The 50,520-nt window shown below is 36.0% G+C and overlaps 3 protein-coding genes across 3 annotated transcripts; 2 read left to right on the top strand and 1 right to left on the bottom strand.

The window, feature by feature from the left end:
* The first annotated feature begins 2,251 nt into the window (after positions 1–2,251).
* Positions 2,252–13,508, top strand: LOC129257108 (src kinase-associated phosphoprotein 2-like). The gene is made up of 7 exons (XM_054895362.2): positions 2,252–2,425; positions 4,553–4,687; positions 5,119–5,313; positions 5,843–5,923; positions 6,462–6,673; positions 7,557–7,635; positions 9,386–13,508. The coding sequence occupies exons 1-7, from the start codon at positions 2,374–2,376 to the stop codon at positions 10,084–10,086; spliced, it is 1,455 nt and encodes a 484-aa protein (XP_054751337.2). The 5' UTR covers positions 2,252–2,373; the 3' UTR covers positions 10,087–13,508.
* A 3,792-nt stretch (positions 13,509–17,300) lies between these two features.
* LOC129257109 (chromobox protein homolog 1-like) lies at positions 17,301–26,100 on the bottom strand. Its single transcript, XM_054895363.2, has 4 exons — positions 25,903–26,100; positions 23,892–24,066; positions 21,895–22,025; positions 17,301–21,114 (listed from the first exon to the last, which is right to left on the bottom strand). The coding sequence occupies exons 1-4, from the start codon at positions 26,088–26,090 to the stop codon at positions 20,985–20,987; spliced, it is 624 nt and encodes a 207-aa protein (XP_054751338.1). The 5' UTR covers positions 26,091–26,100; the 3' UTR covers positions 17,301–20,984.
* A 14,698-nt stretch (positions 26,101–40,798) lies between these two features.
* LOC135153622 (uncharacterized) lies at positions 40,799–49,955 on the top strand. Its single transcript, XM_064097240.1, has 3 exons — positions 40,799–40,935; positions 42,874–42,958; positions 44,090–49,955. Exon 3 carries the CDS (start codon positions 44,239–44,241, stop codon positions 45,928–45,930), a length of 1,692 nt encoding a protein of 563 aa, XP_063953310.1. The 5' UTR covers positions 40,799–40,935; positions 42,874–42,958; positions 44,090–44,238; the 3' UTR covers positions 45,931–49,955.
* The last annotated feature ends 565 nt before the right edge of the window (positions 49,956–50,520 follow it).

Here is a 50,520-nt window from a genome sequence, read left to right as displayed (position 1 = left end):
GCCCCGGCGTACCACCACCAGTGATAAGTGATATCGAAACAGATCCAGCGCCACCTAGTCTGCAGGCACAGACCCTCATTGGAACTTTGATCAACAAGTGTGCCTCCACGCCAAACTTTGTGGAGGGGGTGCTTTCGATCTTAAACTCGGGGGGAGGGGCAGCAAATTGGTCCAAATATATTTACAGATTTTTGGGTAGGGGCGTTAAATTATTGGAGGGAGACATTCAAATTGACCCGAAACTTGTAATTCATTTGCATTATTATGCTTGGCACCTAAGGAAATAATATTATTTTCACCATTTTCAGGGCCACGGAACGGTTTTGAAAGTGTGGGGCTGAGCCAAAAGTGGGGGGGGGGGGGCTGCATGACCATGCAAAAAATCAATCAGATGGTAATTTTAAAGTTTTTGTGCATGATTCCGCGGCGCGTGGCCCCTGGTTTTAAAGTCAAGGCAATGCTGGCAATCGCTTTATTTGCAACATAGGGATATTTTTGTTCACATTATATTCTCAATTGGCTTCGGTCTGATGATCTCTGCAATTTCAAAGTTGATTGCCAATAAAACATTACCCCAACTTAATATGACTTCAAGGAAAAACAATCTAAATATCATGTCTATTCATGCGGTTCAACTCAACTGGTTTAGGTGGTGGCCATGCATGGGGAAGTTTATGGAGGCAAGGAGAAAAGTTATAAAATGGAAAAAAAAATACCTTCGAATCGATGTTCTTAGCTGTTCAAAGTGCATGTGCTCTTCATGATTTACATCCTTTTTCATCCATGTAACCATTTCCAGATTTTGTGCAAGTAAAAATAATATTTTTTCCTCAAACTTAAAGTGTGTGGTGCTCATTCAAACGGAAACTTTTTTTTTCACTTGAGAGATGAGGGAAAGCCCAGCTTCAGGATAGGGCAGGATGGGCCTATTATAAATCTATAATTCCATATGTAAGATTTTTTTCAAAGTGTATACCAACACTTTTTTTTCATAGGGAATTCATTATTGACTTCATTGTGTCACGCCAAATGGGGTTGCAAATTTGGTTACCACACAGTCTATAGACGTAGGACACGTTTCTGAGGTCGTTGGACACGGGTGCATGGGTGACAGCTAGGTGACATGACATTTGCTCCGTTGTTAAAGGAGAATGAAACCCTTGAAACCAGCTGAATCCATATAAAAGAGAAAAATCAAAGAAACATATTGTTGAAAGTTTGAGGAAGATTGAATGAATAATAAGAAAGTTATGAGCATTTGAATTTCGAGATCACTAATGCCATGTAGATCCTCCAATTGGCAATGTGACCAAGATCTGTGATGTCACACACGTACAACTCCCTCATTACTTTATTTCACTTATATTCTCACTTTTATAGAGTCTATCACAAGGTGAGATGTTCTCTTTATGAGAGGACAAGTACAGAGGTGCAGCAACACTATATCATTGATGAATCGTTTGTCATATGATTAGAATGAGCAAAAAGATATGTTTTGGGGTATATTTTCAGTGTCCAAAAGGGGATCGAGAGTTGTTCATCTGTGACATCATAGATCATGGTTGCATTGCCAATGGGAGGATCTCCATAGCATTAGCGATCTCGACATTCAAATGCTCATAACTCTTCTATTGCTAGTCCTATTTTACTCAAACTTTTGTTGATCTTATTCTTTGATTTTTCTGCTTTCACAAAAGCTAACTTGCTCCAAGAGTTTCATTCTCCTTTAATATCTCAGAGGGCATAGGGTACTTAGTAGGATTGTAGGCCTATAGAATTTTATTTTTTTAGAACCAGGGTTCAGAAGATAATTATTTTTTTTTTAGGACTGGGGATTGTCTAGTTGTGAAGATCAGGTTTATGTTCATTTTCCATCGGAGCAATCTTTGCTGGAGCAAATGTCATGGAACCGGGTGGCAGTGGGGGTGGCAGTCAACGTGGAGAGAGGGGGTCATCCCCCCGGGGTCACTCAATGCCCGCAATGCGTGTGACAGCAGTTTGCAATATTGCTGCAGCAATCTATCAAATTTATTGTAAATTTGACTGCAATAATAATCCTTCAACACTCTCACAGTACTTCGACAACAATTATCAGGCCCTGAGTGAGTCACATATCCCCCGGGCCTATCCCTTGGACGCCCCATATCCCACCCCACAGCCACCCACACATCGACCATCAGCCCCCCCCCCCCCCCCCCCCATCAGCTTCTCAAAATATAGGGACTGTCCCTGCAAAAGCTTTGCAAATTGCATGCGCGATATTGTATGTACGTCATGAGCCCAGCTAGCTTGCAGCAGTCCGAGCAAACTTGAATTTAGAATCAGAGAGTGAGAGATTGATGAAGCTATAATGAATGTCGACTGTGCTTAGGTATGGCAGATACTCGGGATTTTCTTCTAGAAGAAATCAAGCACCTCCTGAAAGGTAATGCTAAAACATCGATTTTAATAATCGAGAAAGATGTGAGAGATATGAGCAGGCTTTTTGTGTGAGTTTTTACTACGATCATTTATTTTGCATGCGCCACTTCCGTGTTCTGTCCATTGGAACACACGTATGAAATGTTTTTCAAGTTTAAAGAAAAATGTAACGATATTATTCATTAAGAGTAAGTGCAGTTTCTACTGTTTAATGATGTGTCATGTGTGCGGATGTCTATTTCAAGGAACATCATCAGAAGACATAGATCTATACCGGCATTTACATGTGATATTCCCCATGAAATTGTTTTGGTGATTGATATACATGTAACTTTATGATTGTGTTCTTTGTTATTTTTTAAAAATAATGTTATTTGCAGCAAAAAGGAAGTGGATGGAGGGGGGGGGGGGGGTGACCCATTCAGGCCCAGGACCCCGTAACCCAAAGGTTATAGCGATCGATCGTTAAAATAAAATGACCAATCAAGATCATAGTTGCATGCGCATTTTGCTCAATAGACTGACTTGGAACCTATCAGAAATGTTTTTTTCAAATTAGCGATTAATCGCTAACCTTTGTGTTACGGGGCCCTGATCTCTCTTTGATACTCTTATTTCTTCACTTTTTGTTTCCTGTTCTTAATTCCTTTTCACAAATTAAAAGATCATGGTGGCTGTTGGATTTTGTTTATTTTACGTGATTAATATAAAAACACATTTTCTGCATTAATAATCCATATCCTGCTTAGATCTGTAAATTCATAGACTGAAAGATGTTCACAAGTTTTTCTTTAGAATGATTTAGATGCAGACATATGAATTATCACGGATTTTATTATCTTTGGTTGATAACAGTAACACGTACAAACATTACACAAGAGTTATAGCTAAAATTATGGCTGAGATAAAACATCTCTGTAGAAAAAAAGAGAAAAACCTTTTAAATTGTCTTTATCATGATTTTTTTTTTCACAAGTCATTATTTAATTGCAAAAAATGTAAGTAAAATAAATTACTTCATTGAAGTTTTCACAATTCTGTTTTTCAACAAATTTCAGTTTTCACTTTAAAATAAATGTTTATTTATATGTATGCAATATTTGGTATCACTCAGCATAATGATCTGACTGGCTCAGGAAGAACCTTCCTTAAAATTTGAAAAAAATAATATAAATGAATGATCAACAAATCAATGAATCAATCAATTAATGTGATCCAGTGAATGAATGTTTAAATGAACGAATAAAAGGAATGAATGGATGGATGGTCTGAGTAAATGATTGAATTAATTAATGAATAGTTAAATGAAAATGAAATAATTAGATGAATTAATAAATCTATAAATAGATGAATGAATATATGAATGAATGAATAAATTAATGCATGAATAAATAAGTAAATAAATGAAATAATTAAGGAAATAGATGATGACCAATTGAACAAAAATGATGATGGGAAGTGAATATTTAGATAGATGCTGTTGGTTGATAAATGCATAACTGAAATCAATAGTGCAATATTTAATCCATATGAGAAACTGCGTTATCTTCTTTATGAACTCATGTAGTCATGTACATGTATGAGAACCCATATCTGTATGGAAAAAATATGACACTACTTTAACTACATTCCTAACAGGAAGAATGTTGGGGAAATCCAAAATGATTTGAAAAGAGCTTGAATTTCCTGGTCAAAGTCAATCTAGTTTATATTATTCTACTGTTGGTTTATTCTATGCTGAAAAACATTTACCCTCATATTACTGAGATTCATTCTGGTGACTGCAAACTGCAGTGAGCTAGTTCTGCGTACTTGTGCACTTTGAAATTGTTCTACATTAAGAAAACAAAGCAAAACATAACAATACACGAAAATGAATTACATACAGGCCTATATCAAAGCAATCATAATTTTTTAATCAATCTTATTCATTGATGAATTTAGATATTAATGAAAATTGAGTGCATGAATAAACTGAATTGTTATTTATCTTGTAGACTGAAAAAGTAAGTACTTTTGAATGTTCGCTAGTAAAAATTTGTCTTGTACAGTAAGTTGTAATATTTTACTTATTATTCTGATGTGAAAGTTATGAAATTGTAAGTAATGTCTTTTGTCTCCATGGTTACAGAGGTGAATGACTTTCTTTCAATTACACTGAAGAAGGAGAAGCTAAAGAAAGATGTTGGATCTAAGAGAGAAGATTTATGTCAACAAATCACCTCTGTCATTGGTAAAGTTGACAAGATATTGCCAGTAGAACAGGGTGAGTTAGCTTTATTATTGACTTTTTTTCATCTTGCATTCCAACTGAGTGACAAACATCATTCTACATGTATAAGCAAATATACATGTTGCACATTTAATGCATTAGTTAGAACATAGAAATGGATCATTCTTTTTTTTTTTCAGAACAGAACTTTTTTTAACATTTAACTTTTTATTCATGTTTTATTGTTCTTAGTTTATTTTCCCTTTTATTTGTTCCTATGGCTGTGTAATAATAAGAAAGTCACAAAACAAATTCAAAATACATAGTCAACCTTTAACAAAATGTATTTCTCACATTTTCGTTCTAAACAGTAATAACACCTAATGTTAATTGATCTTACTTAAAATTATTTCAATACTGTAATAATTATCATTTGTCATTCAAGATTCTTCAATGTACACATTGGTCATCATTTTTTTTTACAGAGGAATATGCTGATGTCGAGATAGAGGAATCCCACAATGCACCTCCCATCGAGGAAGAAGGTGAGCTGTATGAGGATACGGCCATCCCAGACTCTCCCAATAAGAACATGATGTCCCAAGGCTCTGACCATGATACCCTGGAAGAACCAGAATTACCTCAGGCATCAGAAAAGGATGAAAATGGAGAACCATACAGTAAGAAGCCCTCTCTTGAGTCATTTAAAACTCTTTGTACTCAACACTTGTTTTGGTCTCGTGCAATAACTACCAGGAAAAGACCCTCTGTTTTTTTTTTTTTTTTTTAGTTTTGATACATCTGATTTGAATGGTACTTTGACTGCACTAAAAATACTTGCATGAAGTATATAAAAGCTCGATGTAATTTGATATGAATATGACAGTACGAAAATATAAAAGCAAAGAACATCATAATTTGAAACATGTTGTGTGATGATTTACCGGCTGTATCCCCTCCCCCTTTATCTCCCATAACTTGCCTGATGTGATAAAATAAAGTAATTATTTATAGAGATGGTGTTAAAAAGATCTAAAAATTTACAAAACCACAAGAAGGTTAAGTTCAAAGGCTCTTTTTTGCCAACCCAGCCACCCACTTAAGTTCCCTCCCATGTTTCATACATTAATTGTTGCAACTCTATCTCACCCAATCATGTACATTACATTGCGGTTAGTGCATTGTATTATGTATGATTTTTTTTTTCAGGTGACATGAAGATTGGTCCAATAGCTGCTACGGACCTAACCAAACCCATCAAGGAAGGCTATCTAGAGAAAAGGAGGAAAGGTATTTCAACATTTTCTTCAACTTTTTCCAAAAGTATACCATTTCTGTTATGTAACGGGATATACTTTGATAAATATAATTAAATAATAAAATGGTGAACGCACATATAATGGTATTTCAATTATTCTCTGCAATATGAAGATCAGTTTGTAGTCATGAAAAATGAAAGGAACTAAACAAATGGTAAAAAATGACATAATTTTCAGTTTATCTTTAACAGTTTTTATGACCGCAAATATATTATGATTGGGATTCTGGCTGAAATGGCTTTTACTAACTCACTTATTTTGTAATGTGTTTGTTATTTCCTTTTGTGAACAATTAAATTGTTCCTGAGTGCTCTAACTTGGATAATTGTTCCTATTTTAAAACCAGTTAAAGAATCTATTTAAGAAAATTACACTGTAAGTCTACTGGATGATTGTTATGAGATAAAGGTAAGATGAACTTGAATTGAGCAAGTTAGGAACATGTTCCTGAGATATTGAAACTATGTTGTTTACCTAATTCATTTTGATTAATCCTGCTGTTCATTTAGAGGGTCAACTTGGAATTTCCCAGTGGCAGCGTCGCTACTGTGTCATCAAAGAAAACATCTTGTACTACTTTAAGAACCCCAATGACAAACAGCAGAAGAATGTGATTATACTGAATGGATACGAGGCAAGGCCAAACTCAGACTTTGATAAGAAACACAAGAAGAGAGACTTCATCTTTGAAGTTGTCTGCCCAGCCAAAAGATCATATCAAGTAAGTTGGTTTAGGCTCACAAAATAACTTTATGAATGGGGGGATATACAATGAAGAGAGAGGAGAGCAAATCAGTTTTGAAGAAGTCGATCCCATCAAATTTGGTTACAAAATAAGAAAGTTATGAAAGTTTGATCAGTTAAAACATCTGCTGTTAAATATTTTTTGTTACATTGGCTATCCATAGTGAAGTCACATATTTAGACCATGGTTTGGGTTAAACTAGAGTTTAGAATAGGCTACAAGGAACAACTGCAATATTCACCATTGCCATCTTTATGTCGGTAGGAAGTAACCTTAACCTCACCAGGAAGTAGTTTAGCATAAACTTGTTGAAACAGGATTTTCCCTTACAAAGCAGGTTTATTCTACAAAATAATTTTGCGTTTCCCTTGGTACTTTCTTACCATTGTCTTTTTTGGGTAGGGATAGGGGTGGGCTGACAGTGTATCTATTCTTGCATGCAATCATACGAATGTATCAAGCATTTTGTAAATTATAGTTCGGGCTATTTGACTTGGAATTCAAATATAATAAAATTATTTAACTATTTCAATTACATTCTGTCTATTATTTCAGTGTAACACTGAGACTCCTTCAGCACTGTACATGAAAAAGTTTGGTATGTGAAAAATCACTGAATGGAGAGGGCTTCTCAGAGGAAAAATCAACAGGATGCACTTTGGCACCAAGCCTGACTAAAATTATCAAATTCATCGATAGCACTAATGGGGTTTGCACTAACAAACCCAGTATTATTATCAGCAAAGAGCTCAATAAGAAGAGAGTCAAGAAATTAAAATAAACCTTTTAATAGTGTCACAACATTGAGATCACAGCTTATAGATATCACATGAATGTTTCTCTTGCTCTTAACATTCAGTTCATAGCATCTAGTACTGAAGAGATGAGATCCTGGATTGATGCGATATCTTCTGCCAGCACTATTGTCCCAGCTGTTGGTAAGTAGATCAAGGAACAATTAAAGCATATCAAGTAACATTTTAATTCAAAAGTGTCCTCCAAGGTACATCAAGATGTTGATTTATGCTATTCACAGTAATGCGGTATACATACTTAGTAAATATAAAGATTATATATTTTCAAGTTTTGAATTGAATTCATTGTCAGATAGAATGGAAGGTTATTGTACATACATAATATTTCATGAAAGATGCAATATAACAAATGAAAATGTCTGAAGTAAAAACTTCCAGTCGCCAGCAATTTGCTTTCTTTCTTTTTATACGCCCGTCTCGACGGGATGTATTATGGTATCACGCTCGGTGTCCGTCCATCTGTCTGTCTGTCCGTCCGTTAACTTGTCCTTGTAAACGCGATAACTTCAGTTTAACTTAACCTAGGCTCATATAATTTGGTGTGTATGATACTAGCATGGATCCCAGGAAGCCTATTGATTTGAGGTCAAATGGTCAAAGGTCAAGGTCACAGTGACATATTTTAATCTTACCATTCTGCAGTCCTTGTAAACGCAATAACTTCAGTTTAACATAACCTAGGCTCATATGACTTGGTGTGTATGATACTAGCATGGATCCCAGGAAGCCTATTGATTTTGAGGTCAAAAGATCAAAGGTCAAGGTCACACTGACATGTTTTCATCTTACCCTGCTGCAGTCCTTGTAAACACGATAACTTCAGTTTAACTTAACCTAGGCTCATATAATTTTGTGTGTATGATACTAGCATAGATCCTAGCAATTATTTTGATTTTGAGGTCAGAAGGTCAAAGGTGAAATTGTCATCTTCCACATTTCTTGCTTGACCAATAGCTCCATTTTCCGTGTTACAGATGGGCGTATTATGTGCTCGCCTTAGTGACGCTCTTGTTTTCATTTTGGAGTACTGGGTATTTGTTTTTCTCAAGTAGTTCATGTAATGAAATTTGCAGAACACAATCATCATATCTTGCTAATGTACAGGAGTTAAAAGTGCCTTTGTTTTCAAATATAATATTATACCAAGAGAGAGTGGTAATTTTGATGTACAACAGTCAAATTTTTAATACTCAATATGGAACGGCACAGAAACTACACTCTTTTATTAACAGTTGGTCTTTGGAGATTTTGTCCACTTAATGTGATAATATATTTTAGCATTGTTGAGACATGGAAACATGACTTAATGGATTCTGGGCTAGTGTACTTGACTAGCTTGGCAGGAAGATACAACTTGTGTTTTTTTTAGTTACTTTTGTAATTACCTGAACAGTCCACATGTTTAGTACTAGCAAGTGTTTCATATATAGTGTCACACTACCGTAAGTGCTAAATTTCTCATGAGATTCATAAATATAAACATACAGGTGTATACTCAAATTATATGTATCAAGTGGTTTTCTTCATGTAGAGAAAGCAAGATTTACATACCCTCATTATCATATTAAATCTACAAGCTATACTTCCTTGTTTAAACAAACAAAAAAAAGGAAATTGAAACATCGTCTTCTTTGGATGGAGACGACTAGTTAGATTAGAGGTAGATCAGTCCAAACACCTCTCCATCTAAATGAAATGTTTTAAAAAACTTGCAGGTGAAAATGCACTTGCGATAATGGAGAGGAGGTCACTTGTGTTCTGGATTTTTACACTTTTTGAAATCTTGTATGAAAATATGATAGGAGGATCTGGCAGGTCTTATGCTTATAGAGCCATCTCTTGAATATACTCTCTTCTCTTTCCCCTTTTATAGAATCATCCATAAAGCCCATTCCAGAGGCTGTGGCAGGTATACCTCCTGAAAAACCACCGTCTCCAATACCCGAAGACTTTGATGAGACTTATGATGACGTAGAGACTTATCAAAAGTCAAAGATTCAGAAGCCTCCTGAAGTTCCTCTGCCTCCAGGTGACCAGGGTGAGATATACGATGATACCGAGCTAGAGATCATTGACACTGATGAAGTATATGAGGATGTATCCAGTGGTACCAAAGAACCAGAAGCAGCACCCAGACCACCACCAGCTCGACACGGTGCACTACCAGAAGTACCACATTCGCCATCCCAACCCACCATGCAACTTCCAGCGATTCCTACGTCTCAGCGTCCCAAGCCAGATCTCCCAAGGAAGGTGTCAGATGAGAAGCCCGCACCTGCACGAAGGGCAAGTGATGAGAAGACCCCTACAAAGACTGAAAGCTTGCCACCTTTACCCACCTCAACCCCGACCGTACCTCCCAAACCAGAACCATGGGAAGAGGATTATGACAACATTTATATGGGTATGTGGGACTGCTTTCCTGATGATGAAAATGAATTGGAGTTCAAGAGAGGAGACTTGGTTCATATTGTAAGTAAAGAGTTTGACTCCTTCAACTGGTGGGTAGGTGAGAAGAACAGCAAAATTGGTCTGGTGCCAAAAACCTACCTAATGATGGCATATAGTTTATGATGCAAGCTTTGAAAAGTTGGGCTGTTTCCAGAGTCACTTCTTGGCAAAGCAGTAAGGGAGGAAGTCTCATGTTTATCCACTGAATACATTCATTCGCAAGTGAAATATGCAGCATTTAAATGAGAAATGCATCTCAGTATGAATATTTTTTATTTTTAAGTATATATATTTCACATATTATGATAATCACTTTGGTTATACATTTTTAATTTTTATACATTATTCATACATGTATATCATATTTTCTATTTTTGTCTCGCCTGCATAGCAGAGCGAGACTATAGGCGCCGCTTTTCCGACGACGGCGACAGCGGCGTCGTCAACATTGAAATCTTAACCAAGGTTAAGTTTTTGAAATGTCATCATAACTTAGAAAGTATATAGACCTAGTTCATGGAACTTGAACATAAGGGTAATCAAGTATTACTGAACATCCTGCCTGAGATTCAGGTCACATGACCAGGGTCAAAGGTCATTTAGGGTCAATGAACTTAGACCATGTTGGGGGAATCAATATCGAAATCTTAACCAAGGTTAAGTTTTTGAAATGTCATAACTTGAAAAGTATATGGACCTAGTTCATAAAACTTAGACATAAGGGTAATAGTGTATCACTGAATATCCTACCCGAGTTTCACGTCACATGATTAAGGTCAAAAGTCACTTAGGGTCAACAAACTTTGGCCATGTTGGGGTTATTTGAGGAATTGTCATCATAACTTTAAAAGTTTATGGATCTAGTTCATGAAACTTGGACATAAGAGCAACCGTGTATCCCTGAATATCATGTGCGAGTTTCAGGTCACATGACCAAGGTCAACGGTCACTTAGGGTCCATGGATTTTGGCCATATTAGAGGTATTTGAGGAATTGTCACCATAACTTTGAAATTTTAGGGATCTAGTTCATGAAACTTGGACATAAGAGCAATCAATTATCCTTGAACATCCCTTGCTAATTCCAGGTCACATGACCAAGGTCAAAGGTCATTTAGGGTCAACAAACTTTGATTTTGATTTGATTTGATTTGATTTTGATTTGATTTTATTCACCAACGATAACAACATATTTACAGATGTTTACATATTACATTATTATGTCATGCATATAAATATTACAGAAATGAAACATACATGTATATGTTAAGAGCTGATAAAAGGGACCAGAAAATAGCACAAGTGCTAGTCGAGCCTGGCCCCTACACATATTAGTAATATAGGCGAATATTGAACTTTAAAGTATGTTTTTTAAAAAAAAACACAACAAAAACAACAACTACAAAAAAACAAAATAAAATTATGAGTGTAACATTTTATGTTATATACAGAGCAAATGTACTTTGCTAATGTTGGGGGTATTTTTGGAATTGTCATCATGAAGTCTATGGATTTAGTTCATGAAACTTGGACATAAGAGCAGCAATGTATCCCTGAATATCCTGTGTGTGTTTCAGGAACATGGCCAAGGTCAAAGGTAATTTAAAGGTCAATGAACTCTGGCCGTGTTGGGAGTATGCGTTGAATTGGCATCATAACTTAGGAAGTTTATGGTACTTGCTCATGAAACATTGACATAAGGGTAATCAAGTATGAATGATAGTTTTGCACAATCCTATTAGGTCACATGATCATGGTCAAAGGTCATTTTGGGTCAATGGACATAATATCTTATTATCTTATTAATGTTTTCTTCTGTGAATAATTATTCATTAGCTGTTTTTCAAAGGAAGCACTGCTGCTATATCGAATTGCGTAATGCAGGCCAGACTGCCAGTGGCGTTCCACTTGTTCTATTATTCTGATCATTTTTTTTTTGGGGGGGGGGCTATCTTTCAATCTGGAAATGGAATTTACATAGAAACCGCTCAGTTCTGTATGGTTATCTCATTATCAATGTGCTATGTGCAGTATATTACTTCTATTGTGGTGTAGAAGGAGGAGGACTGACTGTTCTTGATGATAGTCCATTTTTAATACATATATAGGTGTGTTACATGACTGTTCTAGGATTTACTCTTAGAAGTATCTTGCCTACTGTGGAGAAAACAAAGACAATTTCAAGAATTTCAATATACCAATAATAAGTGACAATTGTTGAAAGGCTAAGTGTCCGTGGTAGCATTCAAGCATTGATGACCATACTTATTGACTTTTGTGATGCACAAAACAAGGGCTATTTTTACACACCAGATTGTTCCATGTTTGCTGTAGTTGTAGTCAAGCACAAAGTATTACTAGTTTTCACTTAACTTACATTATTTTCATATTTTGAAATGTCTATTTTGCATAATATTATAATAAATGTTAAAGTTATGTAAAAACAGATGGCTGTAATTGTATTTTCAACTCATTAGGCATTATTGACATCAGGGCGATTCCACACTAGAACTTCAAAAATATCATAAATTTCAACATGCTTTCAATAAGTCATAAGTAGTGTAATATTTTACTATGATACCTAAATTTTATGAAAATTATGAGTTTTAACCAAAAGTGAAGTCAGATATAGTTTTTTTTGGGGGAAACAATGGAATTTTCAATAATTTTGCTAATTAAATAGTCAAGTACAAACACTGCTTGAAACGATTATTGGCAAAGCACGAGAAGATTGAAATTATTGCAGGTCAATGGAATAATGTATCATTGATGGTTCCAAATAATATCGAACATTTTCATGATCCATAATAGGGGCAGCCCTGATTTTTCCGAACCTATTTTTGGGAATGTCCCGTAAGACACATGAAAATGCAAAAGTTTTTCCTACAATTTTATTTTTGATGATGCAATTTCACAATATCAGTTTCTCTGTCTTTGACCAATGGGTGATCGATTTATCCCATAAGGATTTAATTACTGCCTTTCATTTTTCAATAATTGTCCTATTAAAAGTTGTCCCGTACGACACATAATATATACTGCATTTAATTGCAGGATTTGGAGTCAGAAACTATAAATAGTAGACCAATTTTAATTTGAGTAATTGATTTGACATAACGTGAACTGAAAAAGCACTTTTTTAATCTCCATAGAACATGAAATAGGTGATTCTAACCATTTTAATTGACTTCATGTAGGCGTATTCTGTTGTGAATCCCTTCAGCTAAACTGGTGATTTTCACTGGTCAGAGTAGGTTAATTTCTTTGTCATGGAGCATGAAAAGAAAACCTTTATAATTGATTCACCCTAGCCTGGAAGATGACTTCCTCTTGCATGCTAATGTGAAATTATTATAAGATGTAAAAAAAATATTTACATATCAATCATCTATTTGGACTTCCCTTGATGATCACTAATTTTTTTATATACAGTATTGAAACTCCTTACTTTTTTCAAGTTGTTGAAAAAAAATCTGGAAAATAAGACAAACCATATGGTTTCATGAAATGCAGAAAGGTTTAAAAAGTAGAATTGCATTTCTTTAGAAAAAAAAAATATTTTGTGGAATTACAAGTGACAGTTGTGACATATATCATATACATTTTATATGAAAAATCATAACGTTTTAGCCCCATAATTTACACAAACAGTTTCATTCATTCATTGTTTAAATACCGGTAGTGTATTGGAAATCATCAATTACTTCACTAAAATATAACTTCACACAAAACCTCAAGTTTTTCAGCTCGTAAAAATGCTGTGAACCATTGTACATTTCCCATCATGAAAACAATGATAATATATTGCTCCCGATTGTATATATTGAGGTTACTTAATTATATTGTCCTGAATGACTACTTATTAAAAGGCTTTTCATTAAAAATGGAAGAATTTAGGGGCAATGCTCCCCTTCTGAATGATAAAAAGTTTATTGTTTTATTCAGGCTGTCCAGTACAACACGCAAGTGCCTGTTCAACACACAAGTGTCCCGTACGACACACAAGTGTCCTATACGGTCCCGTACAACACATTATTTTGTTTATGATATATTGACAGAAATATTCAGCCAATAGCGGTTTCTAACATAATGAATGTCTTTAGTTTGATAGGATTATCATTATCATCAGCCAAATAAAGTGATTGAAGAGGTCAAAGAGACATAAAGTAAGAAAGTTTGGCTTCAATATAGAGATGTCCCGTACAACACATTTTGAGTGTCCCGTACGCCACAATGTTCTCGAAAATTGTCATTTGCTTTATTTATTAATGAATGTTTATTTCGCTTTCTTTCATAGATGTGTTTGTTCTTGGGTAATTGAATATCAATTTGAGTTCAGTTTCTATGAAAATTATCTGTCCAACTCACAGACTGTAGAGTACAAACTTGAGGTTTCTAAAAAAGCCACTTTTTCTGCGTCCGTACGACACATTACTATTTTAAATCTGTATTATACAGGATGTGAATTCAAGTCATGTTAAGTCTTGGTTTTCCTAACACTCTGGTAGAACTTGATGATCACCTTTAGTTACTGGAATATTTTTTGTTTTTCTTGTAAAAAAACTGTCAAATGTTCTCTAAATGTCCCGTACGACACGTATGGAATCACCCATCAGTGCATGTTTCTTGGTACATACGTATTTAGCAGGTAGTAGTATATGGATAAAATCAATAGATAGCTTGTAATGTACTGTGAAATATAACTGATTTTCTTGCACTGAACCTCTTTGTTTGCTTCTTAAGTCAGAGCAGTGGTGAACACATCAGTTTCTATAAACATTGTCTAGACCTCATTAGGAGACTTTAAGATTGAAAAAAGTGGCTTCTTTTATGATCCTTAACCTTAAGTAATGTACTTTTCTACACTGCAACACAACAAAAAAGAAATGATAAAGGATACAATTAAACACGCAGAATCTACTTGACTTTTGATTTTGCTTGCATAGTAGCAGTGTGTTCTCCCTTGTTATCTTTTAGAATTTACATCTTTACAGATTTTTTTACATTAATCTTATATCCATAATGCCAACTCCCTTGATCAATTTCAGACCTTGCTAAAAACCCATCTTTCCAATGTCTAGATATCAGTTGTGGGTTGGTCCATATGGAGGTGCACATCTTAGTTGCGTTTCATTTGTCTCTTTAAATTTTTTTTTTAAATTCATTACGACTACTTTTTATTTACCCTGGTAATTTAATTTGATAGGCAGATAACTGAGCACTTAGAAATGTCTGTATTAAGCGCCCTACAAATGTTATTATTATGTAATGTATTTCTATATGATTCATCAAGGAAGCATTGTGACCAGTAACCATATAGCAACTTATCCTTTTCTCAAGTTTCATATCTAGTTTTAATTGATTTCTTAATGTTGGATGCCAATCATTGATTTCTGTGTTTCATGCCAATATTCACAATAACTGAATTTAATATAAATGCCAACCTAAATACAAGCCTTGTATTACCTACAGCCATATACTGAGGTACCTCCAAGTTTAAAGGTAACAGAAAGTAGTTGCAGCAAACAATTATTCTTTTACAAGATATTTTGTTTAATCAAGACTGTTACCATATTATCATTCTAGGGGCCCGTTGCAGAAAGAGTTCTGTGCAATCAATCGCAACTCTAAAAATCATGCGCAACTTGATTTTCAACCAATCAACAGCGCGCATTTGGGACTTGTGGTTGATTTTTTGGTTTGCGTTTAAACGCAACTCTTTCTGCAACGGGCCCCTGATGTGGTACATTAATGTAAACTTATCTTTGTAAAATCGTGAGATCTTAGCTCAAAACCAATAATTCTGATGCATAGTCACCAACACAGAAAAGCATTCGTGGGACAGTGCATTAATATTGCTTCGAAAAATACCAAACATTTGATGGAATTCTGTGCTTATTTTGCTCATTACTCAGCAATTACTCATTTTCTTCTAGAGTCATTTGGCACATAAGTTTTATTTTTGGGGGGCATCGCTTTAACGAGTAATTCTTTAACATTCATCCTCAGTTTTTCCTTTAGGTTATTAGGTAGCATATCATTTTTAATAGCAGCGCCTTGTATCAGGCAAAAAGCGCTTTATAAATCCAGCTATTATTATTATCATTATTAGGTGAGGAAAAAGCTTAAACAGATCAGGAGCAGCATGTAGCTTTGGAATGTTCCTTTACTTTGATTTGAATACATGTTATGAGGTCTCAGTGTATGACAATAGGTCCATGCAGTAGATATCAAAAGTTTTCTATGTATTTGTATATTTATCTCATGTATTTATGTATGATCATGATATATTCAGATATTTTTGGTATCTTAGTAGATTTTGAATATGAAAAATAAATATGCCAGAAATTCTTGCTGGATAAAAGCCTTATGTTGCAGTTTCTGGATTTTTCCTTTCAGTGAGCCTTGTGTTTGACAGACATGATCAAGAAATATCTTTCTTAATTTGATGTGACCAGTTATGCCCATATAATTCAACTGCAACACAATTTTTGAAATAATCTAACATATTGTATTACATAGAAAAGTTTAAACATGTAAAATTCTCTTATTTGAAGTTCAGATTAATGCTAGTACTTTCATCAAATTCAGCTTTACTGTATTAAAGTCTTGTGGTTCGGGTTAAGTCCAAATTGGCTTCAAATCAATGATGGAAAGATTGATCTGACCTCACTGGAGTTGATTCCACTTATATTTATCCAGGGAGGCTTACAATAGACTGGAATTTCAATGTAGTTTTCATATCCCTATTCCAAACTTTGATCACTAGCATATTTACATATGAAGTGTTTACAAGATCACATCGCAAGTGGAGCTTTCTTCAACCTTTATGGTGTAAAGAATGCAAAACTTATTTCATGAAAGAAGCTTCAGCAACAATTATTCACATGGAATTTTGCACATTAAAGGGAAAGTTCACTCTCATGTCAAGTTGGTTTTAATGAAGGCTGAAGAAGCAACAAAAAAAAATGTTTAAGCGGTTTGACAAGAACCCAGCAAAGAGTGTAAAATTTATGAATTTCCATCATCTTGCTTTTGTGACGTCACATGTGAGCAGTTCACTTCTTCATTTTATTTTTCTTTGACGTGTGTATAAAGGAATGTCAGATGATATTGAATGAACATGTAAACAATTTTTAAATCTCTTGGGACCACAGGTCTGAAATAATGCTTTAAATTAGGAGATTATTTGACTTATGAAAGTTGACATATATATATTCTGTTGTACATGTCCATATACAGTATATTATACTTTTGATACTTATTATATATAAGTATCATTCAAATTGTACTTGCACCATTCAATAAAAAAAATAAGAAATACTCATGAAACACTAGTATTTTATGACTTCACTTTATTCCATTTTACTAAAACTACACATGGTAAAACAGTTATCAAGAATAAAACCTTCAGCGAAACAGATATCAACACACAATGACCCGTATTCTGAAGTCGGGTTTAACTTAAACTCAGGTTTAAAGTTGTGGTTTAAGTATGGATAGCAAATTGTTACAAAACTCACTAAAGGCTCATTTAGCTCTCAAATCATTCATAATTGTCTAGGAAGTATAAATGGATGATTGTCTTTACCATCGATGAATCAGGAAAGAACACAGTAAACATAGGAAACATACAACTTAATATAAATTTTGACACTTTTGGCTTCTCATAATTTTAGCAGAGAGTTGGACCATGGTCTAAGTTAAACCTGATTCCAGAATACAGGCCTTTGTTTTTTATTGATTTATGGTTTACAAAATGTCCAAATTATACTATTATATAAGATGTTATTCAGTTACATCTACTTAGCTTTGACATAATCGTTTGTTGATCAATATGTTTAAACAATATCATTACAAGGTAAATCAGAATTTGCTGGACTCATCTGGGACCTGGGAAGGTAATGTCATGCTGCATGATATCGTAGTTTTGCATCAACATACACTGACTGAAAACACATCTTATTTTAAAAAAATTAGCATATGAATTCTATAATAAATTATGTATATTCTTACAAGTTTTGATCTTGACTATGTATCAAATTTTCACAAAATGAAATTATCACAGTAATGGAATACAACACACAGGTGCTTCATGTAAAGAAGATGATTATCATCTCAATAAATGGGTTCGATAAAAATAGGCATGTCAGCTTTTACTCTCAAATTTTGTTACACCTATTTAAGATCAAATTAGTTTTGTAGAACACATTTAATATATGACATTGAGCATCATGTCTGTGACATTCAAATTAGTCTACATGGCTACATAAGAACACATGCATCTCAGTTGTATTAGAATCTCTAGCAGAATATGACCATGTTTGTGAATTGTTGCAAAGGTCCATGATCAACGCTGCAAGTACATTTAACATGAGCATGATCCGATAAGAACAGTTGACCAACATTTCATCATGAGAATACAATGTACCAGAAAAACTTATGGAGTACAATGTCTACTTTTCATAAATGTTCTTTACAACTTTTACCCTATTGGTAGTTAGAGACTTATCGTCGACTTACACATGCAGTACATGTCTAGAAGACTTTGAGGATTGAATTCATGACTAGATTAGAAAAAGTTGGCAAACTGATACGTTTAATCTTCAACTAGCTTTAATTATTCCGCAATATCTGATAGAAAAAATTTATACAACCTAATACAAAGTCATTAGATTTTAATTATCATAATCTTTCAAGATATTCTGGGAGTCTACTAATGAAAATATTTATAAGGAAATCATTGATACACACCACTGCATATATTTTTGTTCTTGTGAAACATTGAGATGTAATTTTATGAGATCAAGTTAAACATAGCAATCACTGTGCTACGTATACACAGATCATATCTTAACCAAGTCTACAGAAAATGTTCTCCTCTGGCCGAAGGTGCTTTTTACCTTGAACCGTTTCAGTTTGGCATACATGGGTGAAATACTAAATCCGTCTTGCATTTCTTGGACATGATATATATATACAGCAACTTTTCAAAAGCTTTAAAGCAATAATCGATGCTTCAACAAAATACAACAAAGCGACCTAACAACCCTACAAATGAAAAAAAGGTGAGTGCTTTTCTGGAATGTATTGAGGTCTATCAACTTTTGTATTTTGATATGAAGTGCATACTACACTATAGAGTGATAATAGCATTGGGCAAAAATCTTTCTTCCATTGAAACTCGGACACTATGCAGAGTGTAGAAAAATCATACAGTGAATAACATACAGTAATAGTTGCAAATACGATTACAAACACAATACGTCAATGAAAAGAGAAACCTGTACAATGAAAAAGAAATAAACGAATGATACTTGGGAAGAGGGAAGCATACAGAGGCAGTTCATTTCTCCAAATGTGGACAAGAAAAGGAACTTTAATTTATAGTGTAAAGCAATAGTGTATATGATTACTGGATACATTCATAAAATCCTTGCATCAAGCACACATGCACAATGATGCAGATCAAGACTTGACTACCTCCAATGTATGTATTTATAAGGAGAGTAATATATTTTCTATACCATGACAATCCAGAATTAAAGGGACAGACCGCCCAGACCTCAAGCTGGTTTGAATGAAAGCAGAAAAATGAGCGAAACACAATACTGAACATTTGTTGAAAATCTATCAAAATATCACGATTAAGAGTTTTTTTAGATTTGATTTTGTGATTTAATGTGCAAGCAGCTTCCCCATACATCATGTAATATAAATTCTATTGTCATTTTACAATGGCTCATATGCTGAATATGGATATGAATTTTAACATGGAACTAAGCATCTGGATATTTACTGAAAGCAAAGGTAAATCATGTTCAGTATAAGGGAGAAAATTTGCATGTTATAGAATTCATATCACACAAAATATGGGTGAATTGAATAAAACTGAACTTATTTGGCATCATTAAAAATAAAAATCATTAGCAATCACAAATATATATAGAATAATGAACCAAGCAATCTGAAAAGCAGTTTATGCTTGAGGATGGGCCCTACAGCAACGCATTAAAATAAATGATTTATTATAATTCAAGGAATTGTGATATTATAATTCAAGGAATTGTGACTTCACAAAATTATCCATAACACCACTCTCTAAAAATCCACAACTGTGCCTTTCTTTGACAGATTTTCAGCAAATTTTCATCAAAACATTTCTCTTATTCTAAACCAACCTGACATCAGAGCAGAGTTCCCATTTAAGATTCTGCAGAAAATGGTGTGAGAGAGAAAGAGATAGAGAGAGAAGAAAAGACGAAGAAGAGAGTTTCATATATACAATTAATACAGGGAAACCCCCATGACAAGCAAACCTCAAGATCAGTCTTATCTATATTCATATTTGCCAAAGGAAGGCACAGCAATAAAACAGTCTCCTACAAACATTTTCTCAATAATTATGGGACAAGACATCACTCTGGCTAACAGCAGATAATGAAACAATATGGTATTTCAAGAGAAATATCACATACAAAACGAGCAACTTAAAAAATGTACATGATCATTTAAAGGAGATATCATTTTGCTATTGGTCAATTTTGTTTTCTCCAATTAACAATAATGCCCGAGGCAATGAAATCCTAACACATAGACCAGGTTGTGAACATACTGTGCCGACCACAAGAAATCCCACAACTGCAAATTAGACATTTGTCTTTATTAATACCACATATTTGCATTGTTTTGAACAATTAGTAAATTAATTTCCAATTGTTCCTGTTTCTTATAATTATCTGTTGCATGCCTGAAAACCCCCAGATAACTCTTGCTCTGTCTAAGATATTCAATTCAAATCAAGTTTTTTTCCCCTAAGTCAAAGTGGGTAATAATTATGAATAATACATCATATATAGAGTATATGACAAGGGAGGTTAAAGAGGTTTGCATCAATCACAAGTCTTTGAGGTTTCCCTGTATCCACAATGCATGCCTACTAAGGCTTAACCATCGATGACAAAAAATGGGACATACAAACGATGTATACATAAAGAAATGAGCCACCCTAGGATTGTGCTCTTATCTCTTGTCCACCTCATCATCATCACTGTGCCATGTCAAACGCTCTTCATAAAACTGGATGACAATCTGTGGGCACTTGTGGTTGGCTTCCTTTGCTCGTACCAGGTCAGCTTCATTGTTGTTTTTCCTGAGGAGAGATACACATGTTAAAAGCAATTCAATGTAAAATCTCAAGGAATCCTATATTCACATAAGTCTATTGATCTGTGTACATTCACAATCACCACACCAATAGGATGCAGACCATCCCTTGAAAACTATACTACTAAACTCCTCACAAAAAGTTTGCTCCTTCCATGCATGGCATACATTAAGTTCGTATTGGAAGTTTTCATATTATACATATTTGAATGGTGCAAGAATTAGCACACTCCATGTTTGTACAAAATCCAATAGACAGCAACAAATTCTCCCCATTGACAATAACCAATGATGTAGCGCAGAGTGTGAATTGGCCATTTACGTTGTGCACTGAACTAGACATTCTACTTCTTGTTCAGTAATGTGTGACCCAACGACTTCTGGGCTACTCGTACAGTAGCTAGCACTAGTCAAGTCGCATCCGCTTTCACACCGGATTCTCAATCTCTTCTTATATTGCTAGGAGAAATCATTGTAAAACTTGCTTCTTGTGTTATCCCTCTTGCTGTATACTATTCTTACCTCCAAGCTACCGCAAGCTACTGGGTCACACATTAAAACAGCATGAGCTACATTTGGGAACTTTGGGTTGTTATTGATGGCGAGAACTGTCTTATGACAGAAGCAATGATTTGACTCTTTGTCCACTAACCAAGCAAAAATTTGCTGTTCTAATGCTCCAATCCTACATTGGAATTTGAATGTCACTTATTGACACTAAGAACTTTGTGGTGAGGGTGACGATAGAGTTAAATAATTATCTTACCACTTCATAAGGAACAGAAGTTCATTGTTGGCTTCTGTGGCACCAATGATTCTCTCTGGATCCAATCCTCTGTCAAATCCTCTGTACTTCTTCTCATCTTGCTTAGCCTGCTTGCTTTCTTTTGAAGGACCCTATAAAATAAATGAATGTATATGAGATAGCAAACAGAATCTTATTAAGGGGGATTTCAACCTTGGTAATCAAACAACTTTTATTCAAAAGGAGAATTATAGAAGAAACAAGTGGAATGCCTCTGGCTGTCTCACCTGCATCACGCGATTCAATATAGCAGCAGTGCTGACTTTGAAAACTACTATAAAATAATTATTCACAAAAAACACCATTCATATAATGATACAATACTACGTTCATTGATATTTGACCTTGATCATGTGACCTAAAACTTGTGATACTTGATTACCCCTATATCCACATTTTACACACTATATCTATAAACTTTGAAAGTTATGACAGCAATACTAATTACCTCTAAAATGGCCAAAGTTCAATGACCTTAAATGACCTTTGAATTTGGTCATGTGACCTGAAACTCGCATGAGATCTTCAGTGATACTTGATTACTATAATGTCCAAGTTTCATGAATCAGATCCATAAACTTTCAAAGTTATGATGGTAATTCAACAGATACCCCCAATTTGGCCAAAGTTCATTGACCCTAAATGACCTTTGACCTTGGTCATGTGACGTGAAACTCATGCAGGATGTTCAGTAATACTTGATTAACATTATGGCCAAGTTTCATGAACTAGGTCCATATACTTTCTAAGTTATGCTGTCATTTCAAAAACTTAACCTTCGGTTAAGATTTGGTGTTGACGCCGCCGCCTCCGTCGCCGTCGGAAAAGCGGCGCCTATAGTCTCACTCTGCTATGCAGGTGAGACAAAAAATGGGGGAAAATAAAAGATTACATATTGATGTTTAAGAAATTAGATCACTTTCGATCTGTACTGACCACACAAAAATGCTGTTAGTGCTAACAATTCACTAACAGAGGCCGTTACAACAGGTAATGTAGCAGTGATGCCTAATGTTACAACAATGCATTACTTACACATTGAAACAAATATTCTGAATTCACAATTCGAAAGATGTGACTGGGCATACTGTTAGCACTCTGTTAGGCTAACAATGTTTCTGTGTGGGTAGCACTGGTGAGTCTATTGTGACAAGTGGCAGAGATAACCAACCCTTTTTCTGTGCACATCAGACCACTCAAAGCCCCAGGGCAGTAATCGCAGCATAGCATATTTTCCATTAAAAAATATGTGATACTGAGAATTTTTTTTGAAAAAGATGGCTTTTTCTCTCTTTGAATAATTGGACAAACTATTTGTGTATACACTTCATCTGAATGACATTAAAGTATAAGACACAATGTGATGATAACATTTTTGTAATTAAAGTTTTGAAAGTTTCCTGATTTAGTTCATATCTTTCCCAACTGCTTCTGTAATTTCTTTGTTCTTATTCATTTTCAAACAACCTTAACATTGGATTAGATTACATTTAGATTAGTACCAGAAAGTAACTTAAAATGTAATTTAAAAAAAAGAAAAGAATTTCAGGCCCTTTTGTAAGCCCCCCCCCCCCCAAAAAAAAAAATAAAAATAAAAGAAAGTTAGAAAAGTGGAATCTCTATATCAGAGCTTTCTACCTCACCCCCTTAAAGACTTTGAATACAAGATTTTCCATTTTATTTTCCATTTCCTTTTCAGAAATCATTGTACATGTAGATTAAATTTACATATAGATGCATATGAACACCTTTGGTAGAGCAGTGGTCTGTATTCTACTGATCCACCTTCATAGCAAAGTCATTAACTAGTACCCAATGTTGGAGCACTAATCTCCATTTACACAAATTACAACAAATAAAGTATTGTTTTATCTATATAGTTTATATACAAAATATGATCAAATAATAATTCTGCCAAATCTCTTGCTTAAGATAAAATAAATTTTCTGACTACTTACTGATGCGTCTTTCTTTTCATCTTCTTTTCTCTTTTTCTTTGCTGCAATATCTCCTGCTGCCCCATTGACGGATGATTTTCTTTTTTGGGCCTCCTTTTCTTTTATTTTCTTTTCATATGCCTCAATTAAATCAGGACACTCCAGATTGTCTTCAGGTTCCCAAGTATTTTCATTGCTGTAAAAAAAAACATAACAGAGTGAACAATCATAGTTCATTTCATAATAATCAATACCAAATTATCATTTTGGGGGCAATAGTTATTTTTAACTACTCTGTTGAATACCCCAGGAATGGAGGAGGGGTATGGAAGACTTTCTTCTCAAATGGATTGATTTTTAACAACAAATCCCTGAAAAAAGTCTCAACATTTTGTGAGAAATCCCCTCAAATGTGTACATGTATGTACTCTTTCTGTACCAAAATCTTTTTTTTTTCCTTCAAGTTTGTCTGATAAATTTCCCAAGTCGAAATTTGGACAAGAGAAAAAGGACACAGAGGGAAAAAGGGTATGACGGCCAAAAAAAAGGGCATTTATTTACTAATGGGGCATGACGGACAAAAGAATATGAAATTCAACTTTATGGCTGTGAGAATTTAATTTTCTGGCATTCATCATGGCCAACTGAAAAGGCATCGATGGTCATGGCCGTCAATTAATTCGAGCCCTAAGTGATTGTATCTATTCAGACTAATTATGTAGAATATAAGAATGTTTATGCCCTATAAAAACAGTCATAATATGAAAAATATGATTTTTTTTTATAAACTTTGTGATTTTGCATGAAATTTGATATTGAAATTAATATTTGGTTATCTTTTTTTAATATAAAACCATTTCACAAACATGGAATGGGAAGATAATTTTAGGATATAATCTTTGTCTGTAGCTTTATTATATCTTTCTAAGGGAATTAGTTTAAAATAAACTACCATGAATTACCATGAGAGGGCACTGGAAAGCAAAATTCAAATTCAAATTTTTATAAAGAAATAACCATTGAAAAAACATTCAATGGCCACTATACTTTTGTACCATTGGAATGCGAGATGAACTGACATGTATATTATATTGGATGGCTCAGAATGGAATACCAGAAATATTCCAAGAGTTTGGGCAAATATTCCACGAATCGCAGATGAGTAGAATATTGGCCCTAGCTAGTAGAATATTTCTGGTATTCCATGAAATAAAGCCATCCAATATAATTATTATCAACCCCCTCCCCCCCCCCACCATGACAAAAAAGAGGGAGAAATCTCACTAAGCAAGTCATGTCACTTTATACCACACTTCATATGATCAAATTTGATCAACATGCATCATATGTATGTAGTTCATTATGACTTCTTGGAGTATCACTGTGTTCTATGCTGTGCATCTCATTGCTTTCAATGTTGTACGCGTTTTATATTTCATGCATTCATGCATGCGCACTAGTATTGAACAGCAGGTTTTGCACAGGAGCCTATAGGATATTTGTCAGATTTCGGTCCTTTCAGGAATACACTCTCATATTGAACAGGCAATTGGTGCAATATACATGTAGTTATAAAAGCATCGCTAAAACACTCTACTTCATATTATTAACCCTTTATCAAATCTTTACCTGAGCTTTAAATTATCATAGCAATATGGCCAATTTGGGGGGTAAAACAAGCATCATATATGCCTTTGTACACACTGGAAAAACCCAAAATACTGTCATGTCATACTTGAGATAATACACAAATGAAAATGTTTATTTTCTTGATATACCTAAAATTTCCATTTATATATCATTTTTATTTCGTGATCATAAAATCTTATCTTATAGACATCTACTAAAACCTAGGTTACTCCCCTTATGATCCTTTCTTTTGCCAACTTTTTGGAAAGATTCGTTTTAATTTCATTTGTACCTTGATCATTTGCTGCTAACTTTCTATTTCAATAATACAAATAGTGCTTTATGTGAATGACCTCAGAATGATTATCTTGCATGAAAGAAATAATCCTATTAATTCACTTACTCTCCATAGCCTTTCCACTTGAGGAGATACTCTACTTTTCCTTTGTGAAATCTCTTGTCAACCACCTTCTCTACTTGGTAAACTTCTTCTTCCTCTTCCCCTTCTTCACTATCTCCTTCATTCTGTTTATCTGCAGCATCATCTGCTGGTTCAGGACCATCTTCAGGTTTCCTCTGCTTCTTTCCCATCTATTACAGAAAAGAGAAAACGATAGATTTATAATATGATTGAGGTTGAGGGGTAAAGTTGGAGGGGGAGGATGGGGGGTGAGAAGAAAATCAAAATAAATTGATGACCACTCTCATATGAGGCAATGATCAAAACATGCAATTTTCTTGTTCTTTGTTCATGATTACTCTCTCATTATCACTCATAGTCATATCAAAAGGTTTTAAAATGGGGCCACCAGAAAACTCATTCTTCATGTGGGCAAAGCCAGGTACAACAAACACAGTCTATCAGTTCTTACACTTTCCTCAACATGTTAATCTTTTATCAACAATCAAAGGTCTGCAGCAAGGAATTCTTTGTAAATGATGGTTTTAATGAATAATGTCATCATAAACTATGGGTTCTGAAACTGCAGCCCACAAGCCTTCATGCAGCTTGCCAAAAACTTCAAGTGAAACAAAAAGTAACTAGATTTTAATTCGTCATGAGGACGAATTAGGTGGTCTGTCATGATTTTTCATTCAGTGTCGGCTAATGTTGTATGAAATGAATCATTTAGATATGATTGATAATCTTGATCATAGACATCATAGGAATGCATTTTGACCATTGCTAAATGTGATTATCAATGTGGTGATGACAACCGTGATGATTATAATGATGGTGGTGATAATGCAATACGGTAAATACAAAATTAAGTTTGGAGCACGTAAAATGCCTTAAAAACTCCTCAAAAATTTCAGACGATTTACCGAAATTGGCTTTCCAAAATTGCGCAATAAAAGGCGCCTTCATTTTCAGAGCAGTTAATTTTTAATGGACAGTTTCATATTTTAATTGTATGCAAAATCTTTTTAAAATTTCTTTCTACTGTCAGCAATTTTTCTTTTAAGATTTCAAGCAAGAATTTCCACAATGTCAGTGGGTATCAATTTCACAGAGTGCTTGAAAATTCTTAGGTGATACTTTTTGAAAACTATATAAAATATCTTAAATATTTTTATTCAAAATTTCTGCTAAATTTCAATTATTTTTAATGAGAAGTTTCGCAATGATACATTTTCACAGCATTCACTTCAAAACTCATCTTCAGTGGTGTATTTGATAAAAGAATTAAGTAGAATTTTTTGAGGGGAAATATTTGCAAAATTTCTGCAAATTCCTAAACATTTCACATAATATTTTCCGTCAAGAATTTTCAATATCCATTTATTAATTGTGTATGACTTTAACATTTACTTGAAAATTCTTTCTTGATGATTTTACTGAAAAAAGTCAGGTAAAAGATTCAAATACTGGCAATTTTCCCGCAAAATTTCGGGAAAATTAGTATTTTACTAAATTGCACTATTTTTAATTTCACAGAAGGTATCTGAAAATTTGTTATATGTTATATTTAGAAAAAATAACCAAATAGAAAAAAATCCAGGATTTTCCGCAAAATGTCTAGAATGAAATTAATCAACCAAATAGCGTTTCAATGCATAAATGATGTTTTACAATGTTAAAACTACCCCTTAAAAAGTTCCGGCAATATTAAAAAAAATTTCCTACATAAAAAAACGCAAAGCAAGTGGGCTTGATATTTTCAGCAAGACCGTACAATTGATTAATAAAGCATTTTCATAAAAAAATTCTCAAAAATTAGGTCCAGAAAAAATTAACAAAAACTTAAACAGGTAATAACACACTAATGCTGTGGTTGAAAGTGAAAAGCATTCACACATTATTTGTAGAGGATTGTTTTCACTACATCATATCAAAATTTGAGAGAAGATTGACTAGTAATAACGAAGATATGGTCAAATATGCATAAATACGTTGACGTAAATGCGAAAAAGTTTAATTTTCACTTCTAACGTAATTTTGACGTTATTACGCAATCTCCAGATGATATTTTGACTATATCCAAGAGTGAGGAAAAGTAGGGGGTCAACGGACTCCCTGAAGAGCTACAGTGAATTTTATATAGGCATATTTTTGCCCACTTATGACTTATTTTGCGAGTTTGCACGCGCGTGTAATGCAAATTTGAATGGACGCGCATTCCCGTATTATTGGTCGTAAGAGGCTGAATGAGGTATCAAATTAATCAGAAGCTAATGGACAATGGACAGACATAAAATAAATGATGACTCGAAGATGCATACCGATGGTAGGTGCAAGAACGCGCACGCATACCTGTGCGCGCGCAAATTCTTGACATGCTCAAAATGACCTGAAACGTACCCAAACTTGACCACGGTTGATTTGGGGAATTTTTAAATTTTGACGCGCGCGTACGTGCGCGTCGTGACCTTTGCATGACCTCTGATGACATGTCCTGATGACCTGTCACCTGAACTTGATATGATGCAAATATGGATGATTTTTTATGATTAGTTGCGGTGATATGATCAATAATTCATTTTTACAAAATGGCGCCTAGATGACGTCATCATGATTTGATAACCTTGAAAAGTTTCGTTTCGCGATTCCATAATAATTTCCATACATGACATGAAAATCAAGAAATTTGACAAGCCCGATTTTGAGATAAAGTGGGAACAAAATTTGGCAATAAAAATAAATAAAGTAAATTCTGACGAATATAATAGGTGATCTGTCATATTCATGACAGACCACCTAAAAAGGAAAAAAAAAAAAAAAAAAAAGGCAGGCAAGGTTTGAACCACCGACCCCAGCTTTACTAGTCAGGTGCATTATCCAGTCGACCACAATGTTTCCGACAGACGGCAAATGCAAAACAGGAAACATATTGTCAATGTAAATTTTTGCAAGTAGAAAATTGGCATGATGACAAACCTCTACAAGTTCTAGTTTTGAGAATAGCACAAGCTTTAAAATGATACAATGGACATATTGTCTAAAGGGTACATTCTAAGCTAAAAGATATTGAAAATTTGGCGAGAAATAACCAATATTTACGGAATTAGAATCAATTTACATGAGTGTGGTGACATCATGAAACAGAAAACGTTAATTTTTAGTTCCGACGCCATTTTGATGACGTCACGATGTTTTTAAGGGTCAAATGTGGCATGAAATCATATCTCCTTTTCATACTCTATTCGAATAGGAAAAAAAAATTGGGGGTCAACGGACTCCCTGAAGAGCTACAGTGAATTTTATATAGGCATATTTTTGCCCACTTATGACTTATTTTGCGAGTTTGCACGCGCGTGTAATGCAAATTTGAATGGACGCGCATTCCCGTATTATTGGTCGTAAGAGGCTGAATGAGGTATCAAATTAATCAGAAGCTAATGGACAATGGACAGACATAAAATAAATGATGACTCGAAGATGCATACCGATGGTAGGTGCAAGAACGCGCACGCATACCTGTGCGCGCGCAAATTCTTGACATGCTCAAAATGACCTGAAACGTACCCAAACTTGACCACGGTTGATTTGGGGAATTTTTAAATTTTGACGCGCGCGTACGTGCGCGTCGTGACCTTTGCATGACCTCTGATGACATGTCCTGATGACCTGTCACCTGAACTTGATATGATGCAAATATGGATGATTTTTTATGATTAGTTGCGGTGATATGATCAATAATTCATTTTTACAAAATGGCGCCTAGATGACGTCATCATGATTTGATAACCTTGAAAAGTTTCGTTTCGCGATTCCATAATAATTTCCATACATGACATGAAAATCAAGAAATTTGACAAGCCCGATTTTGAGATAAAGTGGGAACAAAATTTGGCAATAAAAATAAATAAAGTAAATTCTGACGAATATAATAGGTGATCTGTCATATTCATGACAGACCACCTAAAAAGGAAAAAAAAAAAAAAAAAAAAGGCAGGCAAGGTTTGAACCACCGACCCCAGCTTTACTAGTCAGGTGCATTATCCAGTCGACCACAATGTTTCCGACAGACGGCAAATGCAAAACAGGAAACATATTGTCAATGTAAATTTTTGCAAGTAGAAAATTGGCATGATGACAAACCTCTACAAGTTCTAGTTTTGAGAATAGCACAAGCTTTAAAATGATACAATGGACATATTGTCTAAAGGGTACATTCTAAGCTAAAAGATATTGAAAATTTGGCGAGAAATAACCAATATTTACGGAATTAGAATCAATTTACATGAGTGTGGTGACATCATGAAACAGAAAACGTTAATTTTTAGTTCCGACGCCATTTTGATGACGTCACGATGTTTTTAAGGGTCAAATGTGGCATGAAATCATATCTCCTTTTCATACTCTATTCGAATAGGAAAAAAAAATTGGGGGTCAACGGACTCCCTGAAGAGCTACAGTGAATTTTATATAGGCATATTTTTGCCCACTTATGACTTATTTTGCGAGTTTGCACGCGCGTGTAATGCAAATTTGAATGGACGCGCATTCCCGTATTATTGGTCGTAAGAGGCTGAATGAGGTATCAAATTAATCAGAAGCTAATGGACAATGGACAGACATAAAATAAATGATGACTCGAAGATGCATACCGATGGTAGGTGCAAGAACGCGCACGCATACCTGTGCGCGCGCAAATTCTTGACATGCTCAAAATGACCTGAAACGTACCCAAACTTGACCACGGTTGATTTGGGGAATTTTTAAATTTTGACGCGCGCGTACGTGCGCGTCGTGACCTTTGCATGACCTCTGATGACATGTCCTGATGACCTGTCACCTGAACTTGATATGATGCAAATATGGATGATTTTTTATGATTAGTTGCGGTGATATGATCAATAATTCATTTTTACAAAATGGCGACTAGATGACGTCATCATGATTTGATAACCTTGAAAAGTTTCGTTTCGCGATTCCATAATAATTTCCATACATGACATGAAAATCAAGAAATTTGACAAGCCCGATTTTGAGATAAAGTGGGAACAAAATTTGGCAATAAAAATAAATAAAGTAAATTCTGACGAATATAATAGGTGATCTGTCATATTCATGACAGACCACCTAAAAATAAATAACAGAAATATATTTATAATGGTCATCATTGAGTATCATCATGATTATGATCGCAGTGAGAGATATCACTCCAGATTTCCTGTATACATGTATGTTGCAAAGGCAAAACATTGCCATTTCACTCCCAGAGGATATTTAAAGGACAAGGCCACCCCAACCAAAACTTTATTTTAATACAAAGAGAAAAATCCAACAAGCACAACACAGAAAATGTCATCAAAATCAGATGTAAAATAAAAAAGGTGTGACACTTTTAAGTTTTGTTTAATCTCACAATACAGTTATATTCATTATGTGAAATATGAAATATTCAAATTTTCTCCTCATTGTCATGTGAAACAAAGTTTTGATTATCCCTGAACATTTCATGTTTCAGTTAAGTTGGTCTTATTGTCAGATCTATTAAAATTGAAATATTGTATAATTCAAACAATAACAAACAAAAGAAATAGTGAGACATCATCGACACTCATCATTTGCATATCACTGGGTTGTGCAAATAACTGTTTGTGAAATATAGGCAAAACTTAAAAATGCGATAAATTTTCAGTGCTACCCCGGTATGCTTGTTTGATTTTTCTGAATTGATTTTTAAAAAAAATTATGGGGGTGGACTTGACCTTAAAGGAAGGGCAGACATGGAAAGAGCTGTTATCATAACTACATTTAAACTCCTTCAGAACCTTCAATGACTTCATGATTATGTCCTCTTTCAAAAAGATCCTTACTGTCTGTTTTATCACTTGCAGTTATGCAATAAAGATTGGGAGGCATTGCCCCTCAAAAGTTCACAACCAAGAATGGGGCAAAATGAGAAAAGGAAAATGGTGGAATGTGATATAATTTCTGAATATCATATCATAACATATCACCAAATTATTCATTTTATTTTAAAAAGGTCAAAATATGAGCATGGTTGCTTGCAACCTTTCAGGGATTTTACAATACATACCATGTTCTGTCACTCAAAATTGTTGGTTCCCTTCAATTAAAATTAACAATAAAATCTATTGAAAAATTTTAAAAACTCTTTGGCCTGTGTACTTCATTTCCCAAATTTTGTGGCCCTCAGTGAAAATGAGGTAGACCGCGGAAAATAAACCAAGACAATAAATGTCATGATGAATTGAGATTGTCCTTGTTTATGAGGATATATTTCTTATTAATTATTGAAACAATTGAAGCAAAAAACATTTGGTGAAAATTGAAAAAAATAAAAATAGAAATAAATAAGAAATTCATGAAACCATGAAAAACAAGAAAAAAAAATGAAATGGGTAATTTCCTTTTCAGTCATATCAAGTATGTCTAAAAAGAACATTTTAAAAGAAAAAATATTTTGTTATTTCCATATTTTAAATTATATAAAATTATGGGGAATATTGTGTAAGTTCTCCATGAGGACAAAATGTCCCATACGTAACTGTCCTATTCCTAACATGTCATTAATTTGTTTAATTAGTCTGTAATTAGGTTTTGGCTTACATGTATGACATGAAACTTGCCTCAGATATACTAGAGTGTTGTGACTTTTATCACACAAAGTTACAAGTTGTCAAATGAAATACTTTCAGAGAATTCTCAACATGAAAAAAGTTTTCAAAATTGTCTTTTTTATGTGTCCCATATGTAACAGTCTATCTTTCTCTCTAAAAGGTCAAAGCCAAGGTCATATCTCACCATTTTTGGCATGATTATTCTTCTCCTAGAATCTAGACATCTACCATCATGGAGGTATTCCCCAAGGGGTATTCAATCTAATCAAAGTCATTTAACACTATTTTCCAGGTCATTAATGCCTCTGAAATATTCCATAAGTAACATGCGCAAATTCTTGGACTTGCCCTTTGGCAAGTTCAGTGGTATAGTGCTGAGTTTGCTGAACGTGCTGACATTGACAACTGGCTGCACTTTGGAGCAGAAAATTTACTCTAGATCTGTATGACTATTGACAATTTCAAACAAAGCCAAAGGCAAAGGGCAAAGCCACTTGTTCACTGCAACCACCCTGCCTGTGGGGAATCTACAGGTTGGACTATGGCATGCCAATGCTATACAGAGCACACACTTTAAAAAATGATTAAAATATCACTTTTGTGACCAAAATTACTAATTTCCATACAGTTGCAATTTATTTTTCATTAGTAACTTGGGAATAATTTTTGTATTCACTAGAGTGCTAAAAAACTTGAGATTTGGGCATATTTTGTGTACGCCCTCTATTGATGGAAAATAATATGGCAGTAAAATTTTCATTTTTTATCTGTATTTTTAATTAAGAAAAAAATAATTTAAAGAATCACATTTACTTAAGGGCCAAGTTGTATGACGAATAGGTGTAATGGAAACTGTCAGTGTAAAAAAAATCAAGCATTTGTCCAAAAGAAAAAATAAGCCAAACATTGCCATCCTTATTTTGCCACACATGGAGATATAACTGAGAACAAGGTTATATCATAACCTTGTTCATTGAATGAGTGGGGCAAAGCCAATGGCTGCCCTATTGCGATACATCCAAGATTTTAATTAATGAATTATTGAGATATAGAAGTTGAAAATAAACATTGCAATTGAAAATAAATTTCAGAACAAAAAATACTGCAAAAAAAACTAAACATGCGTGGCCTTCTTGTGCAATTTGTCACCTCTGTTCTTGTGTTGGTGTGTGTGCACTTGTTGTGTACCAAGTCAATGGGAGTGGAAAGAAGTCACGTCACCAACGCTGACAAAATTAAATAAACAGCAGCGAGTGGACTGCTGACTTAAACCAGGTCCAGGATAATGCCACATGTTGAATTTCGGGCAGGGTAGGTATAGACCAAAAGCTTTGGTCTCTGTTATTTTGGCTGTTCTGCTGAACTCCATTGGCTCCACTCACCAAATACAGAGACCGAAGTTCTAGCTCAATCTGTACAGGGACTCACTGGCCATATGTTTATTAAGTTGATAAAACAGAGAAGTGAAGTTGTGCGACAGCCGAAGTCACTGTTTTTTCCCCTTTTAAGTTTATTTTTCCCCGTTTATGTGCATTTCAAGCCAAAACGGAATAATCTTTATTTTGGTAGAATTCTTCTTATAGAATCTAGTTATACATTTTTAAGAAAAAAAGACAAAAATCGATGAGCCCCGCCGGGAGGATTTTGCATTGTTAACCCCCTAAATATGGTAATGGTGGCTGCACGATAGCGAGCCGTCTGTGTACGAGGAGAAATAAAAACAAAATAAAAAATGTTTAAAAAACTCCTCGAAACAGACGGCTGCCAGCTGTCTAGGACGAGGTAGGTTACGTCTTACTCAACTTTGTCTTTTAGTTTAGACTTAGGATGGGGGGTCGGGTGTCCGGACACTTTATATTTTTGAAGCCTTCTTTTTTTACTTTGGATTACACTAAAAATGTGAATTCAATAGTTGTAATCATCTACTATTTTGTTCTCTATAATATTTCCTAACATTTTGTACTAAAAATTGATGAAACTTCGCTTGTAATTTTTTCCGAATGACTTTCTAAAATTTATCGTCCGGACACACAACCTGTCCGGACACCCAACAACTGGGTATACTATTTTTTTTTGCTTTAGAAGTTTAGTTTTGAATTAGTGTCAATTGGCTTGGGCATTTTACTCTTACATTCGCACACACAAGATTAAGACGAAAACAGCAAAATCCTTGTGGCGATAGAATGAACTGGCTGTCAAGGAATCTACACATGCTTCTCGAATATTTAGTTTGGATACCGGTACCATAGGCGGATCCAGCTTTTGGCGAAAGGGGGGGCGCACTGCCGAGCGGCGCACATATAATTTTGCACTTCACCGGCGCCATTAAAGAAAATGTTGAAAAAGGGGTAAAGTCTGACCCTGTCAAATGCTCTTTTCAAAATGTGGGATTTCCAGTCATGCCATTTTGCATGACCACACGCAGAAAATATTTCCGGGGGGGGGGGGGGGGGGGTTGGCAAAACTCAAAAATTTGGTGCACATCTCACATTTGCACATTTTTCATAGTTTTCATGAAATGTTAAGGGGAAAAAATTGTTTTTCACTACTGCAGATCGCGAATGTTCCCCCCCCCCTTCCCCCTTGCTGCGAACGACCATTCCCTGAAGTCCACTTAAACATATCTCATTATAACAGAAAATATACATCAATATAAACATATATAGAGAGATTGAAAAACAAGCAAAAAGTAACACAAATTATGCATGCTATGTGCGATTTCAAAATCTTGTGGATTAACCCTTTTATTGCGATGAGGCCAATACTTTTGTATATTAATAGAGATACAAGTTTTTTTTTACTATATGTATATATATATATACACAGGGGCGTCGATCCTTTTTTTAAGATTTGGGGGGCAAAATCATGAATCAATTTTCCAAAGGCGCTCGATATCACACAAAACAAACAAACACACTCACACATATGCATAAATATATATATATATTTATATGACTCATGAGATAGACACACATATCTCACCAACAAATTAATGCGAGCGCGAAGCGCGAGCTGACATTTTTTAGTATACTGACCTGAAAACAGGAAAAAGGTGCCTGTTTAGGACTGTTTGTAGTAACTCATGAGGATACATATCTCACTACACAGATAAAGCGAGTGCCGAGGGCGAGCTGAAATTTCTTTATATTCTGACCAGAAAGCTTGATATTCTATGCATTTTTGGTACCAATGATTAAGATGGGTATCTAAAAAAAACAATTCGCGCTCTCTTAAAATTTTGATATTTCGATCTGAAAAAAAATGACAGTTTAATGGACGTTTGTAATAAAGAACAAGATTATATCCAGCAAAAGATTAATCGAAGCGGGAGTTCTTTTGACGTTTAGTCCTGAAAAAGCGACATTCTATTCACCTATTTAATCATGAAAAGTATGGGGTTTTGCTACAGAAATGATGCGAGCGCGAAGCGCGAGCTAAAAATTTTTATATTCCAATCTGAGAAGCAGATAATTTAAGCACGATTTTAAATAAAGAACGAGTTGTGTAGCTCAATGTCAATATACGACTGGTTGCGTAATTATACACTCCCGGTACTAGCAACGGGTTTTAGCAAAGTTTTGGGCTAAAATATCGAATCATCTTCATAAAACACTATAGTAGCTGTCTTAAACTAAAGGCCATAGAGGTAGCACAATGTGGAATGTGTAAAGAAGAAAAGTGACTGACCTTCTTTTTATTAAAGCATTGGAAAATAAGATCAAAATTAAAGGATTTGCTCTACGCTTTTGTATGATTCTGGGATTTTTAAAATAAATTAAAGATTTCATGACATCTGTCAGTCTGTGGGCAACTGCCCCGCCCCAGTCCACTCTGTAAGGGCATGCGATAGGCTTTGTTATGACCATTCAACAATAAAATGTATAACCAGGTGCCGCTGATCATTCTTGACCGGCGCCGATCTAGCTTTGGTTGGCAATAGGCCCTTCTTCATTATTCTACCGGCGCCTATATATTGGAACCAGGGGACGCTGATTAATCTTGACCGGCGCCGATTTAGAACAAGTAGTGCTGATTATTCTTGTTCGGCGCCGATTTAGATTTAGGTGGAGCTGATTATTCTTGATCGGCGCCGGTTAAGACTCAGGCAGCGCCGATTTATAACCAGATGGCGCTGATTATTCTTGACAATGCAGCCCCGATTTAGATTTAGGTGGCGCTGATTATCCTTGATCGGCGCCGGTTACAAACTCAGGCAGCGCCGATTTTTCTTTACCGGCGCCGATTTATAACCAGATGGCGCCATTTATTCTTGCCCGCGGCGCCGATTTAGATTAAGGTGGCGCTGATTATTCTTGATTGGCGCCAGTTATATGCAGGCAGCGCACTGCTGATTATTTTTAACCGGCGAAGTTGTTGGGAAAAGGGTAGGCCTAGTTAAAAGAAAAGATAAGGAAGATGATATGATTGTGCTTTGCTGGGGGATAGTCTTTCCTTACTGTTGCTAATATTATATCAGTGTATAATTTTTTTTAAGCGGCGCCTTTTCTTGTCTTTCCTTTATTTTTATTTTTTAAGTATGCCCTACCCCTAGCGCCTTTTCTTTCTTTTACTTTTATTTTTTTTGAGCGGCGCCTTTTGCGCCGCTCAAATATTAGGGGGGGGCACGCCCCCTGCGCCACCCCCCTGGATCCGCCACTGGGTACTAATAGTTTAGTTTAGTATACCCGTATCGTACTAATACTAACCTCGCAATACGTGTGAGTGGTTTGGATATAGCGACTAGACTTATGTACATGTAAGTCCTACCCTGTGTTAAGGTTTGTGATTTAGCTTGTGTAGTAAATGAACGCATGTTTCCATAAAACGTGATATCACCCATTCACTTGCATGCATAAGAATTTGAACATACCGGTAATACAGTTATAGGCCTCCCGAGTTTTTCAACTTCTACCGCACTGGGTTTACCTTGATTTCAGAGCCTACCGTGAATCCACGAGAAAGTTAATTGGGCCCGTACTTGTAACCTATAATGCGAATTCACTTGTCTTCTGCTGCTGCTGACTTCGCTGAACCTTTATCAGACAGAACGACGGTAAATTTCAAAGAAAGGTCAGTGTTCTTCGTCGAGGTCGTTGTCGATAATTCTAGTTTCGCGGGATGATCTCACATGCACATGCTGCGTTCGATTTATCCATGTTGTTGCATATATACGGTAATATAATGCAACCGCAACGTCAACGCAAGCGCAGCACGCGTACGAGCTGGAGGCGAATATTTTTTCCGTACATGGAAACGCTATGGTACATGAATTATTCATAAATTGAGCTACAAATCTGAAGTGCGCAGGCGCATGGACTATGGTTCTATAGCTTTATAATTTTTTTTTGGGGGGGGTATTAAAAATAAATAAAAAAGTTATTTTTTGTCAAAGACTGAGTGAGGAATTAAAGGTTCTCTGGACAGTTACCCCCAAAACGATAATGAACTTGCGACTTTTTATAATTATATTGGACATTATTATATTGCGTAACATTAAAAGGTCTATCGTAATAAAAACCCACTGTGCGAATATTTAGCTGTTCCATTAAAGGGATAGTCCGGGTTGAAAATATTTCTATCTAAATATTAAATAGAGTAAAATTCACAAAGCAAAATGCTGAAAATTTCATCAAAATTGGATCAGAAATAATGAAGTTATTGAATTTTAAAGTTTATCAATATTTTGTGAGAACAGTTATATGCACATCGTCATGAATATTCATTAGGTGGGCTGATGATGTAACATCCTGACCTTCCTTTTTCTTATGTTATTACATTGTTTCACTTTTTTCATACATGTGTAGATGATGTGTCTCCATTATGATGAAATAAGTTGCGGCAATAACTAACTAATACACTTATCAGTTGTCAATCCAATTGTTTCAGTTCTTGGTAGACAAATTTGAATAAACCTAATTTCATATAATAAAATACAAAAGAACAAGTCATGCAAGTGGGGATATGACATCATCAGCCCACCTAATGAATATTCATAAAGACATGTCTAGAACAGCTGTTTCGCCGGAATGATGCAAATTTTTAAAATTCAATAACTTTGTTATTTGTTATCCGATTTTGATCAAATTTGCAGCATTTTGCTTTGTAAATTTTACTCTATTTATTGAGATATAAATATCTCCAGCATGGACTAGCATCCCTTTAATTAGTCAAGAGTAGATCGACAAATTTGAGCGCGGGAGCGAGGATGGATGAAGGGGGAAAAGGCGAGATGGGATAGAAGGGGAGAGATTGCAAGAGGGAGGTTGAGAGAAACATATAATGAGTGCAAGAGAGGGAGAGGGGAAGAGAGAAATCGAAACTTGAGGAAGCAGGGAGAGGGGATGGAGTCCATTCATTTATGTACAAGAGTGTGCTCGTCCATTCGTTCATGTACAAATTGATAAAGCTATAGAACCAAGTCCATGCGCCTGCGCACTTCAGATTTTTAGCTCAATTTATGAATAATTCATGTCCCATAGCGTTTCCATGTACGGAAAACATATTCGCCGGACCCCAAAAATAAAGCCCAACGAACGTAGAGGGCAGCAACACATAAGCAAAATAAGCGCGAATTCTGTCACTTCCGTCGGGTCTTTATTCCAGCAATAATAATACACTGTCCCACGTGTGCCTATCTGTGTTGGCGATCTTCAGCGTGATCGTTCTTTAGCTTAGATATTATGATTTCACAAAGTTCAGTTTATGTAACTGTACCAGATCTAGATCCACGATGATATAGTAATACTTAACCTTGGTTTTACAGACTTTCTCACGAAATCAGTATTTTTACTGCAACTACTGTCATTTAGCTTTAAAAAAAGCTTTGGGGAAAAAACATACCCTAAATACGCATGACCCCGCGATATGACCATTGATCAGTCTTTGAAACCACCCTTTTTCTTATTTGACTGCCCCCCCACGGTTTCTAACTTTGTTTACTTGTTTTATTGCTTTGGATTTAATGTAGGCCTACATAAGTTATGTTGTTGCCCAGTTGGATTCGGGTTGGATTCTAAAATTCTCGGATCTTGTGAGAATATTTGTTTAGTTCTTGTAAATGACTACCCTTTTTCATTTATTTATTTTAATCTTGTTTTAAATTACGTGTGAGGTGTGAAATCGAGTCATCATCATCAATGCAAAAACTCAAGTGTTGATTTAACACCAGCCCAGAATCCATACATGTCGGGTCCAAACCAAAGAAGTATTGAAACAGAACCAGTTTGCAATCAAACCGATGCTGCATACTAATTGGTGTTGTATAAACACCCCTTCTGGTGTTAGACCAAAACGAAACTGATGTTGTTTAACACTTCTCTGGTGTGGACACAGTGGCGTACCTGGGATTTTTCACAGGGGGGGGGGGGCAAAACCGTCCGCCAAAAAATTTGACAAGCAAAAAAAAAAAAAAAAAAAAAAAAAAAAAAGGGTCTTCAAGCTCGTCAGGGGGGGGGGGGGGGACAGGGATACGTCCTTTGCATGGGTTGTGGCTCGTCAGGGGGGGGGCAGACTGCCCCCTCTGCCCCCCCCCCCCCCCGTAGGTACGCTAGTGTGTGGACATATATAGATTCCGCGGGCTGGTGTCAAATCAAGGCACCGGAGTTTTTGCAGTGCATCATGGTCAGCCATGTTCAGCCCACTAGGCGAAGGCCTCCTCAAGTTGGTGCCAAAAAGTGCTTGTCTTGTGATGCAATCTACGGAGCCCGGGAGGGGACATGCATGACAATATTTTTTTAATAAGTCGTTCCCACCACTTATAAGTCGTTCCCACCACTTATAAGTCGTTCCCACCACTTATAAGTGGTTCCCACCACTTATAAGTCGTTACCACCACTTATAAGTCGTTCCCACCACTTATAAGTGGTTCCCACCACTTATAAGTGGTTCCCACCACTTATAAGTCGTTCCCACCACTTATAAGTGGTTACCACCACTTATAAGTCGTTCCCACCACTTATAAGTCGTTCCCACCACTTATAAGTCGTTCCCACCACTTATAAGTCGTTCCCACCACTTATAAGTCGTTCCCACCACTTATAAGTCGTTACCACCACTTATAAGTCGTTACCACCACTTATAAGTGGTTTCCACCACTTATAAGTGGTTCCCACCACTTATAAGTCGTTCCCACCACTTATTTATAACTACCACCTGATGGCATATAATTATGAAGAAGGGAGCAGTACGCCGCGCCCTAACTCCAGGAAGCTCCGACGCCGAAGCTCTCAAACCAAGCCTGGCGAAAATCATCGAAATCGATGGATATAGCGCCAACGTCAACAGACCTGGGTACCCAACATTATAACAACAAGAAGAAGAAGCATGCTACTGACGATTTTCTGAGTGGGGTCGGTCATGCATGCCGAGGACGGAGACAAGTAAGACCTGGATAGATGTATTGGTACGTTTACTTTATTTTACTGCTTTTAACGTGACTACAGATCGACTATATAAACCTTTATCCTATAGGCCTAGGATAGAGCGATTTATATTTAATTGAGAGTCTTCACAGTCTTGTAACGTTAGGTCTAATTAGGACTGACTTCGTTCCGACCAGGCCGGCGAAAAGGGTATCAACGGAGGGTGCCGCTGCATCCCCAGGCCGGTTAGCCATCGCCGGCGAGCTCCTTCTTCAGCGCTTAGCCATCCGAATGTATGCAGCTTGATTGTTTTGAAGCTAGCTATGGCTTGGTCTTGCATGGCTTGAGTAGCCTTAAGGGCTTGGTGATAATGTGAAATATTGATATCAATATTTCACATTATCACCAAGCCTTGAGTGACGTAGGCCTATAGCTCTAGACACAAAAATCCGTCTGTTCTCCTCAGAGTCGGAACAGTTTTTTCTGTCTAGCCTAGCCGACGCTAGTTCGGAATCGTATCTAGATTTGACCCATAACTCCGGCGTGGAGATATCCTACTAAAACATACCCAAAATCAAGAGTAGGCCCATAATAATTATTTTCTTAATTAAGAATACCTCACTAAACATTTATATACCGTGGTCATATCTACCAATCTCTTCTTAATATCATGATTAATCAACCTCGATCCATATATAGGGAGAGAGTTGGATCAAGAGAGGAATCGAGAGAAGGGGGGGGGGGGCGGGGAGGGGGTCCTGTTATAACTATAACAAGTCAGACATTTCCAAAGCTTAAATAATTACACTTCCAAGTACTGTTGTGAATGTGATTGCCAGCTAGGTGAGTTTAAAAATTAACGTAAACCCACACAATATCATTTTGAAATATTACTTTTCTTAATTACATATACTGATATAGGCCTAGATCTACCTCACCTTACATTTACGTACCGTCATCATATATATCAATCTATTCTGATTATCATGGTAATCACACCATGTGAACCTATCAATATAGAGAGAGGGGTAGAGAGAAAAAAAGAGAGAGAGGGAGAGAGAAAGAAAGAGGGGGCAACGGGGGGGGGGGGGGGGGGGGGTGGAAAAAAAATAAGCCTTCTCATAGTAAATTTTTTTTGGGGTGCCCCCCAAAAAAAATTGTGCTCACTACCCCTGGCGCCCAAGGGGGGGGGGTGGCGGTGGAAAAAAAAAGTATTCTCATAGTAAAAATTTTTTCGGGTGCCCCCCCAAAAAAAAAAAAAAAAAAAAAAAAAATTGTGCTCACTACCCCCCCCCCCCCACTAGGCCAAAAATCGGCCGGCACGATTTTTAATTTTTCGCACGAAGTGGGCCCCTTTTTAGGCCCCCTCCCTTGCCACCGGCTGGATCCGCCCCTGGGCTCAGTTATGACAAAAAGAGAAAATAAAACTATAATGTCAGTCAGACGTATTCACAGTCGAGAAAGAGTATAGAAATGTGTTTTGCGTAGCCAGGGGGGGGGGGGATATGGATACTTTATGACAATGATAGAATGATGATCATGGGCTGGAGGGATTATTTGCTATTGACGGGGGTCGACCCAAGTGTGTGTACACAAACATGTGGTACATAGCCTACTCACAATATCTCACATCTATTAATGTTCTTATTATAGTAGTATTCTTGCTGTTACTTTTGTTCTTTTTTATTGTCATTGCGAGTACCGGTTACTGGGCTTGAACATACAGGAAAAGTACATCTTTAATGTTCTATGTGACTATAAGAAACTTTGTTAGGATACTCACATAGCATATCAATGATGAAAGAAAATACTGCAGTTATGAAAATATTAGTGGAATATATGTGATATATCTGCTGTATAACATCCCATCCCTTCACATTCGAACCTGGTAAGGATGCATTATGCATACCCAAAACTTTTTTCTTTTATTCATCACTTTTCATTTATTTATTTCTATTCACTTTTCTTTCCATCTGCAGTATAGTCATCATGGAGAAATTGAAAGATTTCCTCAGACAGAGAGGGCTGAAGGAAGACATAATCCAGAAAATGGTTGAAGATAAGGTTAGTACCTGTACAAGAGTTGGCTGCAGAGTTTTGAGCATAACTGTAAAGAAGTGTTGCTACTTTTCTGCCGTCCAATGACAAAAGGACGCCTGGGAAGCACCCTACATTGCTTCATCTCCAAAGAAGGCAAAATGATACCATCTCATCCATCTGCTGGAAATGTGATGAAATGCTGTTGGAGAAGTGATGCTTGGGGTGCAAGTCTTGTGTCAAAGACACACAAATGCACACACACCCTAACACACCTGGACACATGTACACCCACACACACAGAAGACAAAGCACACATCTAACAAGATACTAAGGCAGGGTTTGAAGAGAGACATATACAGTTCAGTTCAACAGTTCAAATGAGGTTTTATTTCCAAAAATTCAAAACATAAAATGTCTTTTTAACAGTAATTTATGGACTAAATTTCGAATTAAAAAAATGTCTACCCCCCCCCCCCACTCCCCCAACAAAATTTGTAGTGAATGCTGAACTGACATCATTTGTGGCCATGCCCTTTGATAACCCAGAGGGGCACATGAGATTTGAATTTAAAAAAGGTATGAATAAAATCAATGAATTATAAATATTAAGATAAAGGGATACTTTTTATGGGAATTTAAGAAGGGGAGGGGGAGGCTTTAGACTCCTCTCTTTCTATTAATTATAAATATTATTATTATTATCATCATCATCATTATTTTTATTATCAGAAGACCTATTATCAAATATCAATATTATAATAGAAAAGTCCTAATGCACCCATTCGGCAAAACCGGGGGTGGAGGGGGGGTGGGGGCATTCCACGCAACGTGACGCGACACTACCCACCCTTTCGCACAGCACCAATTTGGAGAAGAAAAAAACAATGAGTTGTGATGGGGAAGAAAGAACTTAATTAGGAAAACTACATTCAATATTGCACCTCAAAAAAATTATTCGCAAGTCCAAAATGCGTGCTTCTGATTGGTTGAAATTGAATCTCAAGTCCAAAATGTGCGCTTCTGATTGGTTGCAGGGGGTGGTGCACAATATTGACATTTGGGGAAGATATCCAGGTGTCTATCATATCATATTATTTTATGTTAATTCAATATTCAGTAAAGCTAAGATTTTATCTTTTTGTTTGTTCTTATTAGGTTGATGTGGAAATAATCCCATTGCTTGATGATAAGAAACATCCCAGTACATCCCAGCATATGGAGACCGGGTAGCAGTGGTAACATTTTGCAAGTGTGAATCAGGGCCATCATACTCTACTAGTTCACCAAAAGCAGCAAAGCCATCAATGGTAGACAGATTAAAAATTAAGATCAAGAAATCTCAGAAGAAAAATATTGGTAACAGGAATGCAGAAAAAGAGGAAAGGAGGGTGGAGATAGGGTGGAAAGACTTTGATGTGGCCAGTATGGAGTACAAGCAGATTCGAACATCTAAGGGTGGCGGAACGAGGCATCTAAAGTTGGGGAAAAATGCAACAGCTGGCGATGTCATCAAGGAGGGGAGGAGACTTTTCTTTCCAGATAATATGTCATTCAGAGGTCATGTGGATGATTTCTATTTCCATGTGGAAGATTTTCGAGGAAAGCTATTTTCCGAGGGTAATGTAGAAGATCTGTACCTAGAGACAGAAGTAAAAATGTTGCGGATATATATTTGCTCAAAGAAGAAGGGAAAGAGTCAAAAGACATCCAATGACACTGACGAAGACATCTCATTCTATCCTGATGAGGCAGATGAGGACTTGGATGAAACATTACCAATGATTCCGTTGACTCCGGAAACGGGTATTAGCCATACTGCCATTGAGTCAGTAATTGATCTAACCCTCTTTGAATTAGTACCACAACTAGAACAGGAGCAGGAAATGGAGTCAGATCATGAGCAACCGAGCACTAGCAATGCTCCACCCTCAAGAACTGAAGGTCTTGCTATTGAGGAACCACTACTAACACAAGGTCTACAAATTCTGGGAGAAGAGTTGGAAAAGCGTTCATTGGTAAAGCTGCACAGATGCATTGTTATAACTGAACTCCTGTGTAATTTCAAAGCACCTGATATGATGACATCCCCTCTAAAATTCGAGTTTGTGGACGAACTTGGAATTGATGCAGAAGGAGTGTCGAGAGATGTTTACACAATCTTTTGGAAACAATTTTTTGAAATGTATGCTGATGGGGAAGATTTCAGAGTTCCAGGTTTGTGCCCAGAACTAGGGCCAGAAGAGTGGAAAGCCGTTGGAAGAATCCTTGTGAAAGGATTCATAGACCACAAAATTTTCCCTCTTAGAATGGCACCAGCTTTCGTCATTGGCATGCTATTTGGTGAAGATGCAGTCCTGCCTGACACTTTGATGGAGTCTTTCAAGCTTTACCTTAATGATGGAGATCGAGCTTGTGTTCAGTCTGCACTGTCTGGAAACACAACAGAGGAAGAGCATGAAGCACTCGTTGACCTCCTTGACCGAGAAGGTGGGCATACCATACCAAAAGAAGGGGAATCGTTAGCACTTATGTTCCAGTTGGCGCACAAGGTCATCATCCAGAACGGGAGCTATGCGATGCAGTGTATGAGGGAAGTTGTGACTCCTCAGTTGTTAAGCAAGCTTCCAACCCCCTCGGTAGTTCTCAGCATATACCAAGAGCTCCAACCTACAACAAAGAAAGTCTGTGAGATCTTTTCAGCTATTCCATCCAACCAGGAAGAGTCAAACTCGGTGCGTTTCCTCATGCAGTACATTAAGGGGCAAGACAAGAAAGGATTGAAAAAATTAATGCATTTTCTGACAGGATCTGAAGTGATGAGCGTTTCCAAAATAATGGTTCAATTCACGTCTCTAGAAGGTGCAGGCAGGCGACCAGTGGCACATACATGTGGGCCTACTCTTGAACTTCCAAGTACCTATGGAAGTTACCGGGAATTTCGCCAAGAGTGGGATTGTGTATTAGCATCAGGATATATGAACTTTGATTTTGGTTAATGGCTACTGGTTACTCGTACATTTCCTCCAGGGTACTGCACAGTTTCAAGTTTAATCTTGAATTTTGTTGCTTTATATCTTAAATTAATGCGGGAAACTGTCAAATATCGGTGTATTGGCTTTGAGAAACATGAAGGCTTACCCAAGTTCAAAGTTGACTTCCCGTACGCAGCATACATCATTAATTAAATATGCAGCATAAACATAACACTACCTGACTACATTTTGCAGAAAACCCTTTATTTTTGTCCTTTATTAAACTTCCTCAGAACAACTCATTGCTTTATGAAGATGAAAGTAGGCTGTCTTCTTTAATTGTTTACATTTATTAATTAGCTTGAAATTTGTAGGTGTGAGACATATGGCAGTGATAGCAATTGTGCATATTTGCAAAGGTTTAGTATTAAACATCTTCATGCTTCAGATATGGTGTTGAAACACCAAAAAATTATATTGAATGAATTAATATGCAGAAATCAATCTGGTATTTATACATACAATGTAGTGTATCACAAAAGTGTACTCTCAGAAAATGGCTTCCCAAGTAACTTTGGTACCAAATGTATAAACGTATTTCACCATTTCAGATAAATTTGGGTGTGCGTGATTCAGTGATGATCTCATTTTGCCATTACATTCACTCTTTGGTGGGCATAGACGATTTTTGTGAAAGGTGAACAAATCTTCTGTGTCACTTTTGGAAAATCTGTTTACTAACATTACCATAGAGACAACCACTTCCCGCTGCATTTTTTTTTCTTGCTCCGAATATGCTTTGATTGGATGAATATAGATGTATGTACATTATTCAATTTTCCTTTTAATAATGAGCTCAAATTTATCAAAATGGTATTTGACATCAGAAAGAGACAAAATTGAAAACCAATCCAAAGAAAGAAGTATGTGCAGCAATAAAGCCCCAATTTAAAATAGGTAGATTTTATGTCGATTCACTCTTAAGTAATCGAAATGAGGTATTCTACCCTATAATTAAAATGATCTGTTGTTAAAATGTACATGATACAAGGCATATCATGTTCAAAGCACTTAAAGAGAACCTTCATTTTGAATTAGATTAATGTAGGACCAATTTGGTTCACGAAGAGAGTTCAAGAGACTGTAGAATATCAATGTTTTTGTACAATGATGGTGTTAAATTCAATGACTATAATATGCCAAATATTTTGTACATTTTGATACACTGCACTTTGTTTTGATATTGGCTCTTCTTGTCAAGATTTTCCCTTGTTTTCATTGTATAAATGGGCTTTTTTTAACATGATGTTTCTATAGAAGAGAACCCATCTTTGTTTAATTAACAAGTGAATTTTGGTTCACTGTTTTGAGTTTAAATCATATTAGACCCAGGAATTCCACAAAGAAACACAGAACAGTCATAATATGATGTTAAAACCCAAGGGGGGGGGACTCAGATTTGGTTCTGATGGGAGTGTGTCGCTGAAGCCGCAAAACCCAACCCATTTTTGTCTCACCTGCATAGCAGAGTGAGACTATAGGCGCCGCTTTTCCGACGGCGGCGGCGGCGGCGGCGTCAACACCAAATCTTAACCTGAGGTTAAGTTTTTGAAATGACAGCATAACTTAATATGTATATGGACCTAGTTCATGAAACTTGGCCATAAGGTTAATCAAGTATTACTGAACATCCTGCATGAGTTTCACGTCACATGACCAAGGTCAATGGTCATTTAGGGTCAATGAACTTAGACCATGTTGGGGGAATCAACATCAAAATCTTAACCTAAGGTTAAGTTTTTGAAATGTCATCATAACTTAGAAAATATATGGACCTAGTTCATGAAACTTATACATAAGGTTAATCAAGTATCACTGAACATCCTGCATGAGTTTCACGTCACATGACCAAGGTCAATGGTCATTTAGGGTCAATGAACTTTGGCCGAATTGGGGGTATCTGTAGATTTACCATCATAACTTTAAAAGTTTATGGATCTGATTCATGAAACTTGGACATAATAGTAATCAAGTATTACTGAACATCCTGTGCAAGTTTCAGGTCACATGATCAAGTTCAACGGTCATTTAGGGTCAATGAACTTTGGTCAAATTGGGGTATTTGTTGAATTACCGCCATAACTTTGAAAGTGTGTTGGTCTAGTTCATAAAACTTGGACATAAGAGTAATGAAGTATCACTGAACATCCTTTGCGCATTTTAGGTCACATGACCAAGGTCAAAGGTCAATGAACTTTGGCCATAATGGGGGGTATCTGTTGAATTACCATCATAACTTGGAAAGTTGATGGATCTTTCTCTTGAAACTTGGACATAAGAGTAATCAAGTATCACTGAACATCCTGTACGAGTTTCAGGTCACATGATCAAGGTCAAAGGTCATGTAAGGTCAATGAACTTTGGCCACGTTGGGGGTATATGTTGAATTACCATCATATCTCTATAAGTGTATGGTCTAGTTCATAAAACGTAGAAATAAGAGTAACCAAGTATCACTGAACATCTTGTGCGAGTTATAGTAGTTTTCAAAATCAGCACTGCTGCTATATTGAATCGCGTGATGCAGGTGAGACGGCCAGAGGCATTCCACTTGTTAAGGTTCATTTTGGCGGAGAAGGGAACCCATTATTAGGGGTTTTATTAAGAATAATTACCTTTTTGTGCAATTTATCGACGAAATGGGCAAAAATATATAGTATAATTTTTTGGGCCAAAAAGTCACCCATTAGAGCGTCACACTCCTGTACTGTGTATACCTTACTAGGCATGTACCCCCCTCCCCCCCCCCCCCCCCCCGGTGTTCAAGGATATTGGATTAAGTGGGTTTATGAAGTGACATGAAAAGAACATTCAGGGTGGTGTGTTTTAATGTTGGACCCAAGGATATACATGTATCGTGAAGATCCAAGAGAACCTTCATGCCATGTTTTATTCGGATCAAATGGGTTTAATATGGTGTTGTGTTCTAATGTTATTGGTCCAAAGCATATAATGAAGAACCAAGAGAACCTTCAATTCGTTTACTTTACGGTATATTATTGGAAAAAGTTAGTTAAAGAAGAATTGACCCGTTGAAGACGAGCTTATTTTGCTATAGCACACATTTCCCGTAGATCCCAGCCGGATTATAATCAGGACTAGTCTTCAACGGGTATTGGGACTTTCATTTTGTTGTGTTTTGACTATCTACCAATCTTGCAAATAACCATGAACATGGTAGGTAGGCGTAGTGGCGTACTGCTTTGAGAACAGTTATGGTGTTGTGTTTTAATGTTGTTTGGTCAAGGCATATCATAAAGTACCAAGAGAATCCTTCATGTTGTTAATTTTAACTGGACCAAATGACCATAGTGAAAGAACGTTTATGGCGTTTTTTGTGTTTTATTGTTATTGGTCCAAGGCATATTATAAAAAACCAGAGAATTTTCTTTTGTTTACTTAAATATGTTATTGGAACAAGTTGGTTTAAGAAGAATTAATGATACGACTTTCATTTTGCTGTGTTTCACTATCTACCAATCTTGAAAATAACCATGTACATTGTCCCACTTGCAGATTCCATTGAATGTGTGTTTTTGGTAACATACATGTACTTGTAGGGCTCCACAGTCCACAATAAATTTGTTTGGTTCAGTGCCACTTTCCATATAGGGTCAATATTTGTTTTTTGGTTTAAACTTTGGGGCCTTAATTAGATGGTCACAAGTAACGCATACCCACAGCTGCTGGCCCATGCAGTGCCATAATGCTACTGAGTCCATGAGTCCGAGTTGTATGTATAACACATAGAACATCAAAGGCAAGTCTGGAAGATAATCAAGTTGATTTAATTACATGTAGTTATATGACATGAACAGAACAATTACAATATGTCCAAGGCGAACAAAGCAGTAAGAAAGTTGAGTATGAAAAACTTCAATAAAATGCTTAAGATGCCTACAGAGTGCCTATGTAGTCCTTATAGATTTTGTACCGAGATCTGTGTCAATCTTTTTTTCTACTTTCAATAAAAAGTTACAAGAAATCAATACTTGTCCATCACTTTGGAATGTAAACCTCCATTGACTCATTGCTGAATTATTTTAGTTCGACCTCGGTTATCTGGTCGGGACCGGCCTTCATCCAGATAATTGATTTGGCCATATATGAGAGACAAGTCCTAGACAACATGTCTCTATATAGAGCATATCCTATTACTTAATTAAACTGGTATATGAACAAACTTATACATTTAAATGGCAAGCTTTTGTTCCAGACTTGTTTCATTTTGTTTGTACAAAATTTAAATAAAACAAAGGAAGAAACTTTCCCTCAATCTTGAAGCAAAGAGTGAGGAAAAAAAATTCCTTGCCAGATAGTGGCCAGATAATCTAGGTCAAACTGTGTACAAAACCAATGATTGGCGAGAAGGCAATTAGACTATGCTTATTTCCTTAAGAAGAACAAAAAAGGAAAAACTTAAAACACACCCACATGAACAGGTATTGTTTGTATTCCTTTGTTAAGTTGGTTTGAACCTATAGCTGCTGCACCTTCAGACAGAATTAATTGTTAAGCAAGTGTGTTATCTCACGTCGAAGAGCTACATAAAGA

The sequence above is a fragment of the Lytechinus pictus genome, chromosome 3, assembly GCF_037042905.1.
Source record: "Lytechinus pictus isolate F3 Inbred chromosome 3, Lp3.0, whole genome shotgun sequence".
NCBI lineage: Eukaryota > Metazoa > Echinodermata > Echinoidea > Temnopleuroida > Toxopneustidae > Lytechinus > Lytechinus pictus.
This window is presented reverse-complemented; position numbering and strand designations above follow the sequence as displayed.

Excerpts from the sequence above, each read along its gene's own strand:
- LOC135153622 (XM_064097240.1), top strand. The coding sequence starts at position 44,239 with ATGGTAGACAGATTAAAAATTAAGATCAAGAAATCTCAGAAGAAAAAT.
- LOC129257109 (XM_054895363.2), bottom strand. The coding sequence starts at position 26,090 with ATGGGAAAGAAGCAGAGGAAACCTGAAGATGGTCCTGAACCAGCAGAT. Across the intron at positions 22,026-23,891 it reads ATGAAAAGAAAGACGCATCA|GGTCCTTCAAAAGAAAGCAA; the intron begins GTAAGTAGTCAG and ends TTTATTTTATAG. Across the intron at positions 21,115-21,894 it reads CTTCTGTTCCTTATGAAGTG|GAAAAACAACAATGAAGCTG; the intron begins GTAAGATAATTA and ends ATCTCTCCTCAG.
- LOC129257108 (XM_054895362.2), top strand. The coding sequence starts at position 2,374 with ATGGCAGATACTCGGGATTTTCTTCTAGAAGAAATCAAGCACCTCCTG. Across the intron at positions 4,688-5,118 it reads GATATTGCCAGTAGAACAGG|AGGAATATGCTGATGTCGAG; the intron begins GTGAGTTAGCTT and ends TTTTTTTTACAG. Across the intron at positions 6,674-7,556 it reads CAGCCAAAAGATCATATCAA|TTCATAGCATCTAGTACTGA; the intron begins GTAAGTTGGTTT and ends CTTAACATTCAG.